Source organism: Camellia sinensis, chromosome 8, assembly GCF_055761805.1.
Source record: "Camellia sinensis isolate YWXY chromosome 8, ASM5576180v1, whole genome shotgun sequence".
NCBI classification, from domain to species: domain Eukaryota; kingdom Viridiplantae; phylum Streptophyta; class Magnoliopsida; order Ericales; family Theaceae; genus Camellia; species Camellia sinensis.
Genome location: NC_138968.1, coordinates 40,893,125 through 40,965,213, shown reverse-complemented (window position 1 = coordinate 40,965,213; position 72,089 = coordinate 40,893,125). Strand labels below are relative to the sequence as shown.

Below are 72,089 nucleotides of genomic sequence, written 5' to 3'. Positions count from 1 at the left end.
CGGATTCGAAGCCCCTTCTGGTGCATGACACCTTAGGGCCGATTAAAGTCTCCGGATTCTGAGCACCCTTCGTGGATATCACGATTGGCCAAATTAAAGTCTCCGGATTCGGTGCCCCTTTCGGTGCATGACACCTTAGGGCCGATTAAAGCCTTCGGATTCGGAGTGCCCTTCGTGGATATCACAATTGGCCAAATTAAAGTTTCCGAATTCGGAGCCCCTTTCGGTGCATGACACCTTAGGACCGACTAAGTCTCCGGATTCGGAGCCCCTTTCGGTGCATGACACCATAGGGCCGACTAAGTCTCCGAATTCGGAGCGCCCTTCGTGGATATCACGATTGGCCAAATTAAAGTCTCCAGATTCGGAGCCCCTTTCGGTGCATGACACCTTAGGGCCGATCAAGTCTCCGGATTCGGAGCGCCCTTCGTGGATATCACGATTGGCCAAATTAAAGTCTCCGAATTCGGAGCCCCTTTCGGTGCATAACACCTTAGGGCCGATTAAGTCTTCAGATTCGGAGCCCCTTTCGGTGCATGACACCTTAGGGCCGATTAAAGCCTCCGGATTTGGAGTGTCCTCCGTGGATATCACGATTGGCCAAATTAAAGTCTCTGGATTAGGAGCCCCTTTCGGTGCATGACACCTTAAGGCTGATCAAGTCTCTGGATTCGGAGCGCCCTTCGTGGATATCACGATTGGCCTAATTAAAGTCTCCGGATTCGGAGCCCCTTTCAGTGCATGACACCTTAGGGTCGATTAAGTCTCCGAATTCGGAGCCTCTTTCGATGCATGACACCTTAGGGCCGATTAAAGCCTCCGGATTCGGAGCACCCTTCGTGGATATCACGATTGGCCAAATTAAAGTCTCCGAAATCGGAGCCCCTTTCGGTGCCTAACACCTTAGGGTCGATTAAAGCCTCCGGATTCGGAGCGCCCTTTGTGGATATCACGATTGGCCAGATTAAAGTCTCCGGATTCAGAGCCCCTTTTGGTGCATGACACCTTAGGGCCGACTAAGTCTCCAGATTCGGAGCCCCTTTCGGTGCATGACACCATAGGGCCGACTAAGTCTCCGGATTCGGAGCGCGCTTCGTGGATATCACGATTGGCCAAATTAAAGTCTCTGGATTCGGAGCCCCTTTCGGTGCATGACACCTTAGGGCATAATACATATTCACAGAATCGTTCTTAATTCAAGCCGGTCAATACATGTTTAAATATTTACGCCACGCAACACAAACCCTGGCAGAAAGTTGAAATAATACGATTAATTAAACACAACATTTCAAGACCGAATACAAACGTTGAAAATAAAAGAAATTCTATTTATTCGGCACGAAGTCTATTCATTCAGCGCCCTCATCGTCGCTCTTCTCAATTTCGAAATCGGAATAAGGAAAGTAGTGGCGATGATACAGGGACGAGGCCGAATCAATGCCCACGGCTTCGAGAGCTTCCTCGATTTGAAGGGCCTTGATCCAGCCGTGCCTGAATCCACGATTTTCACATCGGCAGACCTCCTTAGCAAGGTCTCGTTTGGTTTTCTCTATCCCGACCTTCAGGCCGTCTTGAAACCCCTTTTCATAACCCGAGGTCCGTTGGGTCACTCTCTCAACGACCAATTTAGATTGACCGACCGCCACCGACGCGCTTGTTTGAACATTCTTCAGCTCTCGAAGCTCACGCTCAGCTTTTTCCGCGCGAATCTCCAGACTACGATTCCTTTCGTCCCTTTTCTCACTCTCACGTCGTGCTTCCCGCAGACGCATGCCGACTTCATGAGCAGTATATAGTCTTTCACGGCCCCATGAATGCCGTCTCGAAATACTTCGAAATCTTGACATCCGACCATCGATTGTTAGACTTCCGGCGGGAAGATCTGTCGGGCAAACTCGACTGCTACACCTGGGTCTTTAATGATAGAATCTGTCTCCGTCATTGGTCTATTTCTCACAAAAACTGCAAAACTCAACGGTCGTGGCGTCACAGCAGGCTCGATTCTCGGTCGCGGGCGCGGAGAATTTCCTCGTTGTTGCCTGTCCTTTCGGGGCGATACGCTTCGACGACTAAGGGGCTGCTGTGTTTCCCGATCCTCGGACGTTCTTCTTCCCGTACGCATAGGCTCGCTACTACGACTCATTGCGGCGTCTAATTCAGCCAATCTTCGTCCCTCCCAAGTTGCCTGAATGGAAATAAGTAGGGCCTCTGGCGTGCACCCGCGCCACTTATCCTTCAATGTATGCAACTCTCCCGAGGCAACGTCAATAATCCCAAACGTCAAAAGTCGGATGATAATTGTCCAGCCCACGAGTTCCGCCACTCAGCTTACCAACTCTGAAAGCTCACACCCGGGCCAAGGCGAGGGCAGATTCATTAATCTGGTCAGCCATGTTTTCAAGCGCAAGCGCCGATCAATATGTGCCTCAGCCAGCCCACGAGTTACACCATTCGGCTTCTCAAGCTCACGCCTTGGCTAAGGCAAGGGCAGATTTATTAATCTGGTCCACCATGTTTTCAAGCGCAAGCGCCAATCAATATGTGCCTCAGCCGGCCCACGAGTTCCACCATTCGACTTCCCAACTCCAAAAGCTCGCGCCCGGGCTAAGGCGAGGGCAGATTCACTAATCTGGTCAGCCATGTTTTCAAGCGCAAGCGCCAATCAATGTGTGTCTCAGCCAGCCCACGAGTTACGCCATTCGGCTTATCAAGCTCACGTCCTGGCTAAGGCGAGGGCAAATTCACTAATCTGGTCCGCCATGTTTTCAAGCGCAAGCGCCGATCAATGTGTGCCTTAGCTAGCCCACGAGTTCCGCCATTCGACTTCCCAACTCTAAAAGCTCGCGCCTGGGCTAAGGCGAGGGCAGATTCACTAATCTGGTCAGCCATGTTTTCAAGCGCAAGTGCCGATCAATTTGTGTCTCAGCCAGCCCACGAGTTACGCTATTCGACTTCTCAAGCTCGCGTCCTGGCTAAGGTGAGGGCAAATTCATTAATCTGGTCCGCCATGTTTTCAAGCGTAAGCGCCGATCAATGTGTGCCTCAGCCAGCCCACGAGTTACGCCATTTGGCTTCCCAAACTCGCGCCCTGGCTAAGGCAAGGGCAGATCTGATCGGCCAAATACCTAAGCTAAGCAGCCGATCTAACCATAACCGAAAGCAATAACATTCATCAACAACATCTTCCTTAGCCAGTTGAGCACAACTCTGAAAATTTTATATACTCAAGTTACCAAACAGAAAGCTACAAAATGAAAAATACTAAATTAAAACCGTAAAAATACATTCAAAAACAAAACACTGACTGTTACAAAAGATGAAAAATACTAAATTAAAACTGTAAAAACACATGCGACATCCTAAAAACTGTCAGTCGGTCGGATCAGCTATCAGAATCAGACTCCAATGGCTCAACATCCACTTGCTCATATGGTATTGGCACAATCAATGAAGCGTCAGCAGCAGCAAAGGCTTTGTGCCAGCCATGTTTGAATCCCCGATTTTTAAACTTGGGGTCTTGGTTCACGTACTCGGCGAGCCCAGCATTTTTCCCGGCCTCGAATACTCTGGAAGACTCCGATTCGGCTGATTCTTTCGCCGTCTTCATTTCAGCCAACTCAGCCTCCAGTTTGGAGATCGCTTTCTGGGCCAACTTGAGCGCATCTTCGCTCACGTCCGCCTTCCTCTCGGCATCCGACCTCAATTGATCCGCGCAACGTGCCTTCTCCATCTCGGCGTCAGCCTTTGAGGCTTCCTTGTCCGCCCTCAACGCTTCGACCTCGGCCTTTCTCCTCTGGCCTTCAACTTCCTCGCGTAAATGACCAATCCGTTTGACGGCATCGCGATGGCGATGGCCCATATCGGCTATCCATCCGACGGTCTGTAAAACAAGAATTTAGAACCATAACTTCAACAGTATTTGGATTAAGTGAAGCTAAGTTCGAATATGTACCAAAAGTGTCGATTGGGCGGCCAGTGCTGTCGCATCTAGATCCGTTTTCACTCGGAAAGCCTCCTTGTCAGACGGCAAAGACACGGATGTAGCCAAGCTGAATGCGACTTCTGGATCTTTAAGCGCCGAAGCATTAGAAGAAACCAGCACGTTTTTTATCATCAGCTGAATGACAAAAGGAATGATCACGTCCGATCCCTCTAATTGAGGACGTTTGCCATGTTCTTCTACGTCGGCTTCAAAATCGGTGGAGCGTTTCTCTGCCTCGACTTCTTGGCCGGCCTGCACGATCAAGGTAGATTCAGCATCCCGATTTTCTGCCGTCTCCACCTCAATAACGCGGAAGGACTCTGATTCGCTAGCAGACAGGGAAAATTGAGATCTGGTGGCGGGTGGTGCTTCAAACGGAAGGGCCTTCTCTCTTCGCTGCGCGGCCAACCTTTCCGCATTCGCCTTCCTAGCAAGTTTTGTCAGGCTTAACCCGGTCATGTCTTCGGGGTTTGCAGCGGGAATATCCTCTAAACCGTGAAAAACCCCGTCAAGCGAAAGATCCCCTTGGCCCGAAGCAGATGGGGGATCTGCTGAATTCAATACCACGTCAGATTCGGTTTCGGACTGATCTGATTCCGTAACATTAGCTACACCCCGCTCTGAATCTGACCCTCCAAAACCAACCTGCCTCAACTTTTTGAAGTCGGACAAAATGAGAGCGATGAGAGAATCTTCACCCTCCGAAACCGGGATACTTTCCGCCGCCGAGAAGGTCGTATATGTCGGCTCATAACGAAGCAGAATGTGGGCCGCCCTGCCTTGTTTCTGAAGACTTCGACGGTCAAAATATTTGAGCGCGACTTGAATATCCGAAAGAATGGCGCCGTCAGTTGAAGATAGAACTTTCTTCAAATTTCTCCCTACACAAGCCAAGCCATAACATTTCAAAAAAGAGGCTTTACAACAAAAACGAACAAATAATAAAAGCGAGAAAGCAATCAACCACCTGGCTCGCCCCTCCGTCTAGGAATAGGGTCAACGTAATCCTTCCCTTCGCCAAATTCCCAGTTACCCTGGACAACGACCATGACATCATCAACTCGTTTTCCAGAACTAGAAAGCATAGTTATCAGCTGACGGTCGACATCCTTGGCCCTAAGGAAGAAACACCCGTGCCGACCAGAAGACTTAGCCAAGGCATAACAATGCCGGATGGCTGGAATGCCAAGGTTAATTCTTTGGCGACGGTTGAGTGCTATAACCCCCATTATGACTCTAAAGAAATTCACATTAGGTTGGGAAGGGATTAAACCCCAATGGCGAAGCACAGCCCTAAGAAACGGGTGAAGGGGGAAACGGACTCCACCCTCTGCAATTGACAAAATAGGAAAGACAATCGTGGTTTCATCCTCCCTCTCCATATCAAGAGTGTCGTCTGCCACAAGCGACAAACGGACATCATCAGGAATGGAGAAATGGCGTTTAAAGCCAGCAATACGATCTGACGAGAGGAGGTCTTTTAAATATTTCGCCATATCCTAGTCTACGAGAATATGCCGAGGAAGGAATAAATCAAAAAGAGTCCTCGAAGCAAGAGAGGAGAGAACTTACAAAGGACGAAGAGGATATCGAAGGAGAGTTTCGGGGACGATCCAGAAGGCAATCCAGCGATGAGCATCATAAAATATACACTGGAAAGGACCTCAAAATTTTAAATCGCAATAAATAGACACGTACGAAGGGGTGGGGAGTCGACATAACAATCGAAAGGGGTGCGCTTAGATGTCCGCAGGAGGATGAGGCCAACCGTCGAATTTTGGCTCCAACTTTTAGGAATTCAAAACCAAGCACTCCAGCCAACTGTCGTCGGTGAAATGCTTGGGGGGCAATTGTGGGAGCCGAATAAATAGAAGAGTCGGAGGATGCGCGCTCCAAAAATTAGATACTATCCGACTTCATATTGCGTGACCAGGACGCCGAATACGTGAGTAAAGTCGAATAGATGGAGATCAGTAGCTCCGAATAAAAGAAAGGGCAATGATCAAAATGTAGGCCCTGGCCCTGAGGATCAAAAAGAACAGGTATAAATATAGGAACAACGGTTATAGAAAGGTATGTAAGAATCACTTCACAAATACTTAGAAAGTAAGCTTCCCTGAGTGTCTGAACTAATTTGTCCATCGGAGTGCTAATTTCGGCACCCCCGACCGGAGTGCTTGTATCTTTTCAAGTGACTAGCTAAGGATCACTAGCGTCTCCCAAGATCCGAAGAGTATTTCTAAACCACTTCCCCACGCTATTTATTTCATTCGGTTTTGTAATAATTAGCTTAATTAGCTTAGCTAGATTAGCCTAATTAGATTAGCCTAATTAGCTTAGTTTAGCTTTATTCATTCACACTCTCCTTCGTGAGAGCGTAATGTAATAATGTGTATGTCTTCCAACCCCACGTCTTTCTCTCTTTTATTTACCCGATTTTGATGGTTAGATTAGGGACATGTTTCGTTTAGCATACCTTATGCTTGCATCCATTCATTTGTTTTGCATACACCGAGGCTCGGCAGATCATTCAAACTGCATTGTTGTTTTAATACTTCGATGAATACATGTTTAAAATTCATGCTCTCAAATTGTTGCAAACAAAATGCTAAGTTGCCGAGCCTATCTTAGTTGCATTATCGCATGTGTTGCATTAGTCATTTGGCATAAGTTAGGAATCATGCATTTTTTCTAACTTTGTTTTTCTTAGCTTGGAGTGCTATGTGAGTTTTTTAGTGCTTTAGCATACTTGCATGAGTATGAGTGATTTCCATGTCTAGCATGCTTGCGATGAGGCTAAATGCTTAATTACTATAACTGTTTGAATCCCCGTGGATGAAGGCTTGTTGCTTGAATTGGAACGATTCAACAAATGTACGTTTAAGCCCACTTTGTTAAGTGGTAAATTCGCAAACTTTAAGTCCACTTGAAGTGGCAAATTTAAACCCTTTTCACAAACAAACATGAATTGAATTGTTCCAATTCGGGTAAACTAGTCTATACTTGGTTGTGCGCATCACGTAGTAATACTAACCTAATAAACCGGAACAAGAGCATATAATGTACATAAAAATCATATCATGATTAGTAGAGGTCGATCTTTGATCGGGCGAGTGGGGGTGCTCAATTCATGACCTTCCCCACTCGTACGTAAGTTCCCGAGCCAAGGCAACTTTGGTGATGACAGACACATGGCCTTTGGCACGAGTCATTGGTTTCCTAAATTTTCCCAAAAATAAAATATTTAGGTAGCGACTTTGTATCTAGCAAAGCAATCCAATTTTGGCATTTTTGACCCCCAAAAATCAATTTTTCAAAAGATTTGTCGGATTTGGACACTTTGGTGTTTATCAATTTCACATTGCACTTGTGAGATTAGATTCAGAACCGTAGGAGTCCGAACTGTAGGGCTTCTTTTGAGCTTCTGAAAGGGGGCGCGAAAAAGTCAAGCTACAGTTTCTGGTGACTCCAATGGGGATTTAGAGAACTTGACTCAAACTCATGATATGACATGTTATCTACACTTATATGTTTCTTGGCATTTGCATTTGTATTGGTGCGCCTAAGTCACTGTGTTTGCCATCTGCTATTCCTGGACGGTTTGCCGAAAGCTTGCTTGGAAAAGCTTGCCAAAAGGCTGACTAGTCGCGGGCTCTGCCACGATGGGAACACAACCCTTGGATCTGGATCACCGATGTACCGTTTGATCCTCCTTTCACTTCTCGGTGTTAGGTGTGAGAGGTATATTAGGTAGTCTTGCTGAGGTACCATTTTTGACCAATTGGCCTAGTTGTCTATCAAAAGCCATAGAGACTGTTCCAAACTAGGGCAGGTTGCTTACCCGAATGCAGGATTGTGTGAAACCACTTTGCTTGAATAAGTAACCCTAGTTCCTAACGAAACTAGGATAGGGTAACCCTACCCCATCATAGGGGTGTTTTGGCTCTCACTTAACTAGTATGTGCTTTTAGAGTGAAACTCTACAAGAATGTATGTATCAGTTGCAAGTTTGGGTATCAGATTTGGGAGCAGAAGTCAGTGTTGAGTGCAGCTCTATAGCTTTTGATTACAACTGTGTGTTGTTCACATTTGAGTTGAGGTGTTGCGCGGTTTCTGATTTTTGTTTTCCTTTTGCTTTATTTATTTTTGCAAGGTAGTTTATCACAATTGCTTCGGACAGTTCCGTTACCCCCCAAGCACTCTGGACCTGTGTAAGAAGACTTAACAGATCCGGGGATCTCATTTGGGGACAACCAGTGTTTGCTTCGCTCCCACCAGATATGAGACGGAGGAGGGTTAGGCATAATCACCAGTCTAGCAGTCACCTTTTACTTCACCTGCGGCAAATCAAGCTCAGTCTTCTACTTCCACTCCAGTAAGAGATTATTCGCCAGTTTCGATTGCTCAACATCCCCCGGTTAGCATGGAAGACTTGCTTCGTCATCTCCAGCAAACCATTGAAACCATGCAGCAAGATGTTGCCCGCCAAGCTAAAGTAACAGCCCATCAAGCTGAGGTGATAAACAGGCTGCAGCAACAACAACCACAGCAAGCAGCGGCTTCTGCTTCCAATGCACCTCCAGTGGGTATTCCAGCACTTTGAGTCACTATCAATGTCCAAGAATCTAGGCAACCCGGTAGACCCCATCCCACCACAAGCCTCCAAGGCACCAGTGCACCAAACTGAGGCACCGTTTGAATTCAAAGTTGAATAAACTAGAGAAGCTTTTCAAACGAACACAGGGTGTGAACTCAATCCCTGACATCAAAGATGGATACAGTAACTCCACGGTAACTTTGCCAGACAAATTCAAAATGCTACACATAGACCAGTTTGATGGCTTTGGGGATCCCACGGTCCATCTGCAATTATTCTTAGACATCCAGTGGCCAATGGGCCTCACTAGACTTCAAAAGTTGTCACTTTTCAGTCGAACCTTGTCAGGGATAGCGGCTATCTGGTATGCAAAGCTGGGGGACTCTGTAAAACGAAGCTGGGAGAAAATGGCTGAGGCCTTCATCGCACAGTCCTCCTACAATACCCAGATTGAGGTCACGACCCGTGATCTTGAGGCAACTCGTCAGGAGCCAAAGGAGGGCTTCTCAGACTTTGTGATGAGATGGAGGGCCAAGGCTTCAATGATGACTACCAGGCCATTCGAGAATAACCAAATCAGAATGGTGGTCAGTAGTCTGCAAGGGAAATTACTGCAGAAGATGATTGTCTTGCCGTTGTCCACATTCACTAAGCTCCATGAAATAGGAGTTCAGATTGAAGATGCAATGAAACAGGGGTTGATAACCGATGAGAAGGAGCAGCTGAAGTGGCCTTTCACACGCAGTTCCAATGCAACCATAAGTGGAAACACAACTGCGCGGCCATCTGATGTGAATGTCGTCAACACGACACCCAAAACTGCCAACCTTTTCGCCAGTACAAATCCACAAACCTCAAACAGTCAAGGCCGATCTCAAAGGGTCTTTACCCCGCTCTATATGCCTTTATCCAAAACCCTGGGGGTGCTGATCAAAAAAGGGCATCTTAAGCCGTTAGAACAACGCTGACTACCCGATCTTCTCCCACCTAAACACAACCCAGCCAAATACTGCGCTTTTCACCAGCAGCATGGTCACAACACCAACCAATGTTATAGGCTGCGTCATGAGATTCAAGATCTCATTGACAACAAGGTGATAGCACCACCCCAAAAGCCAAATGTAACCACTAACCCTCTTCTAACCCACAACCAGGTTCCTTCACCCCGGCACTTAAACTTAATACATACACTGGCCATCCCATCTGACCCCAGCGTATGCATTACCCCTTCCCACCTACCCAAACTGGCCGTGTTCATTCCTAAAAGCACAGACTTGTGCATGATAAACATGTCTACACCTCAACCTCAAACATAGCTTTACTAAGTTATTACTCACGATTAACAGATGGCTTCAAGGCAAATAGATAGAATGGGCAAATCAAACATCTTGTGGCGCGTGACCTACGCAGTTACAAAATGAACACGTTCTGAATTACACACCCGGAAACATTAACTTAATTCTTTCTTATCATGGTGTGTTTCTAGTTCTTATCCTCATTATGATGTCTTAATCTTGGCCTAGGAATGCCTAGGATGGAATGAGGATTCAAAAATGCACTTGAGAACACTTGGTCAAAATGCTGGACACAAAGATCCCTGCTCGAGCGCAGCTTCCTCTGCTCGAGCGGTCATGAAAACATATGAGGGGCCACTTGAGCGAAACTTCCTTCGCTCGAGCGGTCTGCAAACTTTGGAAAAGTACTAGTTGTGTGATTTTCACGCTCGACGGACGCTCGACGGTCACGTGAGCGTGAGACTCATGCCCTCGCTCGAGTGCAACTATTGTTGCTCAAGCGGTCTACAAAAACATGGAACTTCTGGGGGCTTACATTTCACGCTTGAGCGAACTTTTGGTCGCTCAAGCGGAGACGCAAAAACAAAGGTAGCCGCTCGAGTGTAGGATCTGACGCTCGAGACGGATGTCTTTTTACATTTTATTTTAATTTTTGATTAATTTTTTTCTTCTTATCAACTCTACTTTTTTGGCACGTGTGTCACAAATTTAGTCAACTTAGAGCGAATTATTAATGACAGGGAGGTAAAGTGTAAATGACAAAAATCACATGAGTGGTAATTGACTATTTTTAAAACATAAGGGGGTGAAGTGCTCTAGACCTAAACTACATGGGTCTAAAATGGATTTTGCCCTTTTATTAATAAATAATTAAGTTAATTAATAAATTTTAATAATGTTATAAATATATTTTAATTAATAATTTAAGTAATTAATTTTATTATTATATAAGAGAGCAGTTATGTATTTTATTTTTTTAGTTAATTTATTAAATAAAAAATATTGACAAATGGATATTTATAATTTTTTAAATTATAAAGAACAATCTATATTTTAAATAAACTCAAAAGACATATTTAGAATTTACCCATTTAATTTTTTTAATTTAGATGTACGTTATATCCAAAATGTTGTAAATATGTTTAATTATCAAATTAGGTACAGTGAAATTGATGGATGAGATTTAGAGTGATGGTATTAAGTTTAACGTAAATTGCGTTTGTTGTGCACAATGTGTTGATATTGTTTAAAATTAAATATATAAAATTACGTAAAATCTGCATATTATATACGAAAAAAGAAGTTTTTAAACCCCAAGTCTTGTTGGCGCTCCAATATCCCAATCTAAATTTCTTTATTTTTTGATTTAAAAAAAAATCTTAGCATTTATTAATTTCTCCTAACCCCCAAGCCTTACCCTCATAATAAATGACTCAATTTCAAAGTTGCAAGGTTGAGCTCTTACCTAGGCCACCCAATTGAGCTTCAATTAGTCAAAATCTTAAGTAATTCTCCAAATCTCCTAGCAATGGCCTTCTCTACTTCAAGTTTGGTCCCAAGTTCTTTAGTCTCTCACTCTCTCTCACGTTGAGCTCAAAGATGAGGGAATGAGGGTGTCAAAATGTATAGGAATAGGTAGGAGTGGCCTTATATAGGCTTGCTTAGTGGTAATTAATTAATTGGGCTTAAGATAAGCAAAGTGGCATAATTAATCTAATTTAATCATTCCGAATTGAATTTCAATTAAACCTACTATAAAATTCTAAAAATTCTAATTAACGTAAAAACCAAGTCAATTTCTGAATCGGATGCCAATAAGGCCTTCAATTCGCAAACCGAAACGAAAGCCTGAACAGATCTTCCTACGTATAACAGATATAAATACAAATAAGGCAATATATGATTCAAAATTTCACTTTAGTTACTCATTAGGAATAATTAAGCATGGATTAAAATTAATCATGGGTCGGGGTTGTTACAATCTTCCCCCTTAAAGAGTTTTGTCCTCCAAACTCAAGTTACCTTCGTTTTAGAAGAATGTCAGGTCCAACGGAAATAAATCCGGATATCTCTTCATCATATCTTCTTTCGTTTCCCATGTAGCAAAAGTCCCTCCATGATTTTTCCAATCAACTTTCACCAATGGAATTTTCTTGTTCCCCAATCTTTTGATTCTACGGTTCACGATCTAAATTGGCCTCTCCTTATAGGTATAGTTGTCTTTCAAAAGGACATGTGTCGGCTCAATAACATATAATAGATCTCGTAAGTAATCTCGCAACATTGAGACATGAAAGACGTCATGTATATGCTCCATAACTGGTGGTAAGGCTACCCGATACGTCACCGGGCTAATTTTCTCAAGGATCTCATACGGTCCAACACATCTTGGTGCTAACTTGTGTTTCACCCCAAACCACATTTGGCCCTTCATCGGAGTTACTTTGATAAATAAGTGATCCCTAACTTCATATTCTCTATCTCTTCTTCGGACATCAGCATAACTCTTTTGGCGGCTTTGTGCAGTTTTCAATCTTTGTTGAATCAGTTTCACATTTTCAGTCATTTCTTGTACCAGTTCTGGTCCCAACAAAAGTCTATCACCTACCTCGGCCCAACATATCGGAGATCGGCATTTTCTACTATACAAAGCTTCATAAGGAGCCATCCTAATGCTTAAATGATAGTTGTTGTTATACACAAATTCGGCCAAAGGAAGGTAAGTTTCCCAATTTCCTTGAAAGTCTAACACACACATTCGTAACATGTCCTCCAATGTTTGAATGGTTCGTTCAGATTGGTCATCTGTTTGTGGATGATAAGCACTGCTTTATCTCAACTTAGTCCCCAAAGCCTGTTCCAAACTCTACCAGAACCTCGAAGTAAACTTGGGATCTCTGTCAGATACAATGGACACTGAAACTCCATGCAATCTCACAATCTCATTAACATACAAGTTAGCCAACTTATCCATATTATATAATGATTTAATAGGTAAGAAATGTGCAGATTTAGTTAAACGATCCGCAATTACCCAGATAGATTCCATACCTCGAGGAAAGCGAGGCAATCCCACAATGAAGTCCATAGTAATATGTTCCCACTTACATTCCGGTATTGGAAGCGGTTGTAGTAACCCAGCGGGTCATTGATGTTTGGTTTTAACTTGTTGGCAGTGTAGACATCTAGCCACAAAGTCTGCATTACACTTTTTCATTCTCGACCACCAAAAATTCTGTTTCAAGTCATGATACATCTTCGTATTTCCCGGATGCATAGCAAATTTCGAATTGTGAGCTTTCATCATGATGCATTTCCTCAAGTCAAAACAGTCCGGCACACAAAGGCGATTATGGAATTTTAACACATCATTGTCAAACATGAATCCCGGTTTCGGTTTTGAAGCAATCTCATCAACAATTTTCCTCAAAAATTCATCTTCGCATTGCTTCTCTTTAATCTCTTCAATAATTGCAGGCTGGGCAGAAATGGTGGCTAAGATTCTGCCATGTTCACGCATCACAATCTCAATCTCATTCTTCTCCAAGTCACATAACAATTCCTTCTGGCTAGTGAGCAAACATGACAAATTCCCAATAGATTTTCGGCTCAATGCATCTGCAACGGTATTTGCCTTCCTTGGATGATACAGAATTTGTAAATCATAGTCTTTGATCAATTCTAGCCACCTTCTCTATCTCATGTTCAGTTCCTTTTGGGTAAAGAAGTATTTTAAGCTTTTATGATCAGTATACACTTCACAAGTTACTCCGTATAGATAATGGCGCCAAATTTTTAAAGCAAACACCACAGCTGCTAGTTCAAGATCATGAGTTAGGTAATTCTTTTCATGTGGTCGGTGTTACTGAGAAGCATAGGCGATCACCTTACCATTTTGCATTAATACACAACCCAAGCCTTTGTAGGATGCATCACTGTAAATCTAAAACCCATCAGTACCATTAGGTAAAGTCAAAATCGGTGCAGTTACTAATCTAGCTTTCAACTCTTGAAAAGCTTATGCACGTTGATCATTCCAATCAAATGGCACATTTTTCTGTGTTAGCTGTGTTAATGGCATAGCAAGTTTTGAAATGTTTTTCACTAATCTGCGATAATAACCTGCAAGTCCCAAAAAGCTTCTCACTTCTGACATTAGTTGGTCTTGGCCAGTTCACAGTGGCTTCAATTTTTTGAGGGCCAACAGAGATACCGTCCTTGCTAATTACATGTCCCAAAAATGCCACACTATCAAGCCAAAATTCACATTTGGATAATTTTGCAAACAATTTCTTTTCTCTCAAAATCTGTAGGGAAGTTCTAAGGTGGTTCTCATGTTCTTCCCTACTTTTAGAATAAATTAGTATATCATCAATAAAGACAACAATAAATTTATCCAGGAATTGTTTGAACACCCTATTCATTAAATCCATGAGCGCTGCAGTTGCATTAGTTACCCCAAATGGCATTACCAAAAATTCATAGTGCGCATACTTAGTTCTAAATGCATTTTTCTCTATGTCTTCTGCCTTGACCTTTAACTGGTGTTACCCGGATCTAAGATCAATCTTAGAAAACACTTGGGCCCCCTGGAGTTGGTCAAATAGGTCATCTATTCGAGGTAGTAGATATTTGTTCTTCATGGTTACTTTATTCAATTTTCGGTAATCTACACATAATCTCAATGACCCATCCTTCTTCTTAACAAACAGGACTGGATCACCCCAAGGTGAAGTGCTCAGACGGATGAATTTCTTGTCTAGCAATTCTTGAAGTTGGGTTTTCAATTCTTGAAGTTCTGAGGTTGACATTCTATAAGGGGTCTTAGAAATTGGTTGCGCTCTCGGTGTCACTTCAATAGTGAACTCAATTTCCCTATCAACTAAGTCTCCAGTCAAGTCATTCGGAAACACATCGGGAAATTCACAAATAACAGAAATAGTTTCCACATTGATACCATCAGATGATGTAGTCAATACACAACACAAGTAGCCCATACATCCCTTCTTAAGCAATTTAACAGCTTTCATGGCCGAAATCAAGTATGGGGGAGGGACTACTCCGTTCCCAATGAAAAAAAACTCAGGTATACCAGGTGGACGAAATACAACAGATTTATTTACACAGTCAATAGATGCACAATACTTTGTTAACCAGTCAATACCCAATATGCAATCAAAGTGGTCAATGCTCAAAGGCAGCAAATCAATGTACAACGTCATATCACCAATCAAAACATCACATGCCGGATATATATATATGCACATACCATAAAACCCCCAGATGGCATAGATACAGACAATAAATAATTCATGGATTCTAAGGGTCTAGTTAGTTTTCGAAAAAAGGCATGCGACACAAATGAGTATGTAGAACCATAATCTATCAAGACATATGCATTTTGGGCACAAATGGAAATTATACCTGACACCACAGACTCGGTGTTCTGTACATCTCTAGGCACTAGTGCGAACACTCTCCCTTGCCTCAACGTTTCATTGTCAGTGTTACTCCTAGCATTAGTTCTTGCATTTGATCTTGCTGCAGAAACAGACCCGGCTGAACTTGCCGCAAGACAGTAAACCTCATTGGATCTCATCAGGTAATCCTTAACCATGTGGCCAATCTTGCCACATCGAAAACACGCACCTGATGCACGCTAACATGCACCTTTATGCTTCCTTCCACAATCGAGATAGTTTGGAATAGATCCGCTACTTTAACTAGAGCTACTGGAAGATCCTGTGTTTTGCTTCTTTGAAAATTATCAACCCTTCTTAAAATGGAATCCGGATCTTTTACTTCTCTATTCTGTTGTTGGAGTTGTAGCTTGTTTCTTGGTAGCTATTATGGCTTCTTCCATCAATGCCCTGTCAAGCACTTCCACATAAGTAGGCATTTTTAGGACGTCTACTCGATCAAATATTTCCAAGTCTAGTCCTCCCTTGAACTTTTGTGCTTTCTTATAATCTATGTCCACCATGTGAGGAGCAAATCTGGCCAACTCGGTGAACTTAGCCTCGTACTCAGCTACAGACATCTTCCCTTGCTTAAGTTCTTGGAATTCAAAAACTTTTCGGTCCCTAAAGCATTGGGGAAAGTACTTTGTTGTAGAATATCTCATTGAATTGTGCCCATGTCATATCCTCGTTGTTATTTCGAACCAATAACCACCATCTCCGGGCTTTATCCTTTAGGGTGTAAGTAACCAAAAGTACTTTCTGAGTTGCAGAGCAAGGGAATACTTCAAATAAGTTTTCCATTTCTATCAACCAGGTTTCTGCCTTCAATGGTTCAATGCCACCCAAAAAGATCGGCAATTTCATTTTCATGAATTTCTTAGTCAAATTGATGATGTCATTATTGTCCGGTTCAACTAGCACTGGCGGAGGCGGAGGAGGCAAAGGTTGTTATCTTAGTTGCTGCGTCATGGCTTCAGTCAAAGCCGCAAGTATCTGTTCCATTATGTTCATTCGGGCCTCAGAAGATTTGCTTGTATCATTTCCCCTTGCATTCTCTGTGTTGTTATAGAGACACCAAGTAATAATAAACATAGGAATAATCTTGTTCATTTCTTTCAACTTTATTTGTCCAGATTCAAATTCAGTTTTCGCATTTATAAAAATTACCACACACTCACACATGCAGATGGAATGCCCCTACTTCTTACTAGGACATCCTAAGCTCATATGGACTCGTGTGTGCAGTAGAACACGTGCTCTGATACCACTTTGTCACGACCCAAACCCATCTCTATGGGTTTAGTGTCGTTACCGGCCAGTAATCCTCGGATTACCAAAGGCCTCTGAACATAATAACATATAATTAGGTGCTACGGAAGCAAATATAGAAACATACATAGTCCATTGAGCTGTGCAGACATATATGGGACAGAAATCTCTGTTTTTTTTTTTTTTTTACACATGTACCTGACGTTATATCATCACATTCATTATAGATAGAACTAAAAAGGGACTTTGTCCAATATACAGTTAGCAGAAAGTTTGTTCATAATCCAAAAGAAAAAAAAGCCCTTTTCATTCACAAACATAACCATATGGAACCTCCTCAGGAGGCGCAAAGGCTGGCTGACCAAAAACTCTCCAAGCGGTCATCACTGAGCCTGGCCACACCCCCGGTCACCTACATACATAAATAATAGAGTGAGCGGGAGCCCAGTAAATAATAACAAGGTAAAGATTTTAATAAATGATATCCATCTCAGAGTTAGAAAACAGAGTTTATATCAGAAATAGATTCTTATGCATATTCAACTCTCAAATCAGAAACAGATTCAGATTCACATTCTTATCCGGAAATCATAACAGTTATAGGTGGTACATCCATTAGCTATCATATCAACTTAGTCCTGAGATCCACATGTATAGTCGGTACCGACGACCATAAAGGTCCATATCTTGCGTGCAAGTAGCCATGGTATTGTTACCCCCAGGTAAGGACCACATGAATATAGGCCTTGGTATTATTACCCCCAGGCAAGGGCCATGTAAATATAGGCCTCGGTATTGTTACCCCTGGGCGAGGGCCACGTGCATATTTGCCACAGTATTGTTGGACGAGGGCCACGTGAACTAAGGATGCCACAATTATATTTCAGAAAAATGGACATTCATTCATGACTCGTAAAATAGGATTTTAGAAAACAGATTATATAATTTCAGTCAGAAAATACATATAATCAAACATAGCTTTACTAAGTTATTACTCACGATTAACAGATGGCTTCAAGGCCAATAGACAAAATGGGCAAATCAGACGTCTTGTGGCACGTGGCCTACACAGTTACAAAACGAACATGTACAGAATTACACACCCGGAAACATTAACTTAATTCTTTCTTATCTTGGTGTCTTTCTACTTCTTATCCTTATTTTGGTGTCTTAATTTTGGCCTACAAATGCCTAGAATGGAATAAGGATTCAAAAATGCACTTGAAAACACTTGGTCAAAATGCTGGAAACAAGGATCCCCGCTCGAGCGGTCATGAAAACATATGAGGAGCTGCTCGAGCGATCTGCAAACTTTGGAAAAGTACTGGTTGTGTGATTTTCACGCTCAACAGACGCTCGATGGTCGCTCGGGCGTGAGACTCATGCCCTCACTCGAGCGCAACTATTGCCGCTCGAGCGGTTTGCAAAAACATGGAACTTCTGGGAGCTTGCATTTCACACTCAAGGGAACTTTTGGTCACTCGAGCGGAGATGCAAAAACAAAGGTGGCCGCTCGAGTGTAAGATCTGACGCTCGAGCGGATAGGTCGAATTCTAAAATTTCCAGATTCACCTCCAAACTCCCAATTTCAACTTTAAAGCTACAAAACTCATCCATTGGGCCAAACACTTGAGAAAATACATTTAAACTTGGAAATCATCAAAAATTAAGGATCATTTCGCAAAATCAAGGCCCAAGAGTAAGTAAATTAGCCAAAATTCAACTTGAAACTTTAAGAACATGATATGAACTTGTCATGCATATATTGACTTGAGTTTTTAGCTTCCAAAAACATGATCAAATGAGGTCTAATGGTAAAAAATGTTATGAATTCTCCAAACCATGCTAGAATTACAACATGCATGTAAGAAAAGCTTTGAAAACAACTTTAGAATGCTATGAAACATACATGCATGTATGGAACGACTTAGCTTTCTTCAATTCTAGATCAATTCCCATATGAATTCACGTATTTCATTTGTATTCATGTACTAAATGACTCAATTCCAAAGTTGCAAGGTTGAGCTCTTACCTAGGCTACCCAATTGAGTTTCAATTAGTCAAAATCTTGAGTAATTCTCCAAATCTCCCAGCAATGGCCTTCTCTACTTCAAGTTTGGTTCCAAGTTCTTTAGTCTCTCACTCTCTCTCACGTTGAGCTCAAAGATGAGGGAATAAGGGTGTCAAAATGTGTAGGAAGAGGTAAGAGTGGCCTTATATAGGCTTGCTTAGTAGTAATTAATTAATTGGGCTTAAGGTAAGCAATGTGGCATTAATTAATCTAATTTAATCGTTCCGAATCGAATTTCAATTAAACCTACTATAAAATTCTAAAAATTCTAATTAACACAAAAACCAAGTCAATTTCTGAATCGAATGCCGATAAACCCTTCAATTCGCAAACCGAAACGAAAACATGAACAGATCTTCCTATGTATAACAGATATAAACACAAATAAGACAATATATGATGCAAAATTTCACTTTAGTTACTCATTAGGCATAATTAAGCATGGATTAACATTAATCATGGGTCGAGGTTGTTACACTATCCTTGCCCAAGCCAACACTTGTGCTAAGGTCCAAGTGTGTGAGATATCCTCATATTGCCAAGTCCTAAACCCTAGGCCTCATTGGGATTTGTCTGGCCCACCAATCCGGTGAAAAAATCTCTCTCAATAACAAATGACCTATTTTATTTAGGGCAAAGTTCACTTTACCTCCCTCAGGTTTGACCCAAAAGCACTTTACTTCCCTATCGTTTAAAAATAGCCAAAGAGTCCCCATACGATTTTGGACTAAAATGAAAACTAACACCGTTAACAGCAGATACAAAATGACCATAGTATCCTTCTGGTATTTTCTCTTTCTCTCTATGTTATATACAATTTTTATTATTCTGATAGCATATTAACCAATTATAAGCACATATTTATCTAAATACTTTTAATTTCATAATGTTTTTAACATAGTTTATAGTTTCCCATCTGTTGATTATTTAATCACACACATATAAATTAATATATATATATATATGTTCATATATCATTTGGGTAGGGAGTGCGTTGCATCAAGCAAATTGAACTGAAGTGAGTTATTTATTTTAGATTAATTGCTTGAATGGGTTACCATTGATTATGGAACTGTGATTTGCCCATGGATTACTGAAACTGGGTTCTTGCCCATTGATTATTGAAATTAGTTTTCATTGAAATTGGAATCACGTGAATGGAGATGTGGTGAGAGAAAAGGCAAGGGAGGGATGTGCGTACGGGACGAAAGGGTGACGACGGCATAGGGGAGAGGTGCTAACACGAGGTGGCTGCGGGTCTGTCTGTGTTGGGTAAGAGAGAAGGGGTTGATGCAAAGTGAGAGGAGGTGGTGGGTGTTAGAAAATAGTACCAAAATATATGGAAAATATAATTTAAAATTATGCAAACGATTTTTGGGCAAAACAAAAACTGAAATAAATCAACATAATAACGTGATAAAACTTACAATACATAAATAGATAAAACCTGATCAAGTCGAGTGTGTGACACTCTCTCCTTAAGACAGATTCGTCCTCCCACCGGTGCTCAGGATTCAATGGACGTCTATCTTCCAAGATATAACGATCAATGTCTTGCACTAGCAGCATTAGTATTACAAGCCTAGCGAACTTCACTGTGCATGTACTCTCTTTATAAGAAAATTAGACTCAGCAACTATGAAAAATAAATGCAAAATGAAGAAGAAATGACCATTCTCTCTTCAAATTGAAGTGAGGGAGATGGAATTTATAAATTCTTCCATGAATCTTTAGAAAGGTTGTGACCCTTCAAAAGGACACACCCTTCCATCTCAAGAGACACAACCATTGGAGTAAATTTTAATTCAAATTTTTCAACAATCCCCCACATGAATGAAATTTACGGAAAGGACAAACAACAATATGCAGACAAAGAGAAAGTACATTCAAGAAATACTCTGTATCGGGATAGGTAGCTTTTGGCTTTAAACCTTCCCTAATGAAAGCCTATCGGACTTACTAGCTAATCAGTAGACGTGATGCCTTGAAATGTTCAGCCGTTTGTGTAAGCCAAGACAATAGAATTCACACAGAATATCTCCAAACATAGTTTAGTTCTCACGGTTGTGCCTATTTTGGCCTTGGGCATCTCCTAGTATTTCATGGGTGCTTTAGAGAATTTCGCCTTATCAATTCTCATAGAAGCGGCCCTTTCACACTTATATAGGTGATCTTTATTTCGAGTCTCTTGAATACTCCTCTTGAAAGATACCCGTCTAGGGTTTTCAAGATATAAGTGATCATTAAAAGCATAGCTTACCCTAAGTTCCCTGCATACAACACATGTTGTAGATATCACTCTCATCATATGAATGGATAGGAGTTAGACTCCTTTAGTGATTTCTGGCGAGCCACACATAACTTAGTTGTCCCTTTGAACTTAGTTCTTGGGATCTCCAGCCATCTAAGTAGGGTTACCATTATGATGACTCTGATGTAATAGGTTTTAATCATATTCCCCTACATGAACTTTCTCTCATTTGCTCTCTGTTCAAACTTTTTGTTTAGCGACCACTATTTTTCGTTTGACCTTCTCAATTATATATCATTGAGTAGTTAGTAGATCCATTATATTATCCTTAGACAATATTCACAATTGAAAGCAAATGCCCTACGGTGTTTAAGTCTTTGATTACATCGAGACTTACCGTTACTCTATGTCACTCTCATTTTCAAATAATAAACATAGAGTTGTTCCTTAGGAGTTAATGAAACCATTTTTACTTCTATTCCAACTTTGTCCTATAGAAAGAATTGAGATTCACCATTACTTTGGTAAAATCCTTCAAGCACCCCCACATTTGAAGTATTCTAAGGAAACTTAATTTCTCTTGCTGATGTATAATTATACAAAAATATTAATACACCCCCACAATTCTGAGGTAAATCAGAATATATCATTCATTGGCGTGCTTGAACAAGATGTAAATTGCTTTTTAAATATAATCACAATTAATTTGTCTAAAATACAATTAGACTTCATAACTTTCTTTTGTAGTACAAAGCAAAAAAGGCTAATACTAGTTGTGGCCACAACACTTTGTCAAATAACATTTCTTTAGTCTTGCATTATTTCTTTTTGTTTATTGCAACCTTTAATTCCAATCTTAACATGGAATATAAATATCACTGTATAATTACATTTACTTTTTATTTGTCTTATCCAGTATTGGTGATTACGTCGACAATTACCAAAATGTCTTTTGCCCATGAAATATTTTAACTCATATAATATTTCATTATGGAGTTATTGGTCACCGCACCAAGTTCAGTCATTATTCCAAAGAATAATTAGAATTCCTCGTATGTCAAAACACATAAGTTCACATTTTTATCAATATTTTGATAAATAATTGACATCTATTGATAATACACCATATACCAAATTGATATATCAAATATATCAATTAATGGCATCGTATCACAAAGAATTGTAAACATTAATTATCAACTCTATAACATATGTAGGCATGGATACAAACCAAATGGTAAAGATTCAACCTCAAATGGTTCTTTAGACACAGCACAATACAAATCAGTCACCAATTGCCTTTCACCAATCTTAATTATAGGCAATGATTCAATTGCAACTTCCGAAGCCGGTGGATTATCAAACCGTCCAATCCCATTAATTTCAAGATTAGCCAATTGATCAAGAAGACGATTAAACCTTGAACCCATCAAAAACTTCGACATACTTTCTGGTAAAGGCCGGAGACCAGAACCCGAGCCATCATCATAATAAAGCTCGTAAGAATCTGGTTATAAGAATCAACTAGAGATTTGTCTTAAAGAACAAGGTAGATTAAACAATAGCAATTTTCTATTTCTAGAACAGTTACAAACTGCCTTTAACAAAACAAAAGTATCACAAAAGTCATAATTCTTGAAACCATAAAACAGTGAATAAAAGTATCACAAAAATACCAATTTTTTGAATTAACGAGTGAAGTTTCAGAACAAACCAATTGACTCCCAATATAAATTGATTTCTGATAGATTCAAACTACTTATAAGTTATAACCAGAACTGTTTTAACAATGATAAATTTGTTTAACAGCAATTCCTGATACACAAAACAATATTTGCCCAAAAATCATAAACATGGGCAAATCTGTCTTAAGATTGTTGGAAACATAGTACCAAACTATATGGAAAATATAATTTAAAATTATGCAAACGATTTTTGGGCAAAACCAAAACTGAAATAAATCTATATAATAACGTGATAAAACTTACGGTACATAAATAGATAAAACCTGATCGAGTCGAGTGTGTGACACTCTCTCCTTAAGACAGATTCGTCCTCCCACCGGTACTCAAGATTCAATGGACGTCTATCTCCCAGGATCCAATGATCAATGTCTTGCACTAGCAACACTACTATTGCAAGCCTAGCGAACTTCGTTGTGCATGTACTCTCTTTATAGGAAAATTAGACTCAGGAAATATAAAGAATAAATACAAAGTGAATAAGAAATGACCATTCTCCCTTCAAATTGAAGTGAGGGAGATGGAATTTATAGATTAGAAAGGTTGTGACCCTTCAAAAGGACACACCCTTCCATCTCAAGAGACACAACCATTAGAGTAAATTTTAATTCAAATTTTCTAACAGTAGGTAAAGGAAAAAATGGTAAGGGAGAGGTAAGGGTGTGCACTTACCCGATTCAACCGACGAATCCGATCGATCCAGCCCGAAAACAGATGATACGGTCGATTTCGAAAGACCTCACGGTTGACCACAGGTAGAATTTCTGTGAAAAATTTCATTCTTGATCGGCTATGGTTTGACTCTAAAGCCATTTGAATAATCCAAACCGACCAGATATTTTGTCATTTTAGATTTTTATGTACATGTGGCCTCATTTAATTGGCCCTTCAAATTAGATCTTATCTTATAGGTATAAGTCTTTGACCTTTGGTTTTCTATTCACAGACGTCTCTTACTATTGTAGTGGTGGGATATGATTGTGATGTGACTTGTGAGAACTGATCTAATCTCTCTTCAAAAAGATTGGTTTCAAATAAAAATGAAGATGAATTGTTTTCTGTGTGCAGAACTCATCTCTCTCTCTTTTTCGACTGCGATGGCCTTCGAAAATCTCTCTTCATTTTTCTATTTCAGTGGCTAATTGCTGAATTTCTTCAACAAGTGTCGGACTGCGATGGCCTTCGAAAATCTCTCTTCATTTTTCTATTTTGGTGGTTGATTGTTGAATTTCCTCAACAAGTGTCGAATCTTCAAGAGTGTGACTGAAATAAATAAATAAATAAATAAATAAACAAAAAGAACCCTAGATAAGTGTATCTAATTGTCTTTGTATGTGTAATGCGCACATAAACTCATTAGTTTTTTGGATTTTGAAAGTTAGTTTGACTTTTAAGTTTTGATTCTCTTAGGTAATAAGAAATCCTTGTTTTAATAAATGAATATGAGCTTTTTTTTGTTCTCTTCTTTTGTTGAATCTGTGATTGCGAGTTGGGTATATCAATTTTTGATGTTATAATTTTGTATTTTCAAAACCGACCGAATCTGACCAACAAACCACATAAAACAAACGGTCGATTTCTAACCTACGTTCGGTCAAGAGTGGTTGTCTACACCTCTAACCCGAATAGATCCGGTTGAATGACGGATTAGGGTCAAACCCGACCCGACTCAACCCGTGCACACCCCTAGGGAGAGGGGTGGTAGGGATGGTGGGGGTGGAGGGAGTACTTATGGGAAAGGTGGTAGTTGATGGCGGAAAGGTGGTTGGTCCTTCTAAGGTTAAGGTTAGGGTTAGGGTTTGGTTTGGAGAAGAAGATGTGATTAGGGTTTTGAGAAAAGAAGATGAAGGTTTAAATAAATATATGTCTTTCTACATTTTATTTTAATTTTTGATTAATTTTTTTCTTCTTATCAACTCTACTTTTTTGGCATGTGTATCACAAATTTAGTCAACTTAGAGCGAATTATTAATAACAGGGAGGTAAAGTGTAAATGACAAAAATCACATGAGTGGTAATTGACTATTTTTAAAACATAAGGAGATGAAGTGCTCCAGGCCTAAACTACGAGTCCGGATCCTCTCCAGCCTTCTTCTCTGGCCCTTCCTCCAGTCAGCGGTTAGGATTTGGCCACGTCACCCCTAAAAAAATCTAAGGCTCAGATTAGCTAAAAAAAAAAAAAAATTGGAATTTCAAGAAGCTTTACAATGGACAGTTCGTGTGTTCACAGGTGCTTTGACTCTTCTTTCCCTTTCACATACATGGCAGATTGGGGTCTTCAGTTTTTCCAAACCCTTCAGCAACCCTCACGCACCACCGCAACCGGTCGGACTCCGCTCCCCCACCTCCACCCTTACTAGCTTCGGCCGATCCAACACCACCCTCCACCATTGTTCTTCTAAATATGAATTTTTTCAGAGCAAATTTCATGTACAAATCAATAACTCTCCAAAAATAATATAAAGAAAGAAATCAAAAAATCAAAGAAAAGAAAGAAATTGAACCAAAACTAAAGTGTTGAATTTGGATGGCTTTATGTGGCTTGAATTTTAGAGAGAGAAAGTGGGTTTGCTTCAAATTTGTGGCTTGATGATTTTAACATTTGATGATTTTAAAAGCTGTTAAATTTTAACACCCAACTGTTTCTTTGAATATGGGATTTTAACTTTTAAACAAACCCAGATTTTTTAAATCATGATTTTAATCCATGATTTAAAGAAAAGATTTGTAGATTTTTTAAATCTCTGAAACTTTGGTGGTAAATTTGCATATTTTAGATCAGCCACCATTGGAAAGAGACGAGGGAGGAAGGGAGGGAACGAGGGAGGAAGGGAGGGAGGGAGAGAGAAGAGTGATTGGTCGTCGGCAGCGTGAATCGGTAGTTGTTGTCGACCGTTGGGAACACAAAGACGGAGAAGAGAAGAGAAGAAAGAGAGAGAGAGCAAGCAATATAGCACAATTTTTTTTCTTTTTTCTTTTTAGCTAATCTAAGCCTTAGATTTTGTTAGGGGTGACGTGGTCAAATCCTGGCCGTTGACCGGAGGGAGGGCCGGATAGGAAGGCTGGAGAGGATCCGAACTCCTAAACTACATGGGTCTAAAATGGATTTTGCTCTTTTATTAATAAATCATTAAGTTAATTAATAAATTTTAATAATGTTATTAATATATTTTAATTAATAATTTAAGTAATTAATTTTATTATTATATAGGAGAGCAGTTACGTATTTTATTTTTTTAATTAATTCTATTAAATAAAAAATATTGACAAATGAATATTTATAATTTTTTAAATTATAAAGAACAATCTGTATTAAATAAACTCAGAAGACATATTTAGAATTTACCCATTTAATTTTTTTAATTCAGATGCACGTTATATCCAAAACGTTATGGCAAGTGGGTTTGCAGGTTTTTTTGGCTATTTTAGCCACAAAAAACAAAATAGACTATTTTAGCCATAACAAACAAAACATTACATCCAACCCATAATCATTACATTCTTCTCTCACAAAAAAACTCAAAAAAGTCAAAAAGCTAAAAAGCCCTTCCCAAACCAAGCTTTTAAGCCCAGGCTAAAATAGCCAAAAAAGTCAAAAAGCCAAAAAACTAACCCACTTCCCAAACGGAGGCTAAATATGTTTGATTATCAAATTTGGTAAAGTGAAATTGATGGATGAGATTTAGAGTGATGGTATTAAGCCTCTGTTTGGCAAGTTAGTTTTCAGGCTTTTTTGGCTATTTTAGCCACAAAAAACAAAATAGGCTATTTTAGCCATAACAAACAAAACATCACATCCAACCTATAATCATTACATTCTTCTCTCACAAAAAAAGTCAAAAAAGCCAAAAAGCCAAAAAGCCAAAAAGCTCTTCCCAAACCAAGCTTTTTAGCCCAGGCTAAAATAGCCAAAAAAGCCAAAAAGCCAAAAAGCCAACCTACTTCCCAAACCAAGCCTAAGTTTAACGTAAATTGCGTTTGTTGCGCACAATGTGCTGATATTGTTTAAAATTAAATATATAAAATTACATAAAATCTATATATTATATAAGAAAAACAGAGTTTAATTCTAAATTTTATTGGAGTTCTAATATTTCAATCTAAATTTTTTAATTTTTTTATTTTAAGAAAAAAATCTTAGCATTTATTAGCTTCTCTCAACCCCCAAGCCTTACCCTCATAATAATACTTTAATGCATTAAAAACAAGTATAAAAAAAATTTCTTAAAAAATTCAACACATATGAATTTCTTGAAAAATCTAACACATATTATTATTATCCCTCATAATAACACTTTGATGCATTAAGAACAAGTATAAAAAAAATTCCTTGAAAGTCCAACATATATGAATTCCTTGAAAAGTCCAACATATATGATTATTATCAAAATATTAAACTTTAATATAATATATAATAAAAAAAAGACATTTAAAAATCGCAATTCACATATATAGATAATTGTAAACATAATCCGTGTATAGCACGGGTGATATGCTAATTGTTATTATATAAAAACGGTAGTGCTAGGGGCCTCAAATTTGCCTCGAATGCAGTTTTTTTTTTTTTTTTTTTTTTTGTGGCTGTGTTTGTTAGTTTTTTTTGTTTTGTTTTGTTTTGATGTTTTTTTAAAAGTGGTTATATGTAGAAATGTGTCAAAAAAATTAGACATTCTGCACCAACTCATGTATAAAATTAACAAAATTTAACCAACAGCCTAACTGATTAGTCAATTTTATCACTCAACCAGTCCAACCTAATTGACTGATCAATTAGATTGTTGGTTAAAATTCGTTAATTCCATATAATTTTATACGATGAGTTGGTTGCGGATGTCTAGTTTTTTGGCACACTCCTTCACATAACCACCTTTAAAAAAAAATCAAACCAACACAGCCAAACAAATAAAATTAAATTAAATTAAAAAAAATTGATCAGTCAATTTTATCACCTAATCAGTTCAACCTAACTAATTTTTTAACACACCCCTATACATAACCACCCTTACAAAAAGAAAAGAAAAGAAAAGAAAAGAGAGGGAAAAAAAATTTTAAACAAAAAACTAACACAGCCTTAGAAAAAATATATATATATATTCAATTCGAAACAAATTGGAGTACTCAAACATCATTCTATATAAAAATGTCGCAGTTAGGTCATGCACTCTAGGTCTCATACCTTTTTCTATATAAAAATGTCTCAGTTAGATCATGGACTCTAGGTCTCATACCTTTTTTGTTTTTTTAAACCAGATTTATGTTGGACTTGTGATTGCTAAAGTTAAACAAACATGGCTTACATCTGATTCAAGACATCATTCAGACTATGTTAATCTAGTGGGTTTAAATTTTTATATTTATTAAAAAATAATAATAATATTAACTTAGAAAAATGTTTAAGAGCACTAAGCTCTACTTATGTAATAGTAGATCCCATTTATAAACAATTTAATGTATATATATATATATATATTTTTGCTCCATACTACATTAATATCATTGTTAGGATTCTAAATTTAAAATTATAAATGATTGCTCATTAACTTAACTTATCCATATCTAACCAAACAAAAAAAACCTTTACAACACACATGATATCATCACATTCGTTTTTTCGATTATCAATTCTGATTTCACTTTAACCGCATCAAATTATCACCAACTAACTTAACTACTCATTTCAATCATATCATTGGGCTTTCGTTTGGCATAAGTTAAATTAAAAAAAATTTAACTTAAATAATTTAAAAAACACAAAATATATTTTTTATTTAAATAAGATAAAATGTCACATTCAAATCATAATCATTTCATCTTTTCTCTTATAAAAGTCAAAAAAATAATCTACTTTTTAACCCCAAACTAAAATATTAAAAAACTAAAAAATCAATCCATATCCCAAATGAATTCATATATGAATATGCTAGAGTAGTCCTTCCATCTCCTTCCTTTACCACTACCGTCTCATTCCGTTTGCTTCCTAACCATCTGTCACTGCTATCGCCACTATCTACCTTCAATTTTTTCTAAATTACTACTCATCTTGCACCCTTCATACGGTCGCCTCTACTAAGTAGTTTGCACACCACTTGGTTCACGGCATCTTTGTAGAATCTTTTTTTGTCATTTTTCAAGTCGATGAAAGTTAGGGTTAGGAACTTAGTCCTCGTTTGAGAATAGATTTTTTTAGTAATTTTTTAATTTTTTGATTAAAATATGAGATAAAAAAATTAATATATTTAGAATGATTTTTTAGTTTTTTACGAAAAGATGTGCAAAAAGTAGAAAGAAAAGAGAATCTTTAGCCTCGTTTGGTTTGACTTTGGGAGATAAATTTTCAAAAAATATTTTAAGAAGAGAGTTTAAAAATTTTTTGTTGTGTATTTGGTTGTATATTTTAAAAATAGTTTTGGAGTTTGGGAGTTTGGAATGATTTGATATTTTGTTATAATTAAGTAAATATATGTGAGAGAAAAAGTAATTGAAAAGAAGAAAGGTGAGAGAAAAAGTGATTGATTAATGTATAGAAAAGAGAAAGTGATTTTGAAAAATTTTGAAAAAAATTACAAACCAAAAAAAATTTCTAAAAATTTTCTCCAAAATCTTTTTCTCAAAGCCAAACCAAACAAGGCCTTTGACTTTTTGGTATAGATTATAGGTTTTTTGATTTTTTTAAGTAACTTTTTGATTTTTAAGCTATAACAGTTACATGCCAAACGAGGCCTTAGTTTTCGTTTCATCAATAATTTATTTTATATGAATGAAAGAAATAATATTATCGTTTTTTTTACACCAATATATATATTTTTTTCTTTTTTGATTCTTATATCTTCACACTATTTCTTCCTTTAACCTTTAAAAAGAGATATCAATGTAATTATATTAAAATTTTGAAGATAATGTATTTTTTTTCAAACTTGAGAAAAGTTAATGTATTGGATAAATTATACTTATACCTCGTTTGGGAACAGACTAATTTAGTAACTTTTTGACTATTTGACTAAAATATGAGCTAAAAAAATTAGTATGTTTGAGATGACTTTTTGACTTTTTACGAAAAGTTGTGCAAAAAGTAGAGAGAAAAGAGAATCTTTAACTTTTTGATATGAGTTGTTGACTTTTTGGCTAATTTAGTAACTTTTTGACTTTTTGACTAAAAAATTCGATCGCCAAACGAGGCCTAATAGTCCTTATATTTTGCCATTTGTATCATTGTAGTCACTATACTTTCAATTTACTCATTTTGACTCTTAGGCCTCGTTTGGGAACCCTTATTTTTAGCCAAAAAGTCAACAACCCATACCAAAAAATTAAAGATTCTATTTTCTCTCTACTTTTTGTACATCTTTTCGTAAAAAGTTAAAAAATCATCCCAAACATACTAATTTTTTTTAGCTCATATTTTAACCAAATAACCAAAAAGTTACTAAATTAGTCTGTTCTCAAACGAGGCCTTAATTTCAAATTTTGTATCAATTTAATCTAATTGATATAATCATTAGGTTTTTTAATAGAAAATAGTCATTGAATTATTTAAGGTTAAACCATTGAATTGATTAAGTTTATAATTTTACCTTAAAAGTATAATGCATATCACTTATGTCTATATTCGTCATAAAAATGCTACCAATAAAAATCAATTGAACCAATTTCAAAGTAAAAAATTTAAGATTAAAATCAAACTAATTAAAATTGAGGACACCAAAATTCCCCAAAATAATATAAGGGTAAGTATAAGCACCAGTAGTGTAATTTGCTCAAATGTAATTTATTCAATAGAAGAAGTTAGGATACATAAAACGACGTCGTTAGAAATGAAATCAGAAGGAGCGGATGAAAAGCTCACAACGAAACCAACCAACCAACCAGCAGTGGCACTGCTCTCTCTCTCTCTCGCTCTCTCTAACATGGCCGCCATGTTAGAGCCACCGTTTTCAAACCCTCTCTTCTCTTCCAACAATTCTCACAATCTCAAATTACTTCAAAAATTCCCTCAAAACCCTAATTTCCTCCCGCTTCTTCGCTCTCTCACCACCACCACAGCCGCCGCCGCCGCCTGTTCCTGTTCTGCTAGAAATGTCGACTCGCCGGACCCTGACCTCAGTCTAGTCATTGCACGGGACCGAACCACCAAAGACCGCCGCAAAGTGGTCCGACTAGCCTGGGAGAAGCTGGTCCGATGGTCTCGTTCTTGGAGGTCCAAGGCCAAGACCGACGTCCTTGAGCGTACTAACAAGGTTGCCCTACTTTTCTCATTCATATATAGATATATATATATATATACTCACATGCATGTATATGTATATGTATATGTATGTTCTTGATTTTTGTATCGGGTTCTGTATCAATTGTTTGGTTTTAGTTCTTTATGAAATTCTGTTTGCTTATTGGGGGAATTTGAGTTTTCGTGGACTTGCTTGGGTTGGTGCACTTTTGATTCTGAGAATTTAGACCTATAATTGGGGGGAAAAAACTCTCTGGAAAGGTACAGCAATGGCTCTTTTAATATGTGACATTATTCGATTTCCAATTTCAGCATTTGTTAATTGTTTCTTGCCTTTTTGGTATGATAATATGACAAACAAGATATTGTTCAATTTAATTCATCAGTGGCGTAGTTAGGAATTTCAATCAGCGGTGTCATTTAACAAGTCATCATTAATGTTATTATTTTGTATTTTTAGTTCTACAAAACCTATTAATAATATTAGCATTCACATGACACTTGTAAATCACATATATATTTTCTATTACAGTGAAAAAAATAATTCAAATTACTAAATTAAAAAAATCTTAATATTTCAAAAAAAAGAAAAAAAATATTTTATAAGAATAAACACTACAATGGTCGTTAGAGAACTATATCGTCAAGACTCAAGGAAGAACAAATTGTTAGAATTATTCGAGGATAAACGCAACATAACTAACTGTTAGAATTATTTGGGACATCCAACATAAAATCAATTGATTAGTAGAGTAGCCTTTAAATTATATAATTCGAACTTGGGTAATTTAGAGAAGATGTAGATGAATCAAACTTGGGTAGTTTAGAGAAGTGATGTGGGACAAATCTCAAATAAATAGGCAAACAAATCAACAAATAAAGGGTACAAAGACAAAAAAAAAAAAAAAAATAGATTGCGTTATGACACTAATTGGCCTTAAATGGCGTAGTTGCTAGATTATATGAACTCAACTTGAGTGGTTAAAAAAAAAATGCTATGGAATAAGTTTCTAACATGAACAAATTATGAATTTATTTATAGAAGATTAAAAATGCAGCATAAGGTTTGATTTTTGTTTTTAACTCCACTGGGGTCAATTTGTAAACTTTCAAAACTTAGTATTTGGTTTCTAGATCTATTGGGTTCAATTTGTTAATACTCAAAACTTTTATATGGAATTTACATATACTCTTTAACAAAATTTTGAAGTTCAGTGGTGTCAACTGACACCACTGCCATCAAGATAGCTACGCCCCTGTAATTCATGGTTGACCAAAAGAAAACTATGTAGTTGAGCAGTTTTCAAGGATGCAGATGGAGTTCCCTTAACCATGTGCCGTGCTCCCGACACATGGACACTCATGTCTGCGGCCTGTCGGTATCTGACACTGGTTGGACATGAACACAACACCCATTTGGTGTGTCCATGCTTCTTAGATTGTAAGATCTTGTAATTTATTAGACTCATTTTGGATTATATAGGGCATTTTTGCCTTTATTGAAAAGTTTCCCCGAAGAAGCTTCATAAGAACTAAGGAACTGACTGCATTTGGATGTATGAATTTCAAATGAAGGGAATTGAAGTTGAATCTTATAAAATTATAAGAAGATTAGTTATTGAAGGTAGATGATAACTCTAAAGTAGAGGATATAGGAATGTCTCTTGTATTTTGTTGAGATCCTTGTACAAGTGGAATCTTTTATGGAAAGATTTCAAATAACTTTATAAAACTTGCAAATACATTCTTAATATCTAAATCTAAAATATTACATTAACTTAAGGGCTATACTTCTCAAATTATTGATGTCAAATACATTCATTTCAAATCCATAAATCCAAAGGGAGCCTGAAAGAATAATGTAATGCAATTCTGTTTCATATTGTCATAGCCTAATCCACTTTGTAAATTTTTGGTCAAGTCAGTTTTATTCTTATGTTTATAGCAAAAGTTTCGGTTATCAAGTAAAGTTGGACATTTTAAGTTGGTTTACCTATTTGTTTATTTTGGTTATCCTGTAAAATAAAGAAACCATGAAATTAAATCATCATTTCCATAAATAATATGCCATTGCAGTTATACTGTAATATACGTTTTTCTACTTTTGGTTGTCAGGTGGTCGTTCTTGGGGGTGGGTCTTTTGGAACAGCAATGGCTGCCCATGTTGCAGACAGAAAGGCTCAACTGGAAGTTAACATGCTTGTACGTGATCCGCAAATATGTCAATCCATTAACGAGAGGCACTGCAATTTGTGAGTTTCATCTCAACTGCATCGCTTGTTTTGACAGTACAATTTTTTGTATCAATGTGAAATTAAACATCATAATTTTTAATTTGTCCCATGCCATTAACAATCAATCTATCTTGGGGAAAATCCTATAACAATCTTTTTCAAATTTATTTATTTCCTTTTGCTTTATGTTTCATTGTGACTTTTCCCTCTTCCTTCTGTTTTTTTCAATAATTGCATTCCATTATAATTGAATAATGCTTTATTCTCAGTAAGTATTTCCCAGGACACGAGCTACCGGAAAATGTCGTTGCAACAACTGATGCCAAAGTTGCTTTGCTCAATGCGGACTTTTGCCTCCATGCTGTACCTGTGCAGGTCTCTTAATTAGCACTTGGGTTGCCTATAGTTTCAGTAGAAGTGTTAATTTTGCAAATCGGTTTTGAACTGGGCATGGAATGATCTCAAACCTAATGCCTTTTTATTACATTATAACATATGATATGGTTCCTATTATGGGAAATGTAACCTGTATCCCTATTATAACATTAATAATGAAACAGGGGCAACTGCCTGATGCAATCTATCTTATTGCAGTTCAGCTCATCTTTTCTGGAGGGAATTGCAGATTATGTTGATCCAACCTTGCCATTCATCTCCCTCAGTAAGGGGTTAGAGCTTAATACTTTGAGGACAATGTCTCAAATAATCCCTCAATCACTGAAGAATCCTCGCCAGCCATATATTGTACTATCAGGGCCGTCATTTGCATTGGAATTGATGAACAAATTGCCAACGGGTACCTTTGTTGAAAGTATATTTGTTTTTGTTCATGGTTGAAGTGACTAAAATTACAATTATTTTGCTTGTTTTGTGTTTTATAGCAATGGTGGTGGCATCAAAAGACAAAAAACTGGCAAATGCAGCCCAGCAGCTTCTAGCTTCTAGAAATCTTAGAATCAACACATCAAGGTATAAGATTTCCTCTAAATCCTCTAAATCAATTTGACGGTAACATTGAACATACATGATCTTCTTTCCTTTCCCCTCCTTCCCACGCTTTGTGTATGTTTCCAGCAGGAAATGTCATAAAGAGATGAAAATCAGCATTTATATTTTGAGATGCTTAACTTGTAACGTTTGATACTACAGGGATGTCACAGGGGTTGAAATTGCAGGTGCACTAAAGAATGTACTTGCAATAGCGGCTGGGATTGTGGATGGGATGAGTCTTGGTAATAATTCTATGGCAGCTCTTGTTGCCCAAGGTTGTTCTGAAATACGGTGGTTAGCGACAAAGGTATCTTACCCTTGAACATGATTTTTAGTGGAAAAGTATGATTAATTTGGACATTCAACCAGATTTTTTATTTGACATTCTTTAGTTGGCATACCTTTTACCTTTTGGAAATATTGGAACTATTGGATTTACTTCCTGAATTAGTAGGTGTGGAAGATATGTCTACGGCCACGCAGTTTTCCTTTCTACATTATGTGGGAGAAGTTAAAAAGACTTTATTTTTAGGTACCAATGATATGATATGATATGATATGAATGGCATAACAGCTTATTCTTTCTTGCTACTGTTCGGCAAGGTTTATGCTTAAAAAGTTTTCATTTTATTACCTATCTTGAACAGCTAATTCTGGATGCTGGCATTATTTTCTTTGTAGGGACCAAAATTGGTTTGTCAATCTGATTTAGTTATTTTGGCTTAGTAGTTTTTCGTCTTGTTGTCCTTGATACAATCATGCTTTGCTTTTCTCTTTTCAATGAAGATGGGTGGGAAGTCAGCAACAATAACTGGTTTATCAGGAACTGGAGACATTATGCTTACCTGCTTTGTGAATCTTTCAAGAAACCGAAAGGTTGGAGTTCGTCTTGGATCAGGGGAAAGCCTCGATGATATACTAAGTTCCATGAATCAGGTCCTTGACAAAATCGTCTTTACTCACTGGTTAAATCCCTTCCAATTTTTGTATTCACTAAATGGCTATATTATGTAGGTGGCTGAAGGTGTATCGACGGCTGGAGCTGTGATTGCTTTGGCACAAAAATATAATGTCAAAATGCCAGTTTTAACGGCGGTTGCTCGGATCATTGATGAAGAATTGACCCCAAAGAAAGCTGTTCTTGAATTGATGAGCCTTCCTCAGGTTATAATAATATTCTGTGAAGTCCATTTGTGTACTAATCACCAAACTCATTACAAACATCAAATTTACCCCCCAAAGTTTTCAGTTAGAGGGTTACAACCCCTGAACTCAAATGGAACCCGAAGTTATAATAACATTTAGGTTACAAGTAGGATCGCAAATGAACCGAACTGCTTGTGAGCTCAACTCGATAAGGGCTTAACTCGGCTCGGTTTGTTACGTTCGAGATTTTTAGGCTCGTTTAATAAACGAGGCAAGCAGAAGCTAAAATAAGCTCGTCTTGTTTGGCTCGATTATTATTTATTTAAATAACAGGATAAATATATTATTTGTATATTAAATGATATATGATGTGTTATAAATTCATATTGTAAATATAGAATAATATTTAACAAGCCAACTGAGCTTGATTATCAAGGTGAACTTTTTCCTCATTACCTAGTTTCAAGCCAAGCTTGAGTATGATTAATGAGCTGGATTAATTTTTAAGCCGTGGTTGAGCTTGATTTCTGAGCTCGATAAACAAGCGAGCCATGCTCAAGCACTGCAAAGCTCAGCTAGTGCCCGAGTTCGGCTTGACTCATTTTGCAGCCCTAGCTGTAAGACCAATGGTGGAACTCATAAATGATCAATCAAGGGGCCGAAATATATTCTCATTTGGGCTATTATGCATGCTATTTTGATTTAAAGACTCTAGATGGGCATTGAAGCCTTTAGCTTCGTGAAAGATTTCTCTTTCAATCAAAATTTAACTGGTCTAACAAACAGCAATGCTACATGCAAAGAAATCCTCATTTGAGAGCTTATGTGCATTTTGTGTAAATAGTATTTCTCGGCTGACAAATACTGTTTTGTTAATTTCTAGGTTGAAGAAGTATGAAATTCAGTGGTTCTATCAAGAATACAATTACCTCATCAGAGGGTGAAATGATGTAAGCAGATGTAGAGGTGGCATCTGCATCAATAAATTCATGCAGATGTCAGCATAGAGGGACAAAATTCTTCTCTTTTTCTTTTATTTTTTTTTTATTTTTAATTTTCCTTAATCATGTAATTTTTTTACCTTTCTAAATGTTGATAGGAGAGCAATTCTGTAAATCCAATTTTGTAATTGATTGGTATAGGGAAATTAAATAAATGAGTGGACATGCTAAACAGGGGGATTCAATGTTTTTTTAGCGTAAAAACTTGTAGTCTTTGATCACTCTATGATACTGATGCCTGATAACATGATTTAGGATGCTACTAATAGCACCTACATAATCTCTTTAGAGCTTCCATTTCTTTTTATCCTTACCGATTAATTTTAAATTTTTTAAAAAATTCTTTGAACACTTCTCTTTTGCCCATCTTTCTCTGCCCACTACTACCAGCTCTGGCATCTTTCTCCATTTCCGACAGCTTGCCCTACTCCCTCCTCTTACTCCCTCTTCTTTCACCTGCCTCTCTCTCTTCCACTCTCCTTTTCTCTCTCTCAATCTCTATTCTCTCTAGGGAGGGTCGGGGAGGGTGGGAAAGTGGTTGATAATATTTTTAGGAATATCTTCTTGGCTTTTTATTAGTAACCTTATGATGATGTCGATGAGATGGAAATTTGTCTAAATGATAAACAAATTGGTCACAAAATTGTTGGAACTATTAGTCTTGAATTCTTTAGTTGGTAGTCTTCGGTTCTTCAAAACTTAGCAATGATCTTATATATGTAGAACATAAAATTGGTGCTTCAAGTTGTGTTAGTCGCTTTCTTAAAGACAATATTTGCACCCACCAAATGGTATGTAGGAGGTTACAACAAATTCGCCTTCAGTATACAATGAAGCCTGATCTAAGGATCAAGTCTACCGGCGTCTGTACTGACGACAGTAGATCGAAATACTCTTGATATAATTAAGAAAATCAAGACATTGATAATTAAGTTTGCAGAATTTAATTACCAATAGGAAAAGCATAAACTTGCTTAAGAAACTCTTGATCGAAAACTTTAAATCAAAAGAGGGGAGAGAGAGAGAGAGAGAGAGAGAGAGTTGTAGGAATGCTTTAAGGATTTTGAAATGATTGAAATGGCTAAATTCACTGCTTATTTATAGACCTTGATGCACTTGATCGAATGGTCATGTCTTTTGTTCGCATCTAATCAAATCTGGTCGTTGGATCAACGATCTATGGTGTAAATCAATCTCACACCGAATAGATACCTTGACTGATCAGTGCCATCTCAACCGTACGATCGCACGCATCTCCAATCAGCGGCTATGATCAAATCGCTTCAGATCGGACACGCAACTGTTCGATCGGTTGGTTAACCGATCGCCAACGAACGCCACTACCACGCGGGGCTGATTGTATTTCATGTCACCCATGCCACATTAGATCCATGTCATCACTCTAACTTGTCCGATGCAAATAGAAAAGCACCCTCATGTCACCTTGCGAAGTGCAAAGTGCGCTATTAAACACCACATAGCCCATTGCCTATGCCGCGCGCGTGTACATACCATCCTTGCGGTGTGAGTACATGCACACTAACCTCCATCCCATAATTTCATATTCAAAAGAATATTCTATGTAGCATTTTATTAAGTGTTCCATGTTTTTCTCTCTTTTCAATGTGAGACAAAGTCCCAAAGCTTATTTCAAGCTTTCCAAAGAAAAACAAAGAAAGTTTTGAAAACACCCAAAACCTAAACTATAAATTTTGAAAATCATTTTGAAAATTCGCCAACATTCCCCCACCATTTTTAAAATACCAGATGATGATTCTTGGTTCACTTGGCATCCTTATGCATAAGTGAAGATATCTTACGATTTGAATCATTCACTTAGTGAAGATACCTCAAAGTTAGTCAAGATAGCATAGTAGCCTTGTCTTTGAACTAGTGATCTTATATGACTAACCGGGCGTGTCTCACACACAATATAAGTTACCCCAAGTGTTCAAACAAACTGACACGTGAATTGGCCTTGTGTCTATATCCTGTTTCGTGTGCGTCTAGAGTCAAGCCCTTGGACTCATATGAAATGGCATCACCTTCTACACTCACATAGGTAAGCTTACTGAGAATACCCATGTAATTTATAATACTCTAACAACTCAATTGTAAGCTTATTAAAACTAAGTGTTTGCAATGACGACATATGGTGTACTTGGGCTCATTGAATTCAAAATGTTTCTTTAAGCGTTGAGTCGAGTTTCCACCAAGAATGATTAAGCCCTGGTTTGGCAACCATTTTCAAGCTAAATAAGCTCATGCGGACAAAAGTTTGCTAGAAAATCACAAACTACTAAAAATTCATACATGTGAGATATGAGGCACTTGAGAAGGATGGACAATTACCAAACTACCCCATATACACCAATACACATCTCTATGTATTTGCTAGGGTTCCATTTGCAGAAACACACCAAGTAGACGGCGACGAAGAAGAACAAGAGAGTGGGAGAAGACTGCACAACATCGGACGATTGATCCAGGCCAACAGCGCTTCCTCAATGCCTCGACCATCCTTTACTCATAACATTGTTCCGTGTTTGCATCTCTGGTACGCATAACTCGATTTATTTTGGGGTTTTCCTCTTCTTGCACGAGATCTTACTTGTTTCTTGTGTGTATGTTCAAAATTCGTCGTTGTTCTGTTCGATCAGTGCTAAAATGCTTTTATTGGTCTCAATGGAGGTTTAAACCCGAATGTCTCTATACAGATTATGTGAACTGTGATTATGGGAACGTGCTTCTTTTTTTTTTTTTTGTATTCACTTTCGTTTTTCTTTTCTTCTCCATGAACTCAACAAAGAACATCATACACCAACAAACACTTTTTTTTTTTTTTTGTCTTTTTTTTAATCTATTACCATTTTTTTTTTAACTCACGGGAAATGGTTGCTTCCAAATTGACGAAATACTTTCATATTTTTTGTATTCACTTTTGTTTTGCTTCTTGATGAATTCAACAGAGCATTTGAACTTTTTTTTTAATTTTTTCTTTTAAATGTGTTACCATTTTTTTTTTTTTTTTAAACTCACTAGACCTACTGTCCATACAATAGTTGCTTCCAAATTAGGGTTGGATAAGCATTTTGTAAAATAGAGAAGCAAAATATGAACCAATTTTAGAAATTTTTGCAAAACTGTGCCTAATGCAGCAGAAACACAAAAGACCATTTAAACATTTTTTTTTTTTAAAAAAATCTTTTAAATCTGTTACCAATTTTTTTTTTTTAACTCACTGGACCTACTATCCATAAAATGGTTGCTTCCGGATTGAGGTTGGATAAGCATTTTTTAAAATAGAGACGCAAAATATGAACCAATTTTAGAAATTTTTTGTCCCATGTGCCTAATCCAGCAGAAAAACAACAAAGCATTTGAACCTTTTTTCTTTTTCTTTTTTATAATTTTTTCTTTTAAATCTGTTACCAATTTTCCTCTTCTTTTTTTTTATTTTTTATTTTTACTCACTGGACTTACTGTCCATGAAATGGTTGCTTCCAAATTGAGGTTGGATAAGCATTTTTTAAAATAGAGAAGCAAAATATGAACCAATTTTAGAATTTTTTTTCTCTACGTTTGCAAAAACACAACAGAGCATTTGAACTTTTGTCATCAGTCAATTATGTAGTCCAGTTGTAATGTGGTGGATGGTTTATGTTGTTTGTTTTCTATATATGGGTTGGATGGAAAACATAATCAATGCAAATATGTCAACTTGAATTGGTTAACCCTTATTATGAGAGCACATAGACCATGGACATCCATAATGAATGGAATAAGATGATGTTGGAGAGAGGATAGAATGCTTCTTCATGTTTATCTTTTGTTGACTTTAGTCTCCTTTTTCACACTTATCTAAATGGCATTTGTTACTTGTGCCAACTAAATGCATACAGGATCAATCTTTTCCCCACCCTCATCAACCAGCAGTTTCACTCCAATAAGCTCCATTTTATAGCAACAATTTACTTTAAGTGGAGAGGGTTTATGCTAAGATCTCCACATATTCCATCCTTGTTTCTGAACAAGAGTTTTACTAACATTTTTAGAACAAATCCTGTAGTAGACAACCATCTCATTACCACACATATGATATACGACAAACACCAAGCATAAAATACAAAAATAATGCCCTAATCCAGAAACACAATGGCTAGCAAGAATCATGAAAATGTATGTATCAATTTAAAGAAGCGTCAAATGACAGATAACAACCTGGAAAAGTGCATTGTTGTAGGCTCGAAAGAAATAGGTGGCCATATGTTCCTTGTTTTGTGTGGCCATCACCTGTCACCAGTAACGAGAATAAAACTATAACATACATTTGAAGATATTCATAAACTTGTACTATACACTATCTTACACCTTGTCTTCTTCTTCTATTCATCTATGGTACAAAACAAAGAATGGCTTCTTTCATGTCAACTGGCACATCTACTATATGGCCACGTCGTGTGTGTTCCTATGGCTATGGTCAATGTCATGTCAAGATTTCCAGATCTCACAAAAATCTAGGACGTGCTTACTGCACATGTCTGAATCCTGTGGTGAGTACACCCTTTATTTTCGGTGACAAATTTCATTTCATTTAAACCAGTTAACAAATACCTTTGTACATAAATTTCGTTAGTCATGTTTAAGTTGGATTGGTTGGTGCGACGAACCTAGGCGACCGAACAGCGACTATGACTTCACCACACACGACATTGTCATGCACTTGCGGGATGATATCATTCACATTCAACAAACGCTGCTTGTTGCGTATGATATCTTGAAAATCATTGTTTCCGTGTTGTGCATTGTCGTTGTAATCTTATTGTTGCGTATGTAAAAATGTTCCAAGTGTCTTGTAGCACCCTAACAAAGCTAGTATTGTAATGACTTATGTTTGTTGTGGACTTGATAGCAATAGCTTTGTGAATGACATGTAATGTAATTATGGTTTGGATCTAGATAACTATTTCTCTTTACTTTCTCTTAATTTTTTTGATAAAATGTCACAATGTCTAATCTATTTTATTACGCAAATTTATTTGGGTAAGTAATACGCATACATGTATAAGGTACTTATGTTTTAATTTATCAGTTGCATTGTCGTTATGGCTTCCACACGAACTTCACCACGTACCCTTTCCAAAAATAAAGGTGTTGCAAGGACCCGAGCAATCGTTATTGAGGACAGCCAAAATGTTCACAAAGCTATGTGGGATTCTGAATCCATAAGACTTTTCCTAGAGCTTATTATCGATGAGATTCCTGGGGGCAACCGGCCATTCATGGTTTTGAGTAGCGCTAAGTACAAGTTGTTAGGGAAGAAGTTTGAAAAAAAAAAACTGGTAGAAAACATGATGTAAAGCAATTGAAGAACAAGTACGCATGCATGAAATGAGATTGGGCTATGTGGATGAAGGAATTAGATTTGATGCAAAACTGGTAAAGTATTTACACCCTTTTCTTACCTTTCTATATTGTTTTCATTTTTATTTTGTAACATATTTTTAATAGTTTTGTGTTTCTTGTGTTACAGATAAACAAGAGTTGTCCAAAGTTCAGGAATAAAAATTTGGAGCACCGAGAGTTGATGGAGGTTGTCTTCACAGGGGCTGCTGCAATTGGCAAACATCATTGGACACAGAGGAGAGGACTGTCAAAGATAATGAGGGCTCTTCTAATTTGGTTCAAAGCCTTGGTATGCAGCCATTCGTAGATCCAATCCTTTCAGTTGGTAGTGACGTAGATGATGAGTCATCAATGGAAGGTGTTGAACCTGGGGTTGACGCTGGGGCGAAAAGGAAAAGGAATACTCCCGCATGTTCAAGAAAGTCACGGAAGCCAACCAACGGAGCATCTGCTATAACCGACAACGTGATCAATCTGACCAATGTCGTCTGGAGTCAAAACCAACAACTTACTGTCAAACACTTAGCTGGTAATGAGTTGTTGTACACCATTTCAGAGTGCATGGAGAGGCTGAAATCCATTCCTGTCTTAGTGGGTACACCGTTGTTCCACTTTGCATCGTCTCTTATGAACAACGCTGATTACCGAGAAGTTATGATGTGCCAGACCGATGATGACCATATTGTCGGGTGGCTTACACAGAAGCAACTACAAAGCTACGTTGGAGCTCCATTTGCGAACCTTTTTGGTGCACGACGGATTGGATGGCTGTTGGGATGGGCCACGGGGTTGGGCGGCTACTAGGAACTGTTGGGAACTTGTCCGTGTTATGTGTTGATGTTTTTATGGGAACTTGTTACTGTGTTGGATTTTTAGGACGTCTTTAAGTTTTTATTTTTGTTTTTTTTAATTTTTATTTGGGTTTGTTTCGTTTACAGTACTTGGTTAGATGGTTTGGTGGAACAATATGACCAGTTTGTGTTTTTTTTTATTATTTTGTTTTTGTTTTTAATTTCTTTGTATGGATGGAATGAATGATTTATGCATGTTTGGTTTGGCATATTGCTTTTCATATATCTTGGTTATGCATGGCATGCTGTTGATGTATATATATAATGTTAGTTAAATGGTTGAACAAGTTCAAAGTGACAGTAATGATTTTAACGTTAGACATATGTCTTGTAGGCCTCGCCGAAGTCATGGCCATGTCTAACGGGAAAGGTAGCAGCAATGATGACTTCGTCGAGCAAATAAATCAAATGGCTATTCAGATATAACAACAAAATAATTGGACGTACATGCAAGCATGTCAGTATGTACAAGAATATTACGAAAAATACATGATAAAAACTCCATGTCGAACATCAATATTGACTGAACATGCATGGATATGTGAATTATACGATGGACACATTGGTCGTTTTGAAGAAAATGTATGTATGCCAAAAGAAGTATTTTCTTTGTTGTGCACGTTAGTTAGAGATTTTGGTTTATGTGTTAACCAATGTAGCCATGGATTAGCCATGGAAGAAAGCGTTGCAATATTCATACATATCTTGAGAGGGTTTAAGAATAGAGTCATCTAAGAACGGTTTCAACATTCGGGTGAAACCGTATCATGCCATGTACATAATGTTTTGGAGGTGATGATGAAGTTCACGGTTGTGCATTGTAGGCCAACAACAAATCAAAATGTTCAACATCCTCACTTGCGGTCAAAAATGACATGCCTACCATTCAAGGTACAACGTTCATATTTGTAAAACATATTGTTTCTTTACGTCAAAGTTTTGGCATATATTGAAATTTGTCTTGCTGTTTAATTTGGAAATTAGGATTGCATCAGCGCAATCGATGGCACGCATGTTGTTGCGAAAGTAACGAGGCCTGATGCAGCGACCTATTTTGGACACAAATATTGTCACATCCAAAACATCATAGAGGTGGTTGATTTCGACATGTATTTTACCTTTGTATCAGTTAGATGGGAAGGAGTATGCATGACAGTAGAATTTTCGTTGAAATAATCAACAATGAAAATGTGCCGCCACATCCGGAGAAAGGTACAGACAATTTTTAAAAAAAAATTAGTATGTAGAAATATGCACACAAAGCTTATACCGTTATTTGTTTACATCCAACAAGAAAATATTATCTTGTTGATTCGTACCTCACCCCGTACAAGGGCTACCGTTACCACCTAGTAGATTTTCGACGAGGTGCAAGGAACGCAACGAACCCAAGATAATTATTTAACAAGGTACACTCATCGTTGCGCAGTGTCGTTGAATGAACCTTTGGGGCGTGGAAAAATCAATGGGGGTTTTATCGAAAATATGTCTCATTATGATTTTGCGACTGCACAGGTGCATTCAGTTGGTGTGTCGATGGCATTGCGTTACTACATACGGAGAAATACGAATAATCCAACCACTGTTCAACCCATAGTAATAGAGGCCAACGCAGCAACCATAATCAATGCCATTCCTCTATCAACACATGGGGAGGATGGACTAATAATTGGGGATGATGACCCACATATGGAAAGCGTGCGCTTTCTTGTAAGACATGCGCAATCACGGCATGTTGGGAAATATATAGGGGAAATTCGGTAACCCAAGTTCATTTTTCTTCTTGTTTATATGTGTAGGGAATTGTAACACCACGTTTAGCATTTATGGCATTGTGCATATGTACGTTATGTAATTAGGTTTGCACATTCCTATTATGGTATGCTCAAGCAATTGGTTATTATCGGAGAGGTAACCAACAAATGGTTCTTATTATGTATTCATTGAGGAAAATATTGTTCATACAACCTTTATTGTGGACTTGAAAATTTTATTTTATTAATGTATTTGACAAATTTTAGTTTTTTTTTTTTTTTTTTTTTTTTTTTTTTTTTTTTTTTTTTTTTTGCAACAGTGACTTGGTGGAAATGGCATACTAGAAATGTTTTCCAAATTTTGCAAAACTTTTCCGTTAATTCCGTATAATTTTGGTTCACAGGAGTGTTTGATTTGTTTGAATAATTTTCTATTCAAAATCAACAAACTACCAAAACCAATTTCTATGAAGCAATTTACAAAAAATGTATAAAAAAAAAAGGGGGAAATGGAAAAAAAATTGTGTAATTCCTAATGCAAAATCTGTATATATTTGGAGGTGTTATTGGATTTGGCCATTTGAGGGCAATTTTGTCATTTAACTTTTGTCAACATCATTTCCAATGCAAAAAAGCCAAACAAGAAAGCCAAACAAACAAAAAAGTCCCAGACTAAAAAAGTCAAAAAAGCCAAAAAGCCAACTAAAAAGTCATTACCAAACGAAGCTTAAGTTAAGTGGGCTTAAGACCCATCTCCTTTGATGTTTTCCACACCAAATCTCTTGTAAGTCCCTTTGCTAAGGAATCAGCCAAGTTTTCACTTGACTTTACATAACCAATGGTAATTGCATCTTCTGTGATTAATTGCCTAACACAACTATGTCTTAGTCTTATATGCCTGGACTTTCCATTATAGACATGGCTATAAGCCCATGATAGAGTTGCTTCACTATCACAATACAAAGATATTGGTGGAATATGTTTTGGCCATAACTTAATCTCTAACAAGAGATTCCTTAGCCACTCTGCCTCTTTGCTACAAGAAGTCAATGCTATAAACGCACCCCAAGAGATAACTCCTCCTCCAAGTGTAAAAATCCAACCACTTGTGGACAAGTGATCTTCACGATCAGTTATCCAATTGGCATTTGTGAATCTTTCCAGCACTACTGGATAGCCATTATAGACTATTTGATAGTCTATTGTTTTCCTCAAGTACCTAAGTACTCGGTGAACAACATGCCAATGCACACTACTGGGATTACTAGTATATCTACTACGTTTTCCCACTGCAAATGCAATATCAGGTCTAGTGCAAGTCATGGCATACATCAAGCTACCTATCACTCTTGAGTATTCTAGTTGATCAACAGCTCTTCCAATATTATGATACTATTTCATATTTGAATCAAAAGGTGTAGACATTGTTGTACAAGTATATTAATTAAATTTCTTAAGAATTTTTTCAATATAGTGCGACTAGATAAGAATTAAATTATTGTCCTCTCGTTTGATCTTAATACCTAGAATTACATCAACCAAGCCTATATCTTTCATATTAAAGATAGACGATAAGAAACTTTTAGTACTTTCAATGACATCATTGTCAATACCAAAAATAAGCATGTCATCTACATACAGATATATGATTACACCTTTATTGCCAATAAACTTACTGTATACACACTTATCAGATTCACGTATCCTAAAACTATTTGGCACTATTACTTTGTCAAATTTCTCATGCCAAGCTTATTTCTGTCCATATAGTGACTTAACGAGTTTACACACTTTGTGTTCTTGATCTTGTACAACAAATCCTTCCGGTTGTTACATATAGATTTCCTCATCTAACTTTCTATTTAAGAAAGTGGTCTTAACATCCATTTGATGAATTTCAAGCTTGTATATTGAGGCTAAGGCAGTTAACACTCAAATGGTGGAGATTCTGGCCACCGAAGCATATGTATTAAAATAATCGATACCCTCTTTTTGAGTAAAGCCCTTAGCAACTAATCTTGCTTTGAACTTGTCAATTGTGCAATCGTCTTTCATTTTCCCTTTGAAAATCCATTTACAACCAATTGGTTTCGATCCAGGTGGCAAATTAACAAGTATAACTATTGTTACCCATCATAGAATCCATCTCATTATTTATAGCTTCTTTCCAGAACGCAGCATCTTGAGACTTCATACTCTCCTCAAAGGTTAATGGATTTGAATCCATATTCAAATAAATCATTGTTTGCTTGCAATAAGCTTTTCTAGTTCCTTCTTCAAGGTAGTCAGGCCCAAATGACTTCTCAATCCTAGCTCTCTTACTCCTTTTTAGCTCAGCAGGCTCATTAGGTTCATTAGGCTCAATGGATTCACTTTGTTCACTTTCCTTTGTAGACATCAAAGGAGTTGATTCATTTCATTGATTAGAATCCAACCTTGGAATGGTTGTGAAATGATCCTCATAAAAGACTTCATCACATGATTCAGTGATGGTATTTGTTTCTACTGAACTATTGGGCTCTACTACCAAAAACCTATATGCTTTGTTGTGTGTAGCATAGCCAAGGAATATGCATTTAATTCCTTTTTTACCTAATTTCTTCATTTTAAGTTTAGGCAATCTGACCATTGCTTTATAGCCCCAAGTTTTCAAGTAGCCTAATTTATGTTTCTTGTTTTTTCAAAGTTCATAAGGAGTAACATTTCTTCCCTTGAAAGGAATTCTATTGAGTATGTGACAGGCAGTGAACAAGGCTTCACCCCAAAACCCATAACTTAAACTAGAGTAAGAAAACATAGTATTAATCATTTTTGTTAATGTCATATTCTTTCTTTCAGCTACTCTATTGTGATGTGGTGTGTAGGGTACAGACTTCTCATGAATAACACCAACATTTTCACAATATTCTAAAAAATAGTATTCATTGGCTCTATCATACCTAAGTCTCTTTATTTTGACATTACACTGATTTTTTACTTACGTTTTAAAATTTTTGAATTTATCAAGCACCTCATCTTTTGAATGCAAAAGATAGATATGACAATACTTAGAAAAATCATCAATAAATGTTACAAAATATTTCTTCCCACCTTTAGTGGGGTACTAAGCATGCCACATACATCACTATGCACAAGTTCAAGCAAAGATGTGGTTCTATCTACTTTAAGAAATTGAATGCGAGTAATTTTAGATTACACACAAAATTTACATTTTTCAAACATATCAATGCATACTTAGGAATTAAATCTAAATTAATCATATCATGCATTTTTCTACTATTAACATGACCTAAACAGGTATGCCATAAAGAAAGAGAATCAATAATGTAAGTACAAATAGATGTATTATTGATAACGTTAAGTTTGAACATTTCCTGATACATGTAGCCTATCCCAACAAAAATCCCACCATTAGGCAGGACAAATTTGTCCGACTCAAATACTAACTTGAAATCATGCGTATTAAGCAGGCTTCTAGATACAAGATTTTTCCTGACATCAGGTACATGATAAACATCATTAAGACTTAAGATTTTTCCAGATGTGAACTCTAGATCCACCGTCCCTTCGCCTTTGATAGTAGTAGTTGAAGAGTTACCCATGTAAAAAGCTGTTCCATCACTCATTTGTTCATAAGTAGTGAAAAGGCTCTTGTTGTTGCAAACATGCCTCGTTGCTCCTGAGTCAATCCACCAGTTACCAACATCTTCAAGCATGTTCACCTTGAATACAATAGCCACGAACTTGTTCTTGGCATTTGATGCTTTCGGCTTCTTCTTTTATGACCGCCATTCATTTCTGAAGTGCCTTGGCTTACCACAGTGCCAGCAAACGCCTTTCGGTTTCTTAGCATTTTTCTCAGGTTGGGGGTTGCGCTTATGCTTCCTTTTGTTGAAGCTCTTGCCATCATCCACCATGTGAATTTTAGAAGCCTGAGCCAATTGGTTATCTTTATTTTCAAGAAGCCTTGACTCTTCTTCAACTAGGGAGGTGTTGAGCCAATTCCTCTAAAGTAAGATCCTCTTTTATGTATTTCAGAGTTTTCTTAAAATCCTTCCAAGAATATGACAGTTTCTCTATTATAAATGAAACTACAATAGATTCATCCATGGTCATATTCTTTTGTCGAAACTGACTCAAAATATGTTGGATCTCATGGAATTGTTCAATAATGGGCTTTTATTAATCATAGAAAAATAAATAAAATTACTAACAATAAATTTTTTACTAGTAGCATCCTCGGTGAGGTATTTTGACTAAAATATGTCCCAAAGTTGCTTCGTCGTTTCCAGATATTGATACACATCAAACAGAGAGTCTGACAGCGCATTCAGAATGTTTCCTCGGCAAATATAGTAGTCATTCTCCCATTTGGTTCTAGTACGGATTTTGTGACAACCCTATTCCGTATTAAGCTATAATTTCATTAATTATACATGTAATTATGTGCTTAATGTGCTTTTGAAAGCTAATTATGTGTTTTGTAAGAGTTTTGACTCTATATTTATTCATCATAGGAAAATATGTTTTGAATTGTGCTAAAATCTGAAATTGAGAGCCATAAATGTGACAAAAATCAAAATTATCTCGAATTACTAGTCAGTTACGATGCTAAACCTATAGGGGCGGGTTTGGGTGGTGACAGGTTTGCTCCACCGTATCGTTTTCTTGCTCTGCCAAATAAGGGTTAGTCAACACGTATATCACTTTGAGAGTTTTGATCACATCCGATAAGATCTGACCATTGGATCGACAGTCTATGGTGCAAATCAATCTCACATCGAATAGATGCCTTGACTGATCACACTTGATCATGATCGGGTGCAATCTCAACTATACGACTGTGCACACCTCTAATCAATGGCTATGATCAAACTGCTTCAGATTGAACACACAACTATTCGATCGGTTGGTTGGCTCATCACCAACGAACACCACATCACCTATGCCACGTTGGATCCATGTCATCGCTCCAACATTTACGATGCAAATAGAAAAGCACCCTCATGGCGCCTTACGCCGATGAGTCCGTGCAAAGCGCGTCATCAAACGCCACACAACTCACTGCCCATGCCACGCATGCACATGTGCGGATGGTGACCATCCTTGCAGTGTGAGTGCATACACACTAACATCCATTCCACAATTTCATATTCAAAGAAATATTTTATGTGACACTTTATTAAGCACTTTATGTTTTCCTCTCTTTCCAATGTGGAATAAAGTTCCCAAATTTATTTTAAGTTTTTCAAAAAAAAATAATAAAAATTTTGAAAACACCCAAAACCTAAAATATAAATTTTAAAAATCATTTTGAAAATTTCTCAACATTTTGACCTAATTCCAATTTGATTAGCTTTTCTTATATCATATGGATACTTATCTTAAATCAGACGACATCCCAAATTCCCAATGAAAAACAAGATGGAGACACGGAAACCTCATTAGAATTCTGGAATGCTTTTAAACACGTGGATAAGATTAGTCTGAAAGACCCAAAAGCAAAGGAAAAGACACCCAAACAAATAAAAAAAAAAAAATAAAAATACAAGATTTTATTTAGAGGTAGGCCGTCATGCTCTCATTAAAAAATTCTTACTCTAATGAGGACGGGCTGATTGACTGTAACCTTTTAATTTAACACATGATTGTTCTTTTTGTCATACACAAATCTTATTTGAAGATACAAATAAATTTGAAAAATTCTAATAAACACTTCTTTAAAAAAAAGTGTACAATATATCTTTTTAATTATGTTATTTATGTCATTTTTTATTTAGTTACGATTAATTTTTTTTTTTTTAGTTATGATATTATTTTAATTATAATTCATGAGATCTTTAATTATGTTTCATATTGTGTTTAGTTATGACATCTATTTTTAGTTATAATTCAAAAAATTAAAGTTATGACATTTTTTTTAGTTATAATATGCATATGATACACACCTTTTGAAGGGTGTGCAGCATAGTGTTTTCCAATAAATTTACATCCTTATAATTTTTTTTCAAAAAGTACCTATTCATAGTTTTTTATCGGTAAGAATTTATTTATTCACTTTATAGTGATAACAAAAATGTTAGAAATCTTAAAAATTCTACTAAAATTTCTATCAAATGTCTCACATGATTGTGATATCTACATGAGACCCATATGGTGTGAGTTCCACATCTATATATTTGATAAAAATTTTAATAAAACTTTTAAGATATGTAGTATTATTCTGTGATGAACTCTTGGTACCGATAAGAGTTTATAAAAAAATGGTTTTATGAAAGAAATTTGTAGGGATAGATCATTTTCCCAAATCAATATTGGAATTTGAACAAATATTAATACTTTATGAATCCTCAAAATTGAAGAAATGTAAATGCAATAATAGTGTCACCATCCAATAAGATTAATCAAATGAGTGGAATGAAATTCATTTTGATTATCACTTTGTTTATGTTCTTTGGTGATTGTTATTTTGATTATAACAAAAAAAGTTTGTGATTGTGTTTCAAGTAGTATTTGATTAAATTTTAATTATGATACATTATAGTGTTAATCATGACTCAATTATTATTTATTGTGATATTAGTTATAATTTAATTATACTCAATTGATTTTGATTATGCCAAAAAGAAATTTTTAGTTGTGTCTTTAGTGGTATTTGGTCAAACCATTGTTATGACACATGGCTCGATTGGCTCAAAAATCAAAACTACGTGATTTTTTTTTTTTTTTTTTTTGCCCCTTTCTGTGTTCTGATACGTGTCTTCTCTTCTTCAACAAAGAAGAAGAAGAAAGTAGAGGAAAGAGAGAAGAAATAAGAGAAGAGGAAAGAGAGAAGAAAGACAGAATTCAAACCAAAACATCATCATCATCATCAAAACCAGATATACTATTACAATATCTAAACACACAAATTGGTGTTTACAATATCTAAACACACACAGTAAATATATATAATTTCTAACACTTTCACGTTCTTGACGGCTACTTCCACATGCATCGCCTGTATCAAGAGGCTTATATGAATACATATACATCTGCATAATATGATCGAACAAAATTTATAAATTATACAAAAATCGAACACAGTATGAATCACAAACGAGACTAAAGAATTTGGGAAATTTTGAAGAATTTTTTAGTGAAATCAGAGGCATTGAAACCCTAACCATACAGACAAATATTTGATCGTCTCCGGCGTCTTCTTCGCCTCGGCGCAGAGAGAGAGAGAGAGAGATTGAGACCGCGAAGCCAAGTTGATCGCAACAATATCCAAATGCCTGAATTACTTTATTCTCCCCCCATTTCTATATACAATCCCGCTACCGTCGCAAGATCACCGTCGCAAGGTCACCGTCACCGTCGCAAAACCCTCGCCATCACCGGTGATGGCGCCGGTGGGTGTAGCTCTCCCTCTGTTTTCCTCTCTCTTCTCTCTTCCCCCCCTCTCTCTCTCTCTCTCTCTTGCCCTCCTTCGAGTTACGAATCATTTTTAAATATTAATTATGATTCAATCATGATCTACACAGCAACGCTAGGTGGACACAAATTATGTGGTTCGAATGATTCGAAACATCCAAAACGACGTCGTTTTGGATGCAAAACGACGCAAAATGACTTCATTTTGACAGTTTCGGGCCATTTAAGCCACAGAATTTGTGGCTCTCAAACATTTTTCTGATCTATAATAGTTGTTATTTTTATTATGATTGAAAAAGTTTTTGTTTATGTTTCAAAGGTATTTGATAATAATACATTTGTTTTTGAATAATGTTAAAGATCTTAAATATTTTACTAAATATTTCATATAGATGTGAGACCCCTATGAAACTCACATGGTGTGAATTTCACACCCATATAAAACATTTGATAAAATATTTAATAAAATATTTGAGATTCCTAATACTTTTTCTTATTTTTTTAATAGGAGTGTATTATGACATTAACTCTTTCATCTCTCACTTAATCCCAATCTCATTTACAACTGTTCATTAATTTATAATAACACGTAGCAACGTCATTGTTGCCTAATATCTTCGAGCTCGATTTTGTTCACACTCAAAGAGTGTGTAAATAGTACACATTTTGTAATTAGCAAAAATAGTGAGATCTACACAATTAAGTGGATCATTACTTTCTTGATATAAAACTCAATATTTTACACCAATCAAAATTTATGTATGGTTGACACTTCAAAAACATGAACAGATCATTCTACTATTCTAATTGAGATTTAAAAAGTACAAAAAAATAAAATAAATTAAATAAGTTAATAAAATAAACTATTACGTTCAAATTATAATTATTTTAATTTTTGTCATATAAGTTACAAAAAAATTTTAAAAAAAAATTATCAAATCAACATTTTAATTCAAACTAAAAAAAAAAAGCCCAACTTTAAAAAACTAACTAAAAAATTTTTTCTTCTCAATATCTTCTCGGACTGGTGGTTATATGGTAAAAACTGATTTCAGTTTGGTAGACTCGCAATGCGTTTACAGTCAGTCCAGGCACACCCTGTTTCTTCTTTGACTCATTAGAGCTTCAACCATGATAATATGTGCTTCAATCTATTCATATACCGAAGATTTTCAATTTTGTGTCAATCCCATCTCTCAAACTCGATCAATTCCAAGATCAAGACCTCAGTTCAACAAGGACATCATTCACATGCCTTGCAATTATACCTTCAAGAACCCCATTTTCCTCTCAACGCTACCAGATTCACCTTCCCTTCTCTTCTCAAATCCTGCTCTGCCCTTTCAAATCTTTGTTATGGAGAGACTATCCATGCCACAATCATCTCATTGGGTCTTCAATTCGATCCCTACATAACAACCTCATTGATTAACATGTATGTGAAATGTGGGTCTCTGAGCAATGCAGTCCAAGTGTTTGTCAATTTGTCTGAGAGTCAAGCTTTGATTGAAGATATCACAGTTTGGAACTCTATGATTGATGGGTATTTTCGATATGGTCATATTGGAGAAGCTATAGCTCTGTTTCGTCGAATGCAATTGTTGGGTATCAAACCTGATGTGTACTCGCTTAGTATTGTGCTTGGGTTGTGCAATGATTGTTTGGGTTATGTGGAAGGAAAGCAAATTCATGGTTATGTTGTGAGAAACATGTTTTGGAATGACGCTTTTGTGGTGACTGCACTTGTTGCTATGTACTCGAGTTGTGGTTATCCAATGGACGCCTGGTGTGTGTTTCAGAAGTTGGAAGATAAGAAAAATGTTGCAGCGTGGAATGCGATGATAGGCGGGTTTTGTGAGAATGGGATGTGGGAACATAGCTTAGAATTGTATTCATTACTTAAGAATGAGAATTGCAGCCTTGTCTCTTCCTCGTTTTCTTCTGCGTTGACCGCTTGTTCTCAGGGCAGAGATGTGGGGTTTGGTAAGCAGCTCCATTGTGATGTGTTCAAGTTGGGTTTTCAAAGTGACCCATATGTTTGTACTTCTCTCATCACTATGTATGCCAAGTGCGCATCGGTCCAAGATGCAGAAAAAATATTTGATTGGATATCCAGTAAAGAAATTGAATTATGGAATGCCATGATTTCAGCCTATATTGGCAATGGTTGTGCTTATGATGCTTTTGATGTCTATAATCAGATGAGGCTAATTGCATTTTCATCTGATTCATTCACGGTATCTAATCTTCTAGCTGCTTGCAGTGTGATTGAATTACACAATTTTGGTAAGACACTTCACGCGGAACTGATCAAAAGACCGATACAACATAATATTGCTGTGCAGAGTGGTCTGTTAACAATGTACTCAAAATGTGGGAGTATGGAGGATGCCATTGCAGTCTTTAATACAATGAAGGACAAGGATGTGGTTGCGTGGGGCTCCATGATATCGGGTTTTTGCCAAAATATGAAATTCGAGGAGGCTTTGGATTTGTTCAAAGCAATGAGGTCTGACTTGATGAAACCTGATTCTGATATTATGGCAAGAGTGATCAGTGCTTGTACTGGAATTGAGAATATACGATTGGGTCAGGCGATTCATGGATTTGTCACTAAATATGGTTTGGTATTGGATGAGTTTGTGGTTAGTTCCCTGATAGATATGTATTCCAGATGTGGGTTCCCTGAGATGTCTGAAAATGTATTTTCAGGCGTGCCATGTAACAATCTGTTGGCTTGGAATTCTATGATCTCATGCTATTGCTGGAATGGCCTGGCAGAGCGGTCCGTCAATATTTTCCCTCAAATTGTACAGCATGGCTTATATCCAGACCCTGTTTCTATTACTAGCATTCTCGTTGCAGTTTCATCAGCAGCAGTGTTGCTTAAAGGAAAGGCAATACATGGATACCAAACAAGACTCGAGATTCTGTCCGATCTTCAAGTAGACAATGCATTAATTGACATGTACATCAAGTGTGGATGCTTAAAATATGCAGAGCACATTTTCCGTAACATGTCTCGAAGAAACTTAGTAACATGGAATTCAATGATATCTGGTTATGGGTCACACGGAGAGTGCTTAAACGCAATTGGTTTATTTGATGAGATGAGAAGATCAGGAATCAAACCAGATGATGTAACATTCCTCTCCTTGATTTCAGCCTGCAATCATTCTGGTTTGGTAAGTGAAGGTGTAAATCTATTTCAATCCATGACAGTTGAACACAAAATTAACCCTAGGACGGAGCATTATGTGAATATTGTTGACCTCTTGGGCCGTGCTGGATGCGTAGAAGATGCCTACAGTTTCATAGAGAGCATGCCCATTGAACCCAATAGAACAGTTTGGCTATCTTTGTTGTCTGCGTGTAGAGCCCATTGTAAGGTAGAGCTTGGAGAATTGGCAGCCCACAATCTATTGAAGATGGAACCAAACAGAGGCAGCAATTATGTTCAACTTCTAAACTTGTATGTCGAAGCAGGATTATGGGTCAAGGCTGCAAATTTGAGGGTGTCGATGAGGCAAGAGGGGTTGAAGAAGAGCCCTGGGTGTAGTTGGATTGAGGTGACAAACAAGGTCAATACTTTCTTCTCGGGAGATTCATCCTCACCAAGGACAGTTGAGATCTACAAGACTTTGAGTAGTCTTAGGAGTAACATGGAAAGTAAAGGAGGTTTTCATGAAGATCTTGAGGCATTCTGAGATGCCGAGAAATGAGGGAAACAGTTGCTCTCACAACTACACAAGAATGTGTCTTATATTTGACTCTAATCGCTAAGGGTTGTCAATGCATCTAGCAAATAATGAGATCATGTTGACATGGAAGAGGATAATGTTCTTAAGGTGCATTAAGCGAGGAGGCTTTCCAGTAATATGGATGTAATCAAACAACAAATTAACACACAAAAAATGCATAAATGGACACTGGAGAGACAACAAGTGCGCAGAAGCACTGCGGCTGAACCCCAATTAACATGACTCCTGTTATCTTACACCATAATCTAGTTGAGTGAGTCATATGGATTGTAACTAACAAGAGAACACCAAAATTTATTACAAGCATTTCATTGTTTCAATCTTCAATTCCATTTTTTTCTTTTTTCTTTTTATTTAGCAAGGCATGTTTAATTCTTGTTTACATCTTCATCTCATGATTAACAAACATCACAAGAGATTTGTGCATTGTAGTAATAGACAAGTACATGTTTTTTTTTTCTTCGAACTATTAATCTCCTTTTACTTCTTGTCTACATCACCCCCCCTACTCTACTCGTTTGAAATTCACTCAATTGCGAAAAATAAAACCTGGAGAACAATGCAAAAAGGTTTGAGTTTAATGCTGTTAATTTTCAAAACAGGTATTTAATTGTGTTTTCATTTTCTCCTTTTTACATTAAACACAAATGGTATGATTGAAAATCTAACCGAAGTCCTGGATCCCATGTGCAAATCTAAGATCAGATGGAATTCGAGGACGAGCCATCATTCTCTCTTGTCCTCCTCCAGATCTTCTCCGAGCCTGAACACATGATCTGTGGCAATTGTCACCTTCCTTTCCTTCCTTTCCACCATGGTTGCTAGATCTGCAGCCACCTTTACTCCACCGCCAGTCAGTGAAATACCCTCCTCCTCAAGGTCATCGCCCGTCTCCTCCAAGTATGCATATCTGCGCATACCCACATCAAATCAGGTATTATGATGAAATATGAAAATGAAATAATGAATCTTTTTCATCTAAACATTTATGATCAACAAAAGTGGTAAAATTTTGGATCCCTGACCATACCCCTTCCTTATAAGATGCCATGTTAGCACTTTCTCCCATTGTGCCACAATAGCACCAAATTCAAGTTTGATGACAATCATACATTTTTAAGCAGAAAATAACACACACACACACACAACAACAACAACAACAACAAAAAAGGTTCACATATTACAAGCATGTTGGTGAAAGTTGGAATGCTTCCAAGTCCTAAAATCTCTCTTTTCTCCAAATTTCAACAAGAGTGTCACAACACAAGTATAGATGTTCTAGGTTATGCTTCCCTTGCTAATCTTGAAATCCTCACCATATTTACCAACATCTCATCAAAATCCTACTTACGAAGTTTAACATAATGATACCTACTTACGAAGTTTAACATAATGATACCAAAATCAAGTTAAGCTGGGGGTAGATTGCCAAACACCAAGGCCAATGGAATGTAACAGTGGAATCTGATAACAAGCATCCAATTAACATGAACCAGAAGGGGAGTGAAGCCTTCCAGAGGTTAGTCATAGGTTAGGGATGCCATCAACTTTCAAAAATTGATTGACCAAAACTAGTTGTTCTAGTTAAACCATAAATATAGGCAACGGAACTACTGCATCTACCGACTTGCTAGCGATAGCCTCATGCGTCCTTTGGACACAAATCTTTTAAGAACCTCTTGATAGGTTGATTAAGGCTGACATCTCTTTAAACCTCCAATTGAACCCCCTAGCTTACAATTTCTATTAGATCAACATATATATATATGCTTCTTCCTTTGGTTGCGTGCTTCCACCATTAAAGTTTTTGAGGAAAAAAGTAGAAGTCCATGATTGAGACAAACAAAACAATTTGCTCTAGGTCAAAAATGAGATGTTCACAGTGAAAATTTATCAAACTTTCTACGACAGCCATTTGAAGGCATATTTGCAGTATTTTAGAAGTTCCTTTGAAAAACAGATTCACCAGTCTTCAATAGCTGACATTTTATACACAATTCTAATGGTTACGGTAGAAGAAACGACATTTGAAACAAGAAGGAAAATATAAGTCTGACGGAAAAGAAAATGAGCAATGTTCTAGAGAGTACCTTGTTGGGTTATGTGAAGGAGCCCAGAGAACACATATCACCACCAAGAGTAAAAATGCCAGCAAAGTCCAAAAGGCTGGGATGATCCAGGCTCTTAGCCACAATTCGCTCAATGGGTCAGTTGCATTAAAGTACAACTGAAACAACATAAACAAAAGAAGCTTTATCACAGATGTAAAATTTTAATGATATTATATTTAGAAGGAAAAAAATTGAAGATTTGTAGATCTTATAATTCATATAAGGGACTGATTAATAAAATATTTAGAGCTAAATCATCCAAAGTCAAATACATTACCTATGAAGCATGCACATGGATAATACAATCCGATACAGATACAACAATACGACAAAATCTTAAAAAAACTAGGATATGAGTACAGCCTAGATACATTGAAAAAAATTATAAATTTTAAAAACAGTATATACGAGCACAAAGAATAGTGAGAAATAATTTTTTAGGAATTCGTATTAATTTAAGAGCCAATAGTCTTCTTTTTTTAAAAAAAAAAAATGGATACGTTAATTTGATAAATTCTTAAAAGTGGGGTACTATTTTATCTCACTATTTTCTTCGATGGTAAGAAACAAGTAAATATTAAAAAACTATTCTTGTATTTATTCTAACAATTATACTCTAATATTATGCAAAAATTATTGTAATTTCTACTTCAATTCCATAATGGTTTGCATACGTGACCCAGAGTGTCCGAAATGTATCAGATAGTGTTGAGTTCCAACAAATGCACCTATATATGTATATGTTATATGGACCTTAGGTAATTTAATTATATTTGGCCCCTCCAATTTTTATTTACATTTTTTTGGTGCTAGATACAAAGAAAGTCGTGGTTACAACCCATTGTGGTTATGTAATGAATAGTTACCTTGTTTGGTTTAGAGTAACTTTCTGAAAATTGACTTTCTGTTTTACGTGTATTTTTTTTTTTTTTTTTATTTTATTTTTGTGTGTGAATGTTTTTAATATTTTAAGCAATATATTTACTTTTTAGATGTGTAGATAAGATATACATAAAAAGTTTAATATTTCTAGAAAAAAAAAATTAATAATTACGAAATACAATAAATACAAAAAAATACAAAAATTCAATACATTTTCATATTCTTTTATATTTATTGAATTTTTTTAATAACTTTCACAAATATTTTACTTTGGGAAAAGGTTGGGACCCCCTTTTTGGGGAACCCCCACCACCCCCAACGCATTGTGATTGGCCAACTTTTTGTTTTGTTTTTTTTTTTTTTTTTCTCCTATCTCTAGTTGACATGTGTCTGTGGGGGTTTGTGGAGGTAAAAAAAAATAGGAGTCTGTTTCATTTTTGTTTTACTTTTTAAAAACATTTAGGTTAGGTATATCTAAAAAGCAAAAAAAAATGCTTAAAAAAATTACTAAAAAAAAAATGGAAAACAAAAAAACTCAATTTTCAGAAAACTAGTCGAAACCACTCAAGGTGATTAGATTATGTTATGAGCATTAAATGTTACAAATTATTGTGGTGATAAAAGTTATTAATTACTGTGATTTTGTTACGAATCATTGTGGTCTAGTTTTGAAAAGGTATATGATATACACATTTTTAGGAGTGTGCACCATAATTTTTCTCTTGACTTAATTATTTTCCTCTTTCATTTTTAGTATGAGACAACTTCAACAATCCGTATGCAATGCGATTTGTTATTTATCATTATTATTATGGTATATTACTTCCAATTTACATTTTTCTAGTGGGGAATCATTAAAGTTCAAGTTTCTAGAAAACATTTAGAATGTGTTCATTATTTATTAGTTTATTTTTATTAGTGATTTGTTGATTTTAGTCATTTAAACTTGACTTGACCTGATCACTTGATCTTGCCCAATGCCTTGCTCCACTCCTGCGGATATGTTTAGCAAGTATCGGATACATATCCATGAGTATCTGAGGAGTATCAATATCCGATATGGTTATGATACAGATATGAAAGCAACAAGGCTTGGCACATGTAGTAAAGGGAAAATATTTTTGGGTTACACTACCGTCATGTAACTGTTGCACTAAAATACTATCAATTGAGAAAAGCCATAGGAATAGGAAATGAAAAGTAACAGAAAACTACCTCATAGCCAATCCAAGCAACAGATAGCAGCACCGATATTGTTAGAGAATTGGTAAATTTTCGGTAGAGTTCAAGTTTAGCCATGCTTCTCCGTACCTGTGGTCAAAGTAGAAGAAAAAGATAAATTCATAATTTGCCTCAGATAGAACAAAAGACATGATATATTATTCTGCAGGATACAAACTAATGGACCACCCATCCTCAAGCACGATTATTTTAAAAAATGATGACAATCAAACAAGGGTCATTCATTAGAAGAAGATACACTAATCTCTGAAATAGAATCACCTTTTATAGTAGAAGATTAATAAGTTTGAGAAAGACATTGTGGTCAATGACTATGTGTAGAAAAAAAGCTAATGTTAACTGTTTGGTAAGCTGTAAGCATGGTTTTAATTATTGGTCTCACCCACTGTATCCAGATGGCGACAATATGACTCAATACACACAAGGTCATGTACAAGAAAACTGCCAAAATAATGGAGGGGAAAAAAATCATAAATAAGCCAATGGCATAAGCATGGTTTTAAGTGCGGGTGTTTAATGGAATTTTGTACCATTAATATGATATACACCAAAGTAATGTATCGTGACTCATGGAAAACCATAAACAACAAACCAATATCACTCACTAAAGCAATGTGTTTTATGTACAGCTTGGTACATGAATTAACAAGATAAAATATTTAGTTTCCTATTGCATTAGTCCGCTAGACGACGATTATAACATATAGGATAAATAGCATTAACCTCCCCTGAGGTCTTGGATTTAGGCAACTAGACCCCCAGATGCAGCACAAAAGAAGAAGAAGAAGAGAACAATAAGGAGAAGAAAAAGAATATGGGGAAGGGAAGAAGCATAGAGAAAGCGAGAAATGGGGAGTCAATCCCAATGCAATATCACTTCAATATTCAATATCCAAGTCTGATAAACCATTACATAAAATGACTATTTATAGGCATCCTCCTAGGAAACCCCAACGAGAAAGTTATCAAAAAAATAAAAATTACAATAATTAAATCCTAATACTCCCTTCATCTCAAAATAATAGTCCCTTTTTTGGCAATCCAACTTTTTAAGAAATCATTATTATTGTAATAATATATTTTCAAATTTCCAAATTTACCCCTAATAATTGCTCTACTCATGGTGGAGGAAAATTCATTTTGATTTGACCCATTGTAATTTTTTTTTTTAAAATTATTATTTTAATTCCAAAAAGAAAGGGCAAAATGGAAAAATCACATAACTTTATTCATTGACTTTTCAAAATGGACATTCATTTTGAGACATTCAAAAATGGAAAAGTGGACCAACAAAATGAGACGGAGGGAGTAAAACCAAATAAATTAACATATCTTTAATCTTCAACTTCAAGCATCATCTCATCCTGTGTCTTCATGTTCCCCATCACCGCCTTTGTTTCAAAAATAAGTAAATTCCTCCTTGTCACTATATAATGTCTATTAATGTTGACAGTTGACGGATATTAAAGTCACATCACATGAATTTATATATATATAATTATGTATTGTGTCAGATTATATGTGCACCACCAACTCCATATAATTTTTAAAATCAAATGATCTTCTGCCATATGTGAAAACAAATCTCAATGACCAAATCTATTCTAAGATCAAAACTACGCACATGCAACATATACACACCATAAAAAAATAAAACCTTTCACTACCAAAAATATTTTTCTTTTCCCTCATTTTCCATAACATCTTTCTCTCCTTTCAACACATTGAACCACCACTAGACAACTACTACACCCCACCATCCACCAAGAGCACACCACCCCAAACACCCAATATCAAATACCCATCATAGCATCACCACCACCGCCGCCACCGCACACAACCACTATTGCCACCCACCCCATCACCCTAGCATACGTGATCACCCCACAAGCCATCACCACCACAAAAATCTTCTGACACCATCACAGCAAACAACCACTTATCACCACTCACTGCACTCAATCATCTCCATTCCCCACTTACCAATACCATCACCATCTACCGTATCATCATCACCTTGGACACCAACATTCACCACATACTCCGCCGCCACAAAGGCCAAAAATGCAATGCCGATGGTGTCAAAATAGCTAGAGAGAGAAAGTGAGGAAGAGAGAAATGAGAACATAGGTGGCCCATTCATGTATGAGAGATTGTATCGTGAACTAAAGTAGCTTACATTGAGGATAGTGAAATCACAAATGCGGGATGATATCATGATACCATTGATTAATTCTGTACAATGATGGCTTTAAACATGATCTATGTAGAATTTACACTATGTAAAGGTAATTTATATTATTTCATTTCACTTAAAGGGTAAATTTTAATAGTCAACAGTCAATTCTTGTTAACCAATTGAAACCATAGGGTACGTCTTTGCATATTTTTTAAACAAGGGGGCTCTTCTTGTTGCTTGAAATCAAAACCTCAATGGAGGTCACAACAATTTTTTCTAACATATATACACACATCACTTGTGAGAAAGAACATATTTGATCATGAAAGTGTCCATAAGTGATATAGAAATTGAAACATAATCTCCATTAGTGGCGGAACTTAAGTTATTGTTTCCTTTATTTAACCAACTTACATGAACTTTTAAGATTAGGATTTTCAGATTCTTAAAAAATCTACTAATCAAAATTTTCAGTTAAATTTTTATTTTTATTTTTATTTATGCGATGAAATCTAGTACTGTTTACTACTCAAAACAAACATGTCAGACTAGGTGAATATTATCAGCCATGCCTGTGGTAATCCTACAAAGTAGGTTTTTCAATTCTTGAAGACAGATGATATATGGCAATTTTGAGCATCACAGTACAATTTCAATCTGCAATTATACATGTTGCAAGACACAACTTGGTTCAATATTTTTATAAAACGATAGAAGGTTTGTCAAGTTGAGTACATAACGGAATATCACATATAAAAACGCAAGACTCACAAACCATGCATGATGGTTGAGATCACATACATAACTGCTAGCTAAGAAGTACGGACACTTCTAAGAAGATAACGTATCGTCTCCAACACCATGTTAGACATCGAAGCGACATAATACTCATTGGGCTCTTCTCAACACTTGGACACATGAAACACATTACAAGTTTGAATTAATAGCTTGAAATCCAATGATAAAACAAAAATAATGTAAATTTATACCTATTATCCTCCTTTAGATTTAAAAAATTATTATCTTTGACTTAAATATTTATATATATGACATACAATAATTATTTATACTTGTATATGACCTATAATAAATATGTAAAATTATATATTTTGCACGTGTCCTCCATGTGTCGTGTTCTCCACTTTTGGAAATTTTCCATGTCAGTGTGTCATTGTCGTGTCATGTGTCCATGTTCGTGCTTTTTAGACTGCTAGTGCAAACTATGCATTAATCATTAACAATTGTAAAGTGGACTTTGTGATAACATGGTAACAATAGGAAGTAATGAGTAACACTACCTGAAGCTTCTCCAAAGTCTTAGATAATGATGAAAAAATCCAAAGAATAAAGAAGGCATCCAATAGAGCAACTGGTAACACCAAAAAAAGCCTTGCTTTTCCAGAAAAGTCGTTGATATTTCCCAAATGTTCAACAAGCTCAAGGGCCTCTGAAGCCACAAGGTACGTCACACCAAGAAGAAGTACTTTTGAGGTTATAGCACCAAGAGTGGGCCGCACAACACCATAACCCATTGACACAACCAGAAGAAGAAGACGAGATACAGTCTTTTTGACAGCACTGAAGGTAACCGCCCATGTGGTTATTCCCATTGGTCTGCTTCCGGTGGCATTGAAATTTGCATATTCAAAATACCAGAATGCCATTTCACACATTCCCAGACCAATTACAGTTGTGATGTGATAGTGCAATTGTATTATATATTTCCAATATCGTACAAAGTGAAGAAACCATACGAGACCAAGAACAAGGTAAGCTAGAGACATTAAACCATAAAATGTCATCATGGGTGCCATTTTCCCAGGTAGATAACCTTCTGGGTTTCTCCACACCGTTCTTCCACTGATTAATGTGCCCTTGAGTTCTGGATCACAAAACATAAAATATAGATAATACATGCCAGTGCTATTGATCTCAACAGTCTGAAGATCCATTTTGGCCTCTTCAATTTTCCCTTCAAAGGTGGTCTGGATCCGTTTTGGCCACCCGGGGTTATCTGGGTCTTGGCGGATAATAACCTCTCCAACTTTGCAGGATCCATCATTGGCAAGAGCAGGGGTGCAGCATATTGCATCAGAATTCAAATAAGAACCCCCAATCTTATCCCTGTCTTTGACCTCAACTATAATAGTTTCAACCAATCCTGTCTTTTGCTGCATCTCATTTTGCTTACTGGTGGCCTCTTTTGTTCTACGAAAGATGATCGATTCAAACCTGAATTCACATAGCATAGGAAAAATAAGTACTTCAAACTATTATTGTCATGTTTTTGGTACAGATCCTCATTCAAGTACTGTACTTACCATTGACAAACAAGCTCTTTTAGCAGGATCATTTTCACTCTATACTATAGTGGAATCAACTAGGGGAGTCAAATGCAGAGATAATCAAATACAGGTCATGGTTACTACTCATTCTTGAGGAAATACAATCACAGATTTCAGAAAATAAGAACCTAGCTATACTAGTGCTCAAGTATAAAACAAACAAAGACCTCACCCAATGATGTTCAAATGTTATGTGAGAGAAAATTAGCTTGAATCTTTCCAATGACCTCTTAGTAGGTCCATGTTAAAGCATTTGGGTAAATCCCCCATTCAAAAATGGCAGAAAATCTAAACATCATATCAATTCTAGTCAGAAAATCTGTAATGGCAGAAATATTGCAACGATAAGTTCTTGGAAATGCAGTGGGAAGCTAACAAAAATGTTCATTGATTTGGATCTTGACCGAAGCACTTGCTCACACACGTACACATGTACACGTGTGCCACAAGTGAGAATAACTTCAATGAAATTCAAACTGACTCTATTGATAATCACGTTTCATGATTCATATTTTTGCTGTGCACGCACACAAGTAAGAATAGCTTCCAGTCTTGATTTCCTACAGTGAAGCTAAACTAACAATTGATCATCCATTCGTTTCATGATTTAGTCTTTGCTAAATTACTCATGAATTCAATCATTATAGTTACCACTTTTTACTCACTACATAGGCACTACTCTATTGGGTTCATTGAATGATAGGGAATGGAAAGGAATAGTAATTCCTTAGATTTTCCTATGGAATGACCATTGACACATGATTCCATTTGTAATGCATTTGTCATTATTTTGTAATCAAACTAAACATAAGAATGAATATTTTGATGGAATAATCATTCCATTGCATTTCGTTCCAAAGAACCAAACACTACCTTAAAGACTTTTCCTCTTTCACCAGACAGCCAAACTGACTATACAATATTGATTATTGAAATTGATTCAATAAAGTAAGAAAGAAATTGAAAGAATGTATGGGTTGAAAGAGGGTTGGGTTTTGAATACCTAATAAAAGACTTGCCATTGAGATTGAGGGGTTTATGTTGAGAAGCAGGTATAGGTTGTTTGGAAATGTGAGGGAGAATGAGCTTGGAAGCGTAGAGACCCTCACTGCCACCATGGAAGAAGAAGGAATTGAAGCGAGGATTGAATGGTTCGTTATTGTATTCATGGATCGAAGCTCTCACCTCTATAATCGACCAGCTCACAAACACAACCCCTACTATGTAACCATAGTACACCAGATCAGAATCACCACAACCTCTGTATCGCATCTCTCTTCTCTCTCTCTGTGGATATATGTATGTATGTATGTATAGAAATGTATTTATATGTAGTGTGTGTATGTATTGGTAGCGTGAGGTACAGCCTAGGAGGAAGAATGGAGAGACATAGAGAGAAGAGAAGAGAGTGATGGTGACAGTAAACATACAGTCAACAGTTCTCAAGGTTAAAAAAATAAAAAAACAGTTCTCAAGGTAAATTTAAAATTTTACTGTAACTTATCATTAAAGGCTCGGGCCTTTTTTTTTTTTTTTTTTGTGAAGTGGGTTGGTCTTTTAATTTTTTAAGTTCTGTTTAGTAGAGTTCTTGAGCATTAGTTTTAGAGCTTGAATTGAGCATAGTGTTTGTTTACGATTTTTAAAAATTAGTTTCACACTCATTTTTAAGAACGTTGTCAAAGGCAAAAGAATTTGTGCTAACTGATCGTCCGACCGATTGACCGAAACAGTGCAAATTTTTTTTTGTTTACAATTGACACATGTTAATTTTTATATATTCAATAAAAAATATTTTCTGAATTTTTAAAAAATTTTAATGAGTTTTAATAGAATTTTGAGTTGTGTTTTTGGTTATAAGTTATAAGTTTTTATATCAAATATCATATGTCATATCAAAAATTTCCTACTTAATTCAAAAAAAATTTCAAAACTTATTCACCAAATAAATTTTCTACACTCAAATCATAATTTCAAAACTCGCAAACTCAAAATACAACTCTATTTTCAAATCATATTTAGAAAACTTTACCTGTAGCGACCCTGATTTCTTCGTAACTCTTTATTTATTATTATTGCTTGATTTTATTTTTGACTTTATTAATTGCGTAATTATATAAGAATTTAACTTGATATTTAATTAATTTAATGTGTTAATTAATTATACATAATTAATATGAATATTTATATTTATATTTATATATTAAAAAAATTATTGTTATAAATTTTATATAAAATATATATATTTATATATATGATTTATTTGTAGAGTATAATATAATATAATAGAAAATTAGGTTATTATATATATAGTATAATATAAGTAGTCAACTGGGTTTTAATCACTTTTTGGTGGAAGATTTTCCATCAGCAGCCGTAGGAGAGAGAGAGATTAATCAAAGAAATTGAGAGAGAATTGAGAGACGGCAGCAATGGGAGAAAGATGAGAGGAAAGAAAAAGAAATGGTTAAGGTTTTGTTTTAGTGGTTTCATTAATTTTTTAAATATGTTTTTGATTTTTAAAAAAATATTGTGAGTATAAAATCACGTCCCTGTATTTATGTTTAATTCGTTATTTTTATTTATTTGATATTAGTTTGATTTTGTATTTATATAAAGATGATAGATTGATTTTAATTATTTTGTTTAGTTGTGTCTGTAAAGTTTAAGGTTTTTAGTTGATTGATTGATTGATTTTAATTATTTTGATTAGTTATATATGTCAGGTTTAGGGTTTTTATATGGATTTATTTTATGATTATAATCACACTCATGGTTATATAAAATTAAAATTAATTAGAAACTCGTAGATAAATTCCTTATACTCCACCATGACTCCATGGATTGTTATTTTTATTTGAGTGATGGTGAGGAAGAGTGTACAAAAAAAAAAAGTGAGAATTATAATATTTATTTGAATGCCTTAGGCTTGGCATTGTTATGTTGTTCTCATGAGTGAGATGTTTTGTATATGTATATTGTTGTATTGTTCTCATGGGTAGATGGGTGTTTTGATTTACTCGCGTACGTATATGCTAACCATCCGGAGAAGGTGGGTCAAACTCGGGATGATATTTCCGTGCAAGTTTGGCTTCAGAGTGGTGTTAGGTATACTGTAGGCACATGGGATATATGTGTAGACTGGAAGGGAAGGGCCGAAGTACAAAGAATTTAATTACGAGTTTATTGTTATAGTGTGAATTGTATTGATTTGTACAGGTTGAAAAATAGTAAACGACCTCGATAAATTATGAAATTTGAGTAGAGGAATGTATACGTGATTCTAGACAACTTTTGTGTTTTAACTTTTTATTAAAAAGATCGATTAGAACTTATAATCGGATGATCTTGGTTTCGTGTAAACTGAAGTAAAATATTATTCTGCATACTTTTTGTGTTTTGAACTTTTCCGAAAAAAATCATCTTAGGGCAGTTTCTGTTCATTTTCAGCTTCAGATTTTTCGATTGAATTCCGTTTAGGTTCTTCTATCAAGTTTTTCTCTCAACCTGTTCAATTTCTGTTAAATTCGTTCACATTGTCTTTTAGGAAATTTGATTCTATACAATTTTTGTTCTTTGAGTTTTGGTTAATTCAAATTATTTACGTATGAAACGGTGTATTTTTATACTTCTTCAACAAGTTACTTATAATTAAATTATACTAACTTTAGTTTTTGCAGGATGGTGAGTCTTACTAACTTTTTATGTGGGGGCTGACCCACCATATTTTTATTTCTATTTTGTTTATTTTATAATCAATTTATATTTCGTTGTGTACAAGTAAGAAACTAAATCTCGGAAAACTACCAATTCGTCTTGATGCAGTTAGAACTACTTATCTTGTCCCATAACAAGAATTAAATGTATTTTTATTTGTGTCTAGTGGACACGTGGGTGTTAAATCTTGTACTCATACCAGTATACCTGTATATTGACCCGTTTTGTCTCTTGGCAACTCGGGTGCGTTTTGTTTGAGCGCAGTCGAGTTTCCTTTGCAGGATTAGTTGGGGTTACGGTGGTGACGTAGAATAACTATAGTTGTTGAACATAACTCTCGGATTTCTTTTATTTTATTGAACTTAGGGTTGATATTAGTGTATGTATTTATTATTATTTTTTATGACTTTAGTATTGGAATAATTTGGCATGGTTTGTAACCGTATATTATTTAAGTTGTTTTGATTGGTTGTTGCTACCTTAATGTTGAGATATTAGTTAGTTATGAAATTATGGTGGATGGTTTGGTTGGCGTTTAGTTTTTTTTTTTTTTTGTTTCACCCTTAAGATTTGGATGATGGAATATTGATTGAGGTTTACTCCTAATTTAATATTTAATTGTCTAAATTTTGGGACGTGACACTACCGAACGCAACCTTAGTTTTTTTTTTATTATTTTAGTTTGGGTTAAAAAGTTTGAAAAAAAATGAAAGAATTATAATTTAAATGTGATATTTTATCTTATTAATTTTTTAATTTATTTTATCTTTTTATAATTATTTTAGCCTTTTAAAACCAACATGCCAAACGAAGACTTAGTTGGTTATTTGACTTTTTCATTATTTTAGTTTGGTTAAAATAGTTATATTTGAAAATTTGATTTTTTTTTTTAGTTGATTTGATGGTTTTGAGACAAAAAATAAAATAATTATGAATTAGATATGATATTTTATTTTATTGACTATTTTAAACTATTTTATTTTTTAATGAAATGTTTTAGCCTCATCATCTTTCCAAACACCTCCTTTTACCTCTCTAAAAATTTAGAAAATTAAATTAAATAAGTACACTTTGTTTGGTGATGTGACAAAATAATTTAAAATAACTACTAAGATAAAATATTATATTTAAATCATAATTATTTCATTTTTTTCTCTCACAACTATCAAATTAACTACAAAAAAAAGTTAATTATCATCATAAATATAACACCTTGCTTGTTTTCACTTTTCAAAAAGCACTTTTTATAAAATTTTACTTTCTTATTTTTCTTGTTTTTTTGTTTTTATTGATTTTTTTTTAATATTTTAAGCAATTTTTTTACTTTTTAGACACACCTAACATAAATACACCTAAAAAGTAAAAAAATTGTAAAAAAAATCTTTTAAAAATTTACTAAATACCAAAAAATAAAAAAAATACAAGAATTCAGTACATTTTTTATATTTTTATGTATTTATTAATTTTTTAAAATATTTTTTCACAAATTTTTTACTTTTTAAATACATCTAAGTAAGGTGCATTTAAAAAAGTAAAAAAAATGTTTAAAATTTAAAAAATACTTACTAAAAACAAAAAAACACGAAAATCAAAAAAATCAATTTTCAAAAAACTTAATCCCGAAAACTCAAACCAAACACACTGAATGTTTTTAGTTGGGCTAAAATAGCTAAATTTCCAAATCAACCCTATAAATTATCAAATTATTCTTTCTATTTTTTTATACATTTTTTCATAAAAAATTTAAAAATTATTAAAAAAATCAATTCTCAATAGGGCTGTAAATGAACATAATGAACAAGCTCGAGCTTGACTTGGTAAGACCTCGTTCAAACTCGATTGATTAAATTTGTTTGGTGTTCGAGCTCGAGTTCGATAAATTTTTAATAAACAAACCCAAACATTCTAAAGCTCTGCTGGCTAGTTAGCTGACTCGTTTAATATTTATTATTTATAAATTAAATAATGTAAAAATCTGTATAAAAAGTAAGATAAATATGTTATTTATATATTAAAAAAATATAAATGTAAATAATAGCTAACTATAGATAGTACATTTATATAATAGTGGCAGCAAATATTATTATTTTAATTAAATATTGACTTTTTTTTTAGAATGTTTATATATTGTATATATAATTTTATACTCAAAGTTTTAATTGTAACTTTAGTCTCATACATAAGTATAAATTTATAAATTTTTTGACTTGTTAAGACTCGTGAATAGACTCGAACTCGAGTCAAGCTTAAGCCAACTCAACTCGAGCTCGATTCATTAAATTTTTATTAAATTTGAGCTCGAGCTCAAGCTCGAGTTTGAATTTGTTAAAATATTAATAAACAAGCCCGAACATACTAAAGTTTGGCTCATTTGCAACCCTAATTCTCAAATACCTTTGTAGTCTCACATATTTTGTGCCTGTTTGGTGCAGCTTAAAAGCTGCTTATTTCAGCTTTCAGCTTAATTTAAACTATTTTGATGTGTTTGGTTTAGCTTATAGCTTATAGCTTATAGCTTTTTGGAAGTCAGAAATCAGCTTATTCCTTGAGTGGGGCAGGAGATGCTTAATTTATAAGTCAGAAATCAGCTTATGTTCATAGTTATAAGCTATAAGCTGTTTAGGCATAAGGTATAAGCGCTTTCTCACAGCTCTACCAAACAGGGCCTTTATATAATTACATTAATCTCTTTTGAGATTTTAATTCATAAAAATAATTCAAGACTCATATGAATAGATAAAATGATATTATTATTTATTTTTAGTTAAAACATTTATTTATTTTGAGTGTAATTTACCTAAAAGTAATTACAATTAAAAAAAGAGAAAATTGTTAAAAAGTTTAATCTAAGGCGGATAAGGTATTAGGTCTGTTGAATATTTTTTGTTGGTAAAAGATCCACGCTTTATTAAATAATTTGGTGAGAAATCATTTTATTTGTTTTGAATGACATTTTGTTTTCAATTTTATCCCTTAATAAATGTTACCTTTTTTCTTATCTATTGCCTTTTTTTTTACTAACTATTTGAATTTATATCTATCTGTTCAATTTTTTTTCTATTTGTTCAAATTTATATTTATTTGTTCAATTTTTTTGACTATCTGTTTAATTTTTTTCCCTATATTTGTTCAAATATATATCCAAATTTTATTATCTATTCAATTTTTTCATTTACCTGTTTAAATCTATCTATACCAATTTTATTATTTGCTCAATATTTATTACTAAATTCTATCTGTTGAAATTTTGATTATATCTATTCAAAATTTGTGTGAAATTTCATCTATTTGAAACTCTTATCCTAATTTTCCCTATCTGCTGGAATGTTTCTGTTCACATTGTTTTCCAAGCAGTGATCTAATCTATCCAACAACAAATCTATGCAAATTTGAACCATTACAGATCTGTTCAATGCTCTTACAGATCTGTTTCATCGTCAACAATAAGAACAAGAACAAGAACAAGAACTAGAACAAATCAACAACTACCCAAAAAAAATATAACAGGTAAACAACTACCCAAAAAAAAAAAATGTTCAAATTTTGAACAGATCTGGTCAACAACAACAAAAAATCAACATAGTTGTTCAGAAGCAGATGATGATAATGATAAAGAGTTTTTAGAAATCAAACTCCAACAGATCTGAACCTTGTTTTTTTACTAAGAAGAATACGAGAATAGATCTGAGCCTTGAACAAATCTAAACAGATTTGAGCTCAAATCTTTGAAAAAAAAAAAAAACACGATTGAGCGTTGTGATTCGAAGCAGCATCTGGAAAAATATATATATATATATACAAATCACTTTAGTTTTATTTATCCAATTCATAAATACGTGTATATCCAATTCTATCTGTTGAAATTTTGATTACAAATCACTTTAGATTTGAGATTTTAATCTATGAGTGATAAAAATTCAGATTTGAGATTTTTGTGCTGGGAAAACCACACTCTATGCTCAGATCTGTGTCAGGTGATGGTGGTGGTGTTTGAGAGAGAGATCAGGGCGATGGGTGTGGTGATGTCGTTGGCGACAGAGGTTGTGTTATCGGTAACGGAGGTGGTGGTGATGTCATCAACGGTAACAAAGGTGTCGTCGAAGAGATGAGATGAAGAGAGAGAAAGAGGAAGGTTTGGTTTTGTTCCTATTCCGCCATGTATACTAT

General features: G+C 35.8%; 3 protein-coding genes and 1 long non-coding RNA gene across 5 annotated transcripts; 2 read left to right on the top strand and 2 right to left on the bottom strand.

Moving 5' to 3' along the window:
• Nucleotides 1-30,464: 30,464 nt before the first annotated feature.
• GLY1 (NAD-dependent glycerol-3-phosphate dehydrogenase family protein) lies at nucleotides 30,465-36,465 on the top strand. Of its 2 annotated transcripts, XM_028227426.2 has the most exons (9): nucleotides 30,465-30,903; nucleotides 33,006-33,142; nucleotides 33,394-33,499; nucleotides 33,719-33,920; nucleotides 34,006-34,093; nucleotides 34,274-34,421; nucleotides 34,901-35,050; nucleotides 35,129-35,278; nucleotides 36,144-36,465. In XM_028227426.2, the coding sequence occupies exons 1-9, from the start codon at nucleotides 30,481-30,483 to the stop codon at nucleotides 36,156-36,158; spliced, it is 1,419 nt and encodes a 472-aa protein (XP_028083227.2). In that variant the 5' UTR covers nucleotides 30,465-30,480; the 3' UTR covers nucleotides 36,159-36,465. The 2 variants fall into 2 exon arrangements, with proteins under 2 accessions (XP_028083227.2, XP_028083226.2); XM_028227425.2 differs by lacking the exon at nucleotides 36,144-36,465 and having other exon boundaries at nucleotides 30,510-30,903; nucleotides 35,129-35,712.
• A 14,652-nt stretch (nucleotides 36,466-51,117) lies between these two features.
• On the bottom strand, nucleotides 51,118-51,742 carry LOC114284483 (uncharacterized). Its single transcript, XR_003636921.2, has 2 exons — nucleotides 51,439-51,742; nucleotides 51,118-51,306 (listed from the first exon to the last, which is right to left on the bottom strand). It is a non-coding gene; the product is annotated as an uncharacterized LOC114284483 (long non-coding RNA).
• A 959-nt stretch (nucleotides 51,743-52,701) lies between these two features.
• LOC114284508 (Tetratricopeptide repeat (TPR)-like superfamily protein) lies at nucleotides 52,702-55,776 on the top strand. The gene has a single exon (XM_028227429.2). It carries the CDS (start codon nucleotides 52,828-52,830, stop codon nucleotides 55,393-55,395), a length of 2,568 nt encoding a protein of 855 aa, XP_028083230.2. The 5' UTR covers nucleotides 52,702-52,827; the 3' UTR covers nucleotides 55,396-55,776.
• Nucleotides 55,777-56,012: 236 nt separating this feature from the next.
• LOC114284509 (uncharacterized protein C26H5.07c) lies at nucleotides 56,013-65,637 on the bottom strand. Its single transcript, XM_028227430.2, has 5 exons — nucleotides 65,212-65,637; nucleotides 63,162-64,095; nucleotides 59,658-59,753; nucleotides 57,540-57,676; nucleotides 56,013-56,359 (listed from the first exon to the last, which is right to left on the bottom strand). Exons 1-5 carry the CDS (start codon nucleotides 65,634-65,636, stop codon nucleotides 56,176-56,178), a joined length of 1,776 nt encoding a protein of 591 aa, XP_028083231.2. The 5' UTR covers nucleotide 65,637; the 3' UTR covers nucleotides 56,013-56,175.
• Nucleotides 65,638-72,089: the final 6,452 nt, after the last annotated feature.

Bases quoted from the DNA above. Each gene is read 5' to 3' on its own strand.
- GLY1 (XM_028227425.2), top strand. From the start codon at position 30,574: ATGGCCGCCATGTTAGAGCCACCGTTTTCAAACCCTCTCTTCTCTTCC. The intron at 33,921-34,005 runs GTACCTTTGTTG...TGTGTTTTATAG, and splicing joins GATGAACAAATTGCCAACGG to CAATGGTGGTGGCATCAAAA. The intron at 34,094-34,273 runs GTATAAGATTTC...TTGATACTACAG, and splicing joins CTTAGAATCAACACATCAAG to GGATGTCACAGGGGTTGAAA.
- LOC114284508 (XM_028227429.2), top strand. From the start codon at position 52,828: ATGTGCTTCAATCTATTCATATACCGAAGATTTTCAATTTTGTGTCAA.
- LOC114284509 (XM_028227430.2), bottom strand. From the start codon at position 65,636: ATGTTTACTGTCACCATCACTCTCTTCTCTTCTCTCTATGTCTCTCCA. The intron at 64,096-65,211 runs GTATTCAAAACC...ATGTGAATTCAG, and splicing joins AATGGCAAGTCTTTTATTAG to GTTTGAATCGATCATCTTTC. The intron at 57,677-59,657 runs GTAGTTTTCTGT...ATGTTGTTTCAG, and splicing joins TTGCTTGGATTGGCTATGAG to TTGTACTTTAATGCAACTGA.